The 72,089-nt window shown below is 38.5% G+C and overlaps 4 protein-coding genes across 6 annotated transcripts in view; 2 read left to right on the top strand and 2 right to left on the bottom strand.

Moving 5' to 3' along the window:
* The window catches only part of ankrd63 (ankyrin repeat domain 63), a 1,458-nt gene extending 84 nt beyond the window's left edge, over window positions 1–1,374 (top strand). The window contains exon 1 of the mRNA XM_079632179.1: window positions 1–1,374. This exon is cut by the window's left edge and continues 84 nt beyond it. Within this exon, the coding sequence (XP_079488305.1) occupies window positions 1–1,283 (1,283 nt within the window). The 3' untranslated portion in view covers window positions 1,284–1,374.
* Window positions 1,375–6,278: 4,904 nt separating this feature from the next.
* Window positions 6,279–54,056, bottom strand: pak6 (p21 (RAC1) activated kinase 6). Its single transcript, XM_079634044.1, has 9 exons — window positions 53,921–54,056; window positions 31,128–31,353; window positions 22,414–23,061; window positions 15,441–15,977; window positions 13,703–13,836; window positions 10,484–10,610; window positions 8,840–8,965; window positions 8,596–8,730; window positions 6,279–6,563 (listed from the first exon to the last, which is right to left on the bottom strand). The coding sequence occupies exons 2-9, from the start codon at window positions 31,329–31,331 to the stop codon at window positions 6,396–6,398; spliced, it is 2,079 nt and encodes a 692-aa protein (XP_079490170.1). The 5' UTR covers window positions 31,332–31,353; window positions 53,921–54,056; the 3' UTR covers window positions 6,279–6,395.
* Window positions 54,057–57,211: 3,155 nt separating this feature from the next.
* bub1bb (BUB1 mitotic checkpoint serine/threonine kinase Bb) lies at window positions 57,212–66,773 on the bottom strand. Of its 2 annotated transcripts, XR_013800121.1 has the most exons (10): window positions 66,563–66,773; window positions 65,843–65,997; window positions 65,711–65,770; window positions 64,338–64,482; window positions 64,058–64,254; window positions 61,967–62,136; window positions 60,394–60,578; window positions 60,172–60,269; window positions 58,181–58,938; window positions 57,212–57,444 (listed from the first exon to the last, which is right to left on the bottom strand). XR_013800121.1 is itself a non-coding variant. In XM_079634055.1 (9 exons), the coding sequence occupies exons 2-9, from the start codon at window positions 65,980–65,982 to the stop codon at window positions 58,674–58,676; spliced, it is 1,260 nt and encodes a 419-aa protein (XP_079490181.1). In that variant the 5' UTR covers window positions 65,983–65,997; window positions 66,563–66,773; the 3' UTR covers window positions 57,633–58,673. The 2 variants fall into 2 exon arrangements, 1 of the variants encoding a protein (XP_079490181.1); XM_079634055.1 differs by lacking the exon at window positions 57,212–57,444 and having other exon boundaries at window positions 57,633–58,938.
* A 137-nt stretch (window positions 66,774–66,910) lies between these two features.
* zfyve19 (zinc finger, FYVE domain containing 19) overlaps window positions 66,911–72,089 on the top strand; it is a 13,379-nt gene continuing 8,200 nt past the window's right edge. Inside the window, exons 1-4 of one of the 2 annotated variants that reach the window (XM_079634054.1) lie at window positions 66,911–67,345; window positions 67,425–67,546; window positions 67,623–67,676; window positions 67,762–67,925. In XM_079634054.1, the coding sequence (XP_079490180.1) occupies window positions 67,292–67,345; window positions 67,425–67,546; window positions 67,623–67,676; window positions 67,762–67,925 (394 nt within the window). In that variant the 5' untranslated portion in view covers window positions 66,911–67,291. The remainder of the gene's footprint in view (window positions 67,346–67,424; window positions 67,547–67,622; window positions 67,677–67,761; window positions 67,926–72,089) is intronic. The other variant, XR_013800120.1, reaches the window with a different exon arrangement.

The following is a 72,089-nucleotide window of genomic DNA, read 5'->3' on the forward strand; positions in this document are numbered from 1 at the left end:
CTAAAACCTTCCTGGAAGCCATGCAGAGCGGGAAAGTGCACCTGGCCCGTTTCGTTCTGGACGCTCTGGATGGACGTATCATCAACGGGAAAGCCGAAAACGGGCGAACGCTTCTGATGTACGCCGTGAGTCTTCAAGACCACGGGAGCCGAGCGAAGTTCACCAAACTTCTCCTGGAAAAAGGTGCGGATGTGAACGCGCGCGACGACCACGGGCGCACGGCTTTGAGTCTCGCGTGCGAACACGGATTCCTGGATTCGGTGAAGCTCCTGGTTCAGTTCAACGCTGACCCGGAGCTCACGGACACTTGGGGGAACAGCGCGCTGATGTACGCCGCGTGCGGAGGACACAACCAGGTTCTGGAGTTCCTGGTGCGGGCCTTCAAGAAGCTCGGATTGAGACTGGACCTCACGAACCACGCCGGACACTCGGCCGCACAAGTGGCGGACTTCTTCGGGCACAACCAGTGCGTTCAAGCCCTCGCCGTATGCGGGAAGAAGACGGTGAGTCCCACGAACAGCACTGGAGAACCCGTGGAAGATCTCCGGTGGCCCAATCGCCTCCCGAAACATGTTCTGGAGCGCTTCTCCAGACAAATCCAGAGCAGGCAAGAGGAGCTCCTTCCGGCTTTGTTTCAGAGACAAATGCGTGTCAGCGACAACCTGCGGATCCACTTCAGGCGTCCGGATCATGATCACGATCAGATGTTTGCTTCGAAACAGATTCACAACTCGGTTCTGAAAGAGGTCGGCGGGTCGAGGAGCGCAGGACACGAGTCGGATACCGATGCGCCGCTCTGGGGAAAAGCCCGATCGGTTAATCTGGATCTCCGGAAGCAATCCTACCAGGGAGACGTTCGTGAAATCAACAGATCCGCCAGCCGGTTTAAACGAGCTTCGCTTCAGGATGAGAAACCTCTGGTGGCGAAGTTCTACTGCGGAAAGATGAGCGACACCACCAACCCGGAGGAATCCCAGAGCGCTCCCAAATCCTCCAGACAGAGCAAACTTCTGCTGGGTCGGGAAGAGCTGGAGCCGGAGCGGATCAAAGCTCGCTCCTCGGGGCTCTCGGGACTGGGAACCCGACTCCTGCGCAGACTCACGGCTCCGGAGTTCATGAGGCACGTCAGGGACTGTCCGAGCGACGCGCGCGGGAGAGGGAAGATCTCGCGCTCCGAAACCTTCCCGTTCACACACACACACATGAGGGTGAACAGCCAGCCCAGCGTGGACAGCATCAGTGCGGTGAGGTGCGAGTTCGAGAGTTACTCAGCTCTGAAGTGAGGATATGTAGACGACTTAATCACTGTGGGCATTCAGGAAGATCTGGAGGATTCATTCGAGATGTTTATGACTCTCACAGAGACACTGCAAGAAATTAGGCTCTTATTATTATTATTATTATCCAGCATAAATGTCTAAATATTCTTAAATCAAGATACAAGCGAAATGTTTTCCCTTTGAATTGAGTTTATTTTTCAGATTCCCCTGGCACAAACTCACTTAATATTGGTAATTTTTTTCCGGGAACAAGAAGCAAAATGACTGAAAATATGAAGAAAAATGGGTAACACTTTACAATAAGGTTCATTAGTTAATGCATAACATGAACTAACAATAAGCAACTAATTAGTTACTGTATTTATTCATCTTTGTTAATTTTAGTTAATAAAACATACAGCTGTTCATTATTTGTTCATGTTAGTTCACAGTGCATTAACTTGATTTTAATAAAGTATTAGTAAATGTTGAAATAAAGATTAACTAAGATTAATAAATGCTGTAGAAGTATTGTTCATTCTTAGGTCATGTTAACAACTAATGAATCGTATTGTAAAGTGTTACCCATTTTTCTTAATATCTTCAGTCATTTTGCTTCTCAAGTCAATCTTGGTTTAATAATGTTTATATATTTGTGCTGGAAAACAAGTTTTTTTGTGCAGTTAGACATTATAAGAAAGAAGTTTTCCCCGCTGCTGCTCTCAAGGTCTTTGACTGCCTGTCGATTCATGAACATCCTTCAGATAATAATCATAATCAACTGATTTAATTATTACTGACATTGTTATGCACTGCTAAAGCTTATTAAGCTGTTATAATAATGCATGCATGTTATATTTCGCTTGCACTTTATTTTACAGTACGTGCACTTACAGAGAAATATACTTCATTCAAGGTTAGATTCAGGATTCATATCTAGTTATTACCCAGTTATTACTACAATAAGTATATAGTATGTACATGCGACACAAGACTGTAAAATAAAGTGCTGCCTATATTTTTATAAGCATATTTTTTCTCGAAAGAAAGTGGAGCAAAATTAATCTTATCAACTGTTTGTGATTTGTATGCATTAAAATACAGTTGTATATCTTTGCATATGTCAATAATTTATATTCTATACTCTTTGATAGACTACACAACTGTATAAACTCAAAGCATCTGTCTGTGTGAAAAACGGTATTTTATCTTTTGATAGACACATGTATGAATAAAGCACTTGTGTAAGCTTAAAGCTAAAAAAAATAAAACTTGATGCCGGTGTTTTTTTATATGCATGATTTATTCTTTAAAAAATTAAATGTATATTTCTCTTTTCATCAACAACCAACACACACAAAATAGCACACAGCAAATGTTGTGGAAAGAAGGTTGATTATGAGTCACGTGTCCTCGGCTGCTGGCATATACACTAACAAGTGCACACTAACAAATGCACACTAACAAATGCACAATGACAAATGCACACTGACAAGTGCACACTGACAAGTGCACACTAACAAGTGCACACTATCAAATGCACACTAACAAGTGCACACTATCAAATGCACACTAACAAGTGCACACTAACAAGTGCACACTATCAAATGCACACTGACAAGTGCACACTAACAAATGCACACTAACAAGTGCACACTAACAAATGCACACTAACAAGTGCACACTAACAAATGCACACTGACAAGTGCACACTAACAAGTGCACACTAACAAATGCACAATGACAAGTGCACACTAACAAGTGCACACTAACAAGTGCACACTAACAAGTGCACACTAACAAATGCACACTGACAAGGGTCCGTTCACACCAGACGCCTCCTGCATTCAAACACAGCCGGAGTGACACAACACACAGGAGATCGGAAACACTTTTGTATGATGTGGTTTTGTGTGTGGAACAGCTTTTATTGTTCACTTTGCTCCACTGCAGCTCTCCAATCTCATGTCTGTGTATTCAAACTGGTATATTGGCTCTGTTCCTCACAAAAAACATAACGCAACTTCAGAATACTTCGAATATAGTTCTACTGTTCACTCTTAGAAAAAAATTATGCAATGTGATTCCATGTATGAACCTCAAAACCTCAGCGATGCATACGGAGACTCGTTCTTTAAATTTTAGTTAATTTATAACTAAAAAAGTTACAGAGTGTACCTTTAATATTTATGTAGCATACACAAGCATCATATAAAAAAAATGTTATCATTTGAAAATTAAGATCATTATTTCACGCTCATTGTTCCAAACCTGCATACCTATGGTTATTTTTTTCAGTGTAACATTTTTGAAGAATCTTCAGTTTTTCCTTTGCAAAAATTTACAGAGACGACGACAAATACAAATTAATACTTTTAGAAGAAAAGGTTCTAAATGGAACTTTAAACAACCAAAGGCTCTGTAAAAGCAGAAATGTCTTAAATTATTGCGTAATTCTTACATTCATTGGTTATTTCAATTTATTCCAGCGACAAAGTATGTTTGCAAGCTAAAATTACAAAATATAATTGAAACTAAATCCATAAATGTATCCCATGTTCTATGGAGTGCCTGATGGAACCCTAAAGGTTCCATTTAGAACCTTTTCTTTTAAAAGTGTTGATTTTTTTGTGTGTGTGTTCGTTTGTTTTTGTCGTGGTCTCTATAAACTTTTGCAAAGGAAAAAGCTGCATAAAGATTCTTCAAAAATTGCTTTAAAATGTTAAACTGAGAAAAACTACCGTATGCAGGTTTGGAACAATGAGCGTGAATTAATGATCTTAATTTTCAAATGTTTTATATGATGCTTGTGTATGCTACATAAATATTAAAGGTACACTCTGTCTCTTTTTTTGGTTAAAAATGAACAAAATGTAAAGAATGAGTCTCCGTATGCATCGCTGCACATCGCCTCTTTAAGTCAAACACACCTACAGTTGCTCCGCCTACTTGTGTCTGTTGTGTGAGTGGTTAGTTGGTTAGCTGACACAACGAGAGAGAAAGGTTCACATAGAGCTTGTTAAATCACAAACTACCACCCGTTTTAAACAAACGCTGAACAGAGGAGAGTCTGCAGGAGAGGAGAGAGCGCGACAGAGCTCGTAATAAAACAAGAATCAACATTAGCTCGGCTTTAGATGGAGAACTGAGGGAATGTTGTAAAAGCGACGCTGAGATGATGGTGTGTTTATCACTCAACAGGAGAGTAAGTGTGTTATTCAACAGATAAACTGTCATGTGTAGAAGCATATGTATATCTGTAAAGCAGGATCTATAGTGAAGATCATATTCATCCGCAGAGCCGAAGCACAGCCACATCAATGTTCTTCCGCTAAATGCGTGCGGTTTTGATTTTAACTAAAAGTTACCAAGTGTCCCTTTAAAAAATATTGCAGAAGAAACACGTCCAGTGTGAACGGCTCTAAACACAAATCAACATCTCTCCTGTCCTCTTTTAATCTGTCAGTATGATCATTTATGAAACATCACAGTACAACAGGTAGGATGCAAAAATATCACAATGAACGCTGCATCTGAAATGTAAACACGCACACCGACAAACAAACCTTTCATAATTAAATAATGCGAATGAATGCAAACACAGGTTGTTTCCCACTCGGATTATTATGTACATTATTTGTTCTTCTGACGCCTTTACAGTAAAATCAGCCGTTCAGGAAATCAGGAATCGCCTCTCAAGCTCAGATGCAATATTTACACGACGGTTTACAAACCGTTCACGGCACCCTTCCCAAAAGCAGGCGCTCGGCAATCCATTGAAAAAAGCAATAAATAAGTCATTAAAATATATACAATGGCTCATAAAAACGTTTTGCACCTGTCAGTTCCTGACAACAAATGACATCAATTCACCGCTTTTCTGAAACGTCTTCGTTCCTCAGGTTAAGATTGAAGCGAGTGCCACTGTTCAGCCATGCAAGCCGGTCCGACACGAGCTTTAAACGCAGGTGAAGATGTGCCTACAGCGCGGAAGCTTTCGGCGGGCCCGGGCGTGAAGCTTTCTGTGCTGACTTTAGGTCCATTATTGCAATTTAAAAATGGTAAAATGTGTGCGATATGATATGTCATTTTATATCCTGATATATTCCTTCTGCTGGAACAAGGTTTAGGTTTCAACTCAAGAAACAAAACACATTCAAATCTGATCCAAATTTAGCCAATATACATACAACTCGTGATGCACATCTATTAAATTCTGTATAATTCCAGATTGTAGACTATAAAATAATGCTTTACAATATGATTCAGTTTGTTAATGTTGTTATAATCATATTAAATAACACTGAGCAACACATTTGTTTACAGTTAGTTAGTAAAAACACAACTGTTCATTGTTAGTTCATGTCAGTTCAGGTCCATCAACAGATACAACTTTTGATTTAGTAAATGTTCAAAAATGAACATGCTTTAGAAGTAGCACCCACTGTAAAAAAAAATTGGTTTAACTTAAAAAAGCAAGTTACCTTGTTGCCTTAAAATTTTGAGTTCGTTGTAATTAAAAATTTGAGTTAATACAATGAAGAAGAATGTTTAATAAACAGAAACTCAAAATAGTGTTATCTTCACATATTAGTTATCAAAGTTGATTTGACAAAAGATAAAAAGTTGTGATAAATCATGAAAATATTTTTTTACAGTGTATGTTGCTGTCTGGGTCGTTAACTAATGTTAACAAACAGAACCTTATTGTAAAGTGTAACTCATAATTAATAAAGTTGTCGATGTTGTTTTCGCAGCTGTAAAAACCAACCAATAATATCGACACATTACAAATTCAGGCAAAATATTTGATAAACGAAATGAAACGTGTAGAAATTCAGAAGTTCCAGGTTTCTGTGGCCGCGGAAAATGATCAGCTTCAAACAGAACATAATAAAACCCAGCGGCGTTTTCCGCCAGACGCACTTCTGCCGTACTTCTCCGCCTTTTGAGCACCAATCAGACGTCCATCGGTAGAAGAAACTGGCTGTGACTTCTTAGAGTTCATTCAGCCGTCGCAGACCCGGATGATCCGGTGCGCTCCACTCGGGCAGGCCGGATAAGCCGCTGATTTGCCCTGGCTCTCCAGTTGCTGTTGTTGTTGGGCGCGTAACACTGAGCTAGCGGGTGGCGTGATCAGCAGCGGGACATGCGCTTGCGGTACTGCTCCACTAGGGGCACCAGGCACTGAGGAGAGCTGGCCTGCAGGAGGAACGGATGCTCCAGGAGATCAGTGGCACTCGCTCGCTCCAGCGGGTCTCGCGTCAGCATGCGGTCCAGGAAGTCCTTCAGCATCGGGGAAACCTGCAGACAAACGCGACGTTTAGATGACCCACACACACACAAACGCGACGTTTAGATGACCCACACACACACAAACGCGACGTTTAGATGACCCACACCCACACACACGCGACGTTTAGATGACCCACACACACACAAACGCAACGTTTAGATGACCCACACACACACAAACGCGACGTTTAGATAACCCACACACACACAAACGCGACGTTTAGATGACCCACACACACACAAACGCGACGTTTAGATGACCCACACAAACGCGACGTTTTGTGTCTGTCCCTTTAAAGGGGGGGGTATAATGCCCTATCCACAAGATGTCAAATAAATCTCTGATATCCCCAGAGTGTGTGTGTGAAGTTTTAGCTCAAAATACCCCACAGATATTTTTATATATCTTGTTAAAATCGTCACTTTTTGAGGGTGAGCAAAAACACACCGTTTTTGTGTCTGTCCCTTTAAATGCAAATGAGCTGCTGCTCCCGGAAGAGGGGGCGGGGCTACAAGAGCTTGTGTCCTTTTACCTCACACACACACACACGCACGCACTGAACATTTCAAAAACTTTTAGCCTTTTATGTTCAAACCGGAGTCAGACAATGATGGAGAGACTCAAGAAGAAGTGACAACATGTAGAAGAACAGGACATTTCTGAATGGTTAGTTGATGAATTTATGTGTAGTTATCTTCTAGTCATTAATTAGCATATTCTGTCTTGATAATCTATAAATCATGTTCAGGAGGCGGGGTTTATGTAAATTCTAGGGTTGGTGATGTCACTAACCCGGGAGGAATGTCGTGTAGTTCCTACCAGCCGTTTGTTGTAGTCCTTAAAAAACGATTTCTGTAAAAGCAAATATCTCCCTTTGCTCTGAACTTTGAGCGTTGTAACTTTGCAGATGTTGTTTATGATCAAACAGCAACATTACACACTAACTACAGTTAGAAACGTCAAATCATAATCAACCACCCCTTTACGTAACTACGAGTTTTCGAGTTTTCCCTCTCAAGTCGTATTTACCACTGAGATCATTTTGGACATAAACGTTAAACATGGCGGATGGAGAAGCTGCTGCTCTAACTGCTATTCTTCATCAGTTTTTACTCAACAGCTTCTGTACATCTGTTATTAAATTAGTGGATATTAACATATATGAATAGTCATTGAAGCATATTGTATTTTTTAAACACAGCCGAAAATACCATTTGACCGAAATTCTATAATCGTCATCAAGTTGTCTATTTAGATAGCGCTGTGAATGTTTATACGGTTGTCAATCAATGGGATGCTGCGTTTTATTCAACATAAATATCTTTACACTCTAGCAACATAGCGGTAAGTTTTGCACTTCGTAAAATGTCAAAATCTAATGTTATTCCAGCGGTTTTAACCCACATGTGAACGATAAAGGATTGTTTTGAGTGTAAAAACATTTTATTTCTATGCTTATTAATTTATTCATGTCATATAATTGCTTTTCAAACTTTTTTTACTTGGTCCGTTTAGTTTGTTTACTAATTATGCTGTAAAGGAATGTTTTGGTTCATTTATTATAATTTTTTATATATTATTTATATACAGTTCAAAAACTTTTTGATATGCAGACTGTCATGTAATTTTTTGTCAATCAAAATGGCTTCAAATCAATTTGAATATTTTATTTTACTGTATTATTTTATTAATATAATTAAAATATTTCATATTTCATTTCATTTTTAATTTATTTTATTTCAATATTGTATTTTATTTTAATTTGTATTATTTTTTTTATTTCAATATTATATTGTATTTTAATTTTTATAATATTTTATTTTATTTATTTTATTTTATTTTATTTTTCAATATTATATTGTATTTTATTTGGTATTATTATTATTATTTTTATTGTATTTTTTCATTTTTTTTTTTTTACTTGGCCCCTAATTATTTTTCATGACATTGTTAAGCCAAGGCTGTCTAAGTTTCTGTCCTCGTGTACGTGTGTTTCTCTCAGTGTCTCGCTGTGATTAATGCAGAGGTAGTGTCTCGTACCTGATGAGCGTTGCGTACGGTGGGCGCGCGCTCGTCTCTCAGTCTCTTCATCGCAGCCACAGGAGTTTCACTGAAATACGGAGGCTCTCCATCCACCATCTCCACCACCATGATGCCCAGAGACCAAACATCCACCTGCACATTTTACATCACCTTTATCGTCATTATAAACACGTATAATGATTGACATTGCTCTTTATTTTTGATTGACATTTGCTTTTGTGTCTTTGTTTGTGCGCCGTACCTCGGTTCCATAAGGGGACTTGGAGATGACCTCAGGAGCCATCCAGTACGGCGTGCCCACCAGAGACTTCCTCTTGGGGATATCTTTACTGATCTGAGCGCAGAAGCCAAAGTCTGACAGCTTGATCTAATTTACAAACATAGAGACAGGATAAGAGTTTGGAAACACATATAGCTTCACTCTTCTCACTCGGTCACACATGGACATGCCACAGTATTAAAGGGACTACCGGAGATACATTATATATATATAGTGGGGGGTCGATAATATTTTAATGTTTTTGATTTGTCTCTTCTGCTCACAAATGCTCCATTTATGTGGTCAAAAATACAGTAAGAACAGTAAAATATGATTTATTATTACAATTGAAAAAGCTGAATTTTCAGCATCATAACTCCAGTCTTCAGTGTCCACATGATCCTTCAGAAATCATTCTAATAAGATGATTTTCTGCTCAAGAAGCATTTCTGATTATTATCAGATTATTATCAGAAACAGATTTTACTTTAGCTGTCTGTTATGCTGCTTAATATCTATGGAAGTAAATTAATGACAAATGTCTTTGAAACAAAAAGCCTGTTGAATTGCACTACTTGAAAAAAATATGCATTGCATTAACCGTGCTTGCATTTTAATGCATTGTATTTTTAGGACTTGCATTTTTTTATTGGCTCAAATTCAACATGGCTGCATATTTAAGATGTGAATATTTCAATTCAAAACATTTTTATCATTAAAAAATTCAATCATCCATATTCACCTTTCATATTTCACTTCCAAAATATTCAAACTGTTTAAAAATACAACCAATAATATTCAACAGGGAATTTTCAGTCCATTTTATTTCGCTTCCACAAATTCAGTGGTTGAAGTTCAACATTGACATCCAGGAACTGCAGGAAAAGCAGTAGATTACCGAGCATAATCTTAATCTGCTGTTAATCAACCTCACCAGCAGGGGGTGTGCGTGTGGTTGACAAAGACCAGAGCAACAGTTAGAGCAAGCCATTCATTCATTAAAACTAATTTATAGAAATGTACGTGTATTTGTGATTATTATGAGGGCTGTTTATAAGTCTATAAGTATTTTTCATAGTTTGGCTGGTCCTGCGACTTATAGTCAGGTGCGACTCATGCTAACACACCGGACACTATTCAGCTGTTGTTCTGTGTTGTGCAGCTGAATAACCTTTCCAGATTAAATGTCTGTTCTTGGTCTTGGATTTTGTGAAATAAATTTCTAAATAAATAAGTGCGACTTATATATGTTTTTTTCCTCTTCATGACGCATTTTATGACTGATGCGACTTATACTCAGGAGCGACTTATAGTCCAGTAAATACAGTATTTTTAATGTACAACATAATTCGGGAATTTATTCTGATTCAAAGGGGAATCAGAATGGCAAATCCTGACTGGAGGCAGGTGGAGCTGGGGAGGGAGGAGGGTCATTGTTATTGACGCGGTTTAAACACTGATTGATGGACTACATGAGACAGTCACAGGGCTGATTTCAGAAAGTTGTTCTGTATCAGAGAAGAGGTTGAGAGAGAGAGAGAGAGTGAGAGAGAGAGAGAGAGAGAGAGAGAGAGAGAGAGAGAGAGAGAGAGAGAGAGGGCGAGGGAGAGAGAGAGATGGACTCACGCGGCCGTCCAGCGAGAGCAGGATTGAGTCGCTCTTGATGTCTCTGTGGATAACGCCCTGTGAGTGGAGATACGCCAGCGCCTGCAGAACAGCCTCACACACCGTCGCGATCTGCTCCTCGCTCAGCCTGAACACACACACACACACACACGGTCACAGAACTCTACCTCACTACAGCTTTAACAGGGGATTTATTAAAAAGATAGTTCACCCAAAAATATAAACTCTGTCAGTGATTACTCTCCCTCATGTTGTTCCCCGTCAGACTTTCCTTCATCTTCGGGACACAAATGAAGATATTAGTGATTCAATCTGAGAGCTGGTCACACACATGACCAGCGTTGGCCAATAGTGAGCCTCCGTTCTGACGTACACACAGAAGCGCTGTTACTCTGCGTGAACTCACTCAGAGACACACAGAAGAACATCAAGAGTTGAATAAAAAATGTGTAAAAAAATTGCACAAAAAGTATTCTGGTCACTTGATAAACTGAAGGTTGAGCCGCTGTAGTCACTTGGACTATTTTAAACATTGTCTTTACTAACTTTCTGGGCCGGCAAGTTTAAATTACAACAGAAGCCTATGGAGGAGTGAGACAGCTCTCAGATTTAATCACTAATATCTTCATTTGTGTCCCGAAGATGAAGGAGAGTCTGACGGGGAACAACATGAGGGAGAGTAATCACTGACATTACAATTACTGAGTTTACATTTCTGGGTGAACTATCCCTTTAATGTGTTTGTTGTTTTTCAGTTTATTTCTTTCACCACACTTAATCTTAAATTAATCTTAAATTTCATAAATACATTTTTGTAGGAAGATTGTATTTTTATTTATTTTTTGCATATTTTTATTTTGATACCTTTAAGTACGTATGATTTTTAAACATTCCTTTCGTGTTCATTGAGTAAAAAGCAGCAAGTGTCACTATCTTGATTATTGTTATTATTTTTTGCAGTAAGCAATTGTATGAACTTTGTAACAATAGCTGTTCTATCCAGATCATGTCTTGTAGGGCAAAAAAAGCACCTTTTTAAATGCAAAAATATCAATACATATCGAATATCATCAAAATATGAATATTTTTGCTATATCACCCAGCCCTATGTTGAGTTCAAAAGCAGATTTTGTTTGTCTTTTTTGATATGCAGGCTTATTAATTTATTCATGTCATATAATTGCTTGTCCATCAAAATCAGTCATTTTTTAATTTACTTTATATAGCCCATTCAATTTGTTGACTAATTAAAAAATATATATTTTGTATATTTATGAAATTAGGTTTAGCCTCCTGTAAATGAATGTTTTGGTTAATTTATTATTATCATTATTTACATTTTATTTATAGTTTAAAAACAGATTTTGTTTGTCTAGAAAAAACTTTTTGAGATGCACTTATTGATTTATTCATGTCATATAATTGCCTGTCAAACAAACAGTCTTCAAATAAGCTTGAAAATTATTTTATTTTATAATCTATATATATTTTAGCCCGTTTAATTTATTGACTAATACACTTTTGTATATTTATGCTATTAGGTTTATTAGCCTGCTGTAAAGGAATGTTTTCTTGAAATTATTGTTGTATATTATTGATGCATAGATTTATGTATAGATTTGTAAATACAGATTTAGTTTGTCTAGAAAAGACAGGCTTGAAGGCTCTTGAACATGAACGCTGCTGAACTGAATCTGCTCTACTCTCAGATGTCTTCTGTCCTCTGGCACTGTGTGCAAAATCAATCATGTTTGCAAACGTGTCCCGCTCAGATCTCGTCCTTCTGCAACGTTAGCTCATGTACATCTAGTCCTTCATCAGACAAAGAGAGAGATGCATTTACCAACTAACAAGACAACTACTGCATGTCAACATCTGCTCATCTGAGTAAAGTCTGAACCCTGAGACGCACAGCAGAACATGAGTTAACTGTACATCGCTCTCTAGTGGTGTGAAGAAGACACTACAACAACACAACATGGCATTAGTCTTTGCAGGATCTCCAAGCCTGAGCTCATCTCTTGCTCATCCTTACATCAGAATCACAATCACAGTGACGTCTCAGTTCACGTTAGAAACATTATAAACGGACTTTACACTGCAAAAAATCCTGTTCTTACTCAGTATTTCTGTCTTGTTTCCAGTCCAAATATCTAAAAATCTTAAATCAAGAAGCATTTACCAGATTAGTAAAATGACATAAGAAATAAAAAAATAAAAAAAATAAATTCAATATCAATTCAAATGGAAACATGATTATTTTTCTTAATCCATTGGCAGATAATTTTGCTTGGTTTAAGCAAAAACTTCCTTAATTTTGATTTTCTTTTTATTAATTATTAGAAACAAAGAATTGATCATGTTATTTTACTAGTAAATACTTCTTTATTTAATAATTTTTGGATATCTGGACTGGAAATACTGAGTAAGAAAAGCATGTTTTGCTCTGTGATCATGTTCCTTGTCTTGTTGTGAATGATTCATCTTTGCACGTTTTCTGTCTACACAATCTTTTAACCAATAACTGGTTGCAAATTATTATATTTATTATACAGGTGAAACTGGAAAAATTATAATATGGTGCAAAAGTTCATTTATTTCAGTAATTCAACTTAAAAGGTGAAACTAATATATTATATAGACTCATTACATGCAAAGTGAGATATTTCAAGCCTTTATTTATTATAATTTTGATGATTATGGCTTACAGCTTATGAAAACCCCAAATTCAAAATTAGAATATTCTAATATTCATATAATATTCACAATTTTTTAAAATAATTTTAATGATTATGGCTTACAGCTTATGAAAACCTTTTCACAATATTCTTTTGAATTTGGGGTTTTCATAAGCTGTAAGCCATAATCATCAAAATTATAATAAATAAAGGCTTGAAATATCTCACTTTGCATGTAATGAGTCTATATAATATATTAGTTTCACCTTTTAAGTTGAATTACTGAAATAAATGAACTTTTGTCCATATTCTAATTTTTCTAGTTTCACCTGTATAATTATATTATATTATATTATATTATATTATATTATATTATATTATATTATATTATATTATAGGCCCTTGGTTAAGCATATTGCTTGTGAATGCTTCTGACCTCAATCATCTAAGGAATCTAGATTTCTCCACTTTCATGAAACAGAAAGAAGAGGCTTTCCCAGAGAAGAGATGAGGTTGTGTGAACGACGTCCGGCTTTCACACCTGGTTTCCGACACGATGTTTGTTAAAGCTCCTCCCTGCAGATACTCCATGATTACCCAGAGTTCCTCCTCCACCAGAGCGCTCTTAAACATCTCCACCACGTTCCTGTGCTGGTAATCCCTCATAATCACCACCTGTGAACACACACACACACACACACACACACACACACACACACACACACACACACACACACACACACTCTCTGATCAATGCAAAACACTAAAAATGGTCAATGGAATTTTCATAGACAGTAAATGCATGATATTTGCATATAAATCAAATCAATATCGAGGTTGTTTTTTATTATTATTCTATCCAATTTATGTTTCTTCCGGCGGGTTTCTGTCCAGATATTTGCATCCAACAACACTTAATAAGCCTATGGATTTAGTTATTCAAGACAGAGCACCGTCTTCTTCTCCGTGTGATTGTGCACTTGATGAATTCATAACACAAAAGTGATTTGTGTCTCGCGAAACACACCGATTGCAAATAGATTACCAAGAACCAAACAAACAAACAAACCATTGCTGAGTATTTTCTGCTTAAAGCTGCAGAGAACCAAAGACAGTCTCAAAAACACGGTTTGAAATCGCTGGTGTTTCTGACGTCACAAACATGTAGCCAATCAGATCAACGTGTGATCGTCAACCAGTGGATCTCTGAGTGAGTGAGTGAGTGGAGGCGGGGCTCATTTGCATATTCATAGAACCGCGCATACTAAATGAGGAAAGGGTGTCGAGTTACAATCGAGTTAAATAGTTTAAATCAGTAATTTTGGTGATCAAAGATGAGTTTTAAGGGATAAAATGATTGACTACAGGGAGACTTTAAATATAAGGGTAGAATTGTGATGTGATGTGAGATCCACCAATCAGAGAGCTTCCCGAATTCCTACATTTTTGGATTGGTTATAACTAATGGAGAACATTATAGATCCTCGTCTAGGATCTATAACTTATATGTAAGCAATAAGGTACTCGAGGCTGTGCTGTGTCGTGAATAAGTCACGGCTGAAGGGTGTTGTTACGACGCGAAGCGGAGACAGCCGTGACTTATTCACGATACAGCACTTGCCTCGAGTACCTTATTGCTTTTATAAAACAGTTACCACACAATATTAAAGCCGAAAAATATGTATCTATGCAACTTTCATGAAGTAAAATCACTAAAAGCCTTCCTTCCGCTGGAAAAAATAGTCCCTGACTGTAAACAGCAACAGAAGTTACATACATTATTTCGCCAATAGATGGCGGCAAAGACTGTGTTTATGAGTGAGTCAGTCGGTAGAGAAGAGTTTTATATTGAAAGGACTCAAACTTGTAATCACGGAGAAGGAAGACGACACTGATAGATGACTATGGGCACGGGGAAACCCTGTTAAAAGGACAAGATATCACAGCGGACATTCAAACTGATTTTTTATTATGAATATAAGACTGACCTGAAGGAAAATGCTATATCTACTGTAAATGCAGGAACACTCGCTTACTCGATCTCTCACAATACTCTACTATAGCTTCAGTTAACAATATCAATGAGATCAAACATGTGTTTACGTTGCTAAGAGCGGTTGCTAGGGGTGTTGTGTAGTGATACATAGAACCGTTGGGTGAAGCGGTCATAGCCGTGTTTTATCGTGAATAAAACACAGCTATTGACCAATCAGAATCAAAGATTGGAACTAAACGTTTATTTTTTTTCTAACTCATCATTATAATGTTGTTAGTGTCACCTCGTTGAAGAGCAGTTCTCTGCGCTGTTGTCTCCTGAGGTCCATCATCTTGACGGCCACCACGCGTCCGCTGTGTTTCTCGCGGGCGATGCACACCACACCCGTGGACCCCTCTCCGATCTTCACGAAGTTCTCCAGATACGAGCGCGGGTCGCCTTTATCCACCACCATCTGCAGCGCGGCCTTGAACTGCTCGTGTGTGACTTTAGGAGGGTCGGGGGGCGGACGGGGCGAGGGGTGTAGCGGCGGTCTGAACGCAGGAGAACAGGTTCCCGGAGGACTGTTGGCCAGAGAGCCGGTGGGAGACGGACGGGGCTGCGACGGGCTGTCCTGTCTGGGGTAGAGGCCTGGGTTCGGGCAGCCCGAGTGCCTCATGAAGGGGTCTGGGCCGCCGGGCCGGTAGCTGATGTTGGGGGAGAGTCCGATGGTGTAGCTGGAGGAGGAGCGGACGGTTTTGTGTGGCCGGCTGCCGCTCATGAGAGGACTGCTGGTGCCGCTGTGCAGATATCCCGGCTGGTGTCTCATGGCTGCGTCGGCCTGAGTCATGGACGAGGGGAACACAACCACACATAGAAGTGAGCTTCTGCTTTAACATGCATTCATCCGACAAACACTTTACAAGTGAATAGGGATGCATTTTGGCTGATACTGATAACCGATAATTCTTTATATTCGAAAGCCGATAACCGATATATTGGCCGATAAATCTAAATCCACATTTTTATACAACTTTTGAGAGCCTGATTACAAAAACACAAGTCTCACCATTAAAATCTATGACCCAAACACACAATTATAATGTTCTTATTATGAATTGATGTGGCCGATATGACAGACTTGCGCTGCACATGTTGCATTTTACTGGATTTTCCTTTTTTAAAGTGATTTCAAGCATTTTTCAAGCATTTTAAAACAATCATGGCGGACAGTGCGAATCTGAAGTGTCTCATCTGAAGGAAATAATACCGGTCAAATTTTCTTATTGGGCCGATAACATTAAAAACAAACATATATCGGCCGATACCGATATGATGGTCGATATATCGTGCATCCATAATCCTTGCTGAATACATTTGTGTGTGTTTTTTTTATATATATATCTTTTGAATTAAATCAGAGCAAATCATCATATTATAATGATATCTGAAGAATCATGTGACACTGACGCCTGGAGTAATGAAGCTGAAAGTTCACATGAATAAATTACATTTGAACACATATTCACATAGAAAACAGTTATTGACGAGGAACACGACCACAAATAGAAGACATCCCATTTCTGCTTTAAACTGCTTTGCTCATTAACATGCATTCATCTGACAAACACTTTACAAAGTGACTAGAGACGCACTGATATACAAATGTTGGCCGATCTGATAACCGATAATTCGTTATATTTGAAAGCCGATAACCGATATATTGGCCGATAAATCTAAATCCAAATTTTTATATTACTTTTGAGAGCCTGATTACAAAAACACAAGTCTCACCATTAAAATCTATGACCCAAACACACAATTATAATAATAATAATAATAATAAGTATTTTATATAGCGCCTTTCTAAAGACTCAAGGTCGCTTTACAATAAATTACAAAAACACATGACATAGAAACATGACATAGAAACATGACATAGAAACTGTGAAGATACATATAGAATCAGGGGTCAGGGAAACAAGTGACAAAAAGATATGTTTTAATGTGGGTTTTGAAGTCATGTAGTGATGAGAGATTACGGATGTGTTGTGGAGTGGAGTTCCAGAGAGTTGGGGCAGTTGCTAGTTTGTGCCGTGGGATCGTCAACAGAGCGGTATCCGAAGATCTAAGTGTGCGAACAGGGGAGTATGTATGGATGAGATCAGAAATATAGTTGGGGGCAAGACCATGGAGTGCTTTAAATGTAATAAGGAGTATCTTGTAATGAATGCGATAGCGAATGGGTAACCAGTGTAGACTGCGTAAAATTGGAGTAATGTGGGAAGATTTCTTTGAGTGAGTGAGGACTCTGGCGGCAGAGTTCTGGATATATTGAATTTTATTTAATGATGAATTGGGTAAGCCATAGAAAAGTGAATTGCAGTAGTCAAGCCGTGAACTGATGAAAGCGTGAACTAGGGTCTCAGCATCACTGATGTTAAGAAAAGGACGTAAGCGTCCAATATTGCGAAGGTGGAAGAAGGCAGACTTAGTGAGCGAGGAGATGTGAGGAAGGAAGGAAAGAGAGGAATCAAAGATTATACCCAGGTTTTTGACAGTGGTGGAAGGTTGAACTAGAACTCCAGCAATATTGACATTTTCAACACAGACACGGGATGTAGTTTGAGGTGAACCAATAAGAAGTAAATCTGTTTTATCTGTGTTAAGTTTGAGAAAATTAGTGGTCATCCAAGCATTTATTTCATCAATACAAGCTGATATGGAAAGCGTTGGGAAAGGTGCATTGCGTTGAGAATGGATGTATAATTGGGTATCATCTGCATAGCAGTGGAAATTGAAGCCATGATGACGGATGATATTACCTAATGGGAGCATGTAGATGATGAAGAGAAGAGGCCCAAGAACAGAGCCCTGAGGAACACCGTGTGGGACAGAGGCAGAAGTGGACTTAGACTGGCGGATGGAGATGTAATGTTGGCGATCGGACAGGAAGGAGGTGAACCAGGATAGGGCAGTTCCGGAAATACCAAGAGCAGAGAGTCGTGAAATGAGAATACTATGAGAGATTGTATCAAATGCAGAGGAAATGTCTAGAAGAATTAGAATACTGGTGGAGCCGGAGTCAGAGGCCACAAGGAGATCATTAACAACCCTAAGAAGTGCAGTCTCAGTGCTGTGGAGGGTGCGAAAACCGGATTGAAAACATTCATAAAGGTTGTTGGATGACAGATGAGTTTGAAGTTGAGCAGCAACAACTTTCTCAAGTAGTTTTGAAAGAAATGGTAGATTAGAAATTGGTCTGTAGTTGACCATGTCAGAGGGGTCGAGGCCAGGTTTCTTTAGGACAGGAGTGACGGCAGCAGTTTTTAGTTCGAGAGGAACAACACCAGTGCTTAGAAGTTGAGAGATGAGAAGTGAAATCAATGGTGAAATAACGGGTGCACATTTTTTAAGAAAAGTAGAAGGAGCAGGATCAAGATGACAGGAAGATGAGTTTGCTTTGTTGATTAGCTCAGAGATATAAGCAGGGGTTGGAGGGGCAAAATCAGTGAGAGTACCAGGTGTAGAAGTGGTGAGGAGGTCATGCGTGAGAACAGTAGAGATCATGGATGGGAAGAGATTATAGATACTATCAGTTCATGTGTTCTTAATGTTCTTATTATGATTTTATATGGCCAATATGACAGACTTGCGCTGCACATATTGCATTTTACTGGATTTTCCTTTTTTTTAAAGTGATTTCAAATCATATTACAAGCATTTTAAAACCCTCATGGCGGACAGTGCGAATCTGAAGTGTCTCAGCTGAAGGAAATCATACCGGTCAAATTTTCTTATTGGGCCGATAACATTAAAAACTAACATATATCGGCCGATACCGATATGGTGGTCGATATACCGTGCATCCATAATCCTTGCTGAATAAAGTTATTATTTTTAAATATCTTTTGAATTAAATCAGAGCAAATCAGCATATTATAATGATTTCTGAAGGATCATGTGACACTGAAGACTGGAGTAATGATGCTGAAAATTCAAAGGAATAAATGACATTTTAACACATATTCACATAGAAAACAGTTACTTTAAATTGTAATAATATTTCAGCTTTTACTGTATTTTTGTATCAAATACTGTAAAGGCAGCCATGGTGAGCATAGAGACACATGGATGAGATGCATATTGATATGAAGGTATTTATTTTTACATTCATTGTTTTGATTAAGTTTTTTTGTTTGTTATTTTGTAGATATTTGTTTTCATTATAATAAAAAAAGGACATTTCTAATTATACACAAACTCATTCACACATCAACAACATTTAATGTTCAACAAATTCAGTAAGTTTTGATTTGTTAGGGTGTTTTTATACATTTTTCATACAAAACAGGCGATTGCATGTTCACCATTTTAATGAGGTAAAGTCTTTAAAAGGAGTATGGAAGCTTGCCACAGAATAACAATATTTGAACGATAAAGAAAAAAAAATGACAGATTTGTGAGATGTAAACTCAGAATTCTAAATGAAAATTCCATGGCGGAAATTGTGACATAATTGATAAAAATACACCGTAACAAATCATGAACACTTGATCCATTAATACTAACACTTTCTTTTCTCTTCTCTTCTACTCTATATCTACAGTGGTCAACATTTGAAGTGGATCAAAACAAGTTCATCAAAGTTGTCCTAAGACAAGAACGGCTATTGTTCAAAATTCATGTATAACTTTGATGAAAGGTTTTGATCCACTTCAAATGTTGACTACTATATATATATATATATAAAAAACATATACTGCGTTAGACTAAAGTGGGAAGGGTCACAGCACTTACATATTGTTGTCCTATTGTTAGTTTACCTATTGCTCTCCTCATTTGTAAGTCGCTTTGCATAAAAGCTATGGAAATTTAACAAAATTCAAATGAAAATTCAAATGATTAAAAGTATAAAATAATAAATCAAAGTTTTAAAACAGCTGCTCAAATGATAAACAAAATGCTCAAATTCGATATGATGAAAATGATCATTTGATTTATCATTTGCCGTTTGGGGATTTGATTGATCATTTTTGATGTCTGTTTGAGCATTTGATTTATGATTTTGAGCATTGAATTATAGATTTAATTATGACAGGTTTATACTGGGTTGATAATGAAAATTAAAAAATAAAATACAAATGAGTTATATTTAGATTTGTGATACAGTTCATGCTTCCCCGAATGAGGAAATTAAATTGCATGTGAGCATTTGATTTATCATGAGCAGTCATTTTGAGATTGAGTTATTATTTAATAATTTGAGCATTTTATGTATCATTTGAGCAGTGGTTTGAAAAAAATTTTAGTTTAATTTTAATTTTGTTAGAAAAAGTATCTGCTAAATGATTCAATGTAAATACGCTTCCATAAAGGAGGCTGTTGGCCACATGCATGTGTACAGGGACGTGCACAGACATTTTGAGGAACAGGGGCTCAAGTGAAATAAAGGGCACTTCTCATAATTACGTATTTTTTTAAACAAAAAAGTATATATATTAACGCAACTCTGACTTCCTTTTTAAAAAACTAATTAAAAAAGTGAATTCATTGTTTAAATACTTTTTGTTTCACAAGCAAAATCACTTTTTAGCTTCACACAACATGTCATGTATGTATTTGTGGTTGTATGGAATACTATTTTATAAAGGTTTAGAGGAAATAAAAAAAGTTAAATTACTCATAAATAAAAAGTTAATTTATAAATATTGTTATTTTTAATGTTAACTTATTTCTACTCAGTTTTATTTATTAATGTACCAGATGCAGTTACATTTTTTAGAGTGTATCCTCCATCGGTTTGCATCTGTAGATTTCTTCTAAATTCACCAATTTAGATTTCTAAATTTCGGGGGAAAGACTCTTGATGTAAGTCATTAACTGGGGACGTTCTGTATGCAAATTAGGCGTCAACTAGTTAAAATGCGCACATTTGCATCTAATTGACAGGGCAATGCAGGTAAATAGGATAAACAAAATAACTAAAGCATATCATCTGGTGGTGATATATGCTTATTTTATTACTAACTTATTTTATTACATGGCTTGGTTGAATTCCAATGTAGAATGCGGTCTGTTATTTCTTGATAACACACCGCTGTGCGGAGAATAACTGACCGTTGCCATGAAAAACAGAGCGTTGCTATGGACTCACGGGATTCTAACCGTAGAGACGGACGGAGCGTACTATTTTCTTTAGCGGAAGCAATACAATGGGGTTTAAATCAATAAACTCCCTTTTAAATCAATATTTTGTGTCAAATTATTTATTTATTTCAATAAATATATGTTTGACAGGGAATCTGTGTGCAAACAGGAATATATATTATTTTTCAAAAATGAAAAAAAAAGCACCCCAGAAAAAAGGGCACTTTCTCTCCAGGAATAAAAAGGCCAGTGCCCGGTTGCATAAAGCACCTTAAGTGAAATTTTCCCTTAAGTTCGCCCTTATGTTTCTCTTAAACCTAAGGGTGTTGCAGAAAAATACCCTTGAGTGTTACTTAACTGTTTGTTTTAAGTGAAACGTCATAAACACTTAGAATTTCCCTTAAATGCTGTTTTTTCACTTAAGTGATCCCTTAAAAAGCGTTAAGTGTTGCATAAAACCCCTTAACGGGCATTTCCCTAAGTATAACTTAAGGTTTGGAAATCGTAACCTTAAGAGTAACGCGGACAAAAAATAAGACGACATGGCTGAATTTATGGAACCAGCTGAAGATAATTATGTGCCAAGAATCATTTTTAGGGATAGGGAGAACCCTATTGTTGCATGAATACCGTTTTGATCGACGTGCAATATTTGACATCACTAACAAACTAGACGGCAACCTTGACCGTGTCACACATCGCAACCACTCTTTACCTGCGGTGTTACAACTGCTTATAGCACTGCGTTTTTTTGCAACTGGGAGTTTTCAGACGATAGTGGGAGATGTTTTCCACGTTCATAAGTCGTCTGTCAGCAGAGTGGTTCACCGGGTTGCAGGGGCTCTTTCCCGCTTGTGTTAGTGTTTTGCGTATCTATGGCAACAACAGACTTTTATAACGTGAATCCAGGATCGCTGTCGTGAAACACTTAAATGTTTCCCTTACCTAAGAGAATCGTTTAAGAGATTATATGCAACACCCTTAAGTTATTCTCTTAGGTAAGGGGAAATCGCCCCTTAAGTGTCAAAAACTTAAGTGGAAAAACTTAAGGTGCTTTATGCAACCGGGCACAGGTGCTCAAGCCCCCTTTTATGTCTGTGTGTGCACGTGCCTGCATGTGTGTTTACCTTCAGGTCATACGAGGAGTAGGGTCTCCCAGGGCTGTTCTGCGGGTGCACCAGCAGTCTGTTAGCGCTCCTCATGTCCGGCGTGAGGCTGTCTCCGTGCGGATGCTGCATGGGCATCGTGGGGCTGTAGAAGCAGGTGATGGGCCTGTGGTTGTGTGCGAACACGATGGGAAACTCTCGTCTCATCATGAGCCTCTCAGTGGGGCTCCCGAGATCTCCGCCGAGATACATGGATCGGGGCGGCGGAGGGACGGGGAACGGGGGCGGTGGAGGTGCAGGGAGGGTGGGATGGGGTGGAGCCCCTTCCAGAATGCTCATGCTAACCTCATAAGTGGATTTGGCCCTGGGGAGGACGCCGTTGGGCTGAAGCGTGACGCTCTTCTTCAGGCCCAGGTACGGCGTGCCGCTCTCGCTGTGGATGTTTCGTGACTTGTCGCCCCAGTGCGATTCGGCCTCGTCCAGTCCTTCATACTGATAGGCGTCGGCCTCGTTCACCTCGCCCAGGCGGCCGAGCGACTGCGCTCTCTTGCGCGCCGACGGGCTGCTCTTGCGCAGGGAGTTGGAGCTGGTGACGGACAGCCGGCTCATGTCGGACAGCATGGCTGAGATGTAGTCTCCGTGGCCGATCATAGTGCCTCGCACGATGGTCTGGGGAAGAGGAGAGGCGCTGTATGATTAATGCGAAGTGAAACGCGGCGCTATTTAAAGAGCGTGTGAATTCACCTGGGTGCGGATGAACTCAAAATCACACTTTCCTCTGAGGAGCCTATTTCTGTGTTTGAGAAACACTGAGTGACTCGTCTGAGGAGTTCTGTTCTTGCTGATAAAGACCAAAGCAAAGAGCCTGTTTTGTTCATTTTGGATGATTTTGTCTTCATTTATGGATGATATGAATGCATATCTGCTTATTAGTATATGAAAAGTTACTTTTAAAGTCCCCCTGTGGTGAAAATCAAGCTTTTAATGTTGTTTATGTGTCTATGTGGTGTTTTTAATCTGCTTTAACACACACCATGTGTTTAATAAGTGGTAAGTGGACAGCATTGCTAAGTATTTTCTGCTTAAAACTGCAGTGAACCAAAGACAGTCTCAAAAACACGGTGTGAAATCGCTGGTGTTTCTGACGTCACACACTACCTTGTAACCAATCAGATCAACGTGTGATCGTCAACCAGTGGATCTCTGAGTGAGTGAGTGGAGGCGGGGCTCATTTGCATATTCATAGAGCCACACATAATAAATGAGGCGAGGGTGTCGAGTTACATTCAAGATATTTTAAGGAACGGGAAAAAAAAATTCAAGAAAAAAACGTTTATAACGTTTATATAAAACGTTTAAAAAACACAACAATATTGTGTTACTCCCTAAAAAGTAACTAATTTGGATACTTTTTTTTATGGAAAGCACTGTTACGTTATTTTATTATTACTTTTTCTCACCTGGGCTGGGCTTGCTTGTTTGTTTTTTAATCAGAATCATAAGCAGAATGAGCTTTATTGCTAAGTATGCAAGAGGTTTATTTTATACACACAAGGAATTTGTCTTGGTGACAGAAGCTTCCAGTGCACAGACAGAATAACAGCGACAACACACAGATAATACAAATAAATGTATATAAAAATACACAAAATTCAAAATAGACAATGTACAGGTATGTTATATACAGATGCATGGGGATGTGAATGGTAAATATAAGCATAAATAGTGTTGTGTATTGCACATGATTATTGCCCAGTGGGGCATTTAACTGTTCATGAGGTAGATGGCCTGAGGAAAGAAACTCTTCTTCTTCTATTTTTGGCAAATGAAAAGGTCCTTTCACACCTAAAGTGAAATGAATACGCCTCAAGCTGAAGGAAATGCAGATCCACACCTGTACAGTAGAGGGCGCCGCTCAAACAAACCTGGCAGCTTCTGCCACTCTGGATCACAGAAGAATAGCACACAGGAGAAGCACATCAAACACACACTTCATGTCATTTTTGCTTATTCATATGCTTCAATTGGATCATCAATGTCAGCAGCACAGACACAGGTAAATAAAGTGAGATTAAATACATAAAGTATATTTGTGTTATTTAATTACTGCAGGTTTGCGTCATATTCTGAGTTTGCATCTCACTGTTTTGAGGAATACTAAATCTGTTTTTGTGTAAGTGAGATGAGTAAATTTTCACATTTAGGGCATGTTTACATGACAACGATACGCACATGTGGTCAAGAGAGCTGTCAGTCAATAAATAGGAAAACAAAGTAATTTGCGTTACTTATTTAAAAAAAGTAACTTGGATATTTTGATGTAGGCCTAAATTCAAAAGTAATGTTGTATTACTTTACTACTTCCTTGAAGAGGTAATCTGATTACGTAACTCGCGTGTTAGCCCCAACGCTGGCTTTGTTGATGTTTTATTCCCATTGTAATAAAAAAAGAAAGAGCTGCAAAAATGTCATTTCTAAATGATGGACAGATTTTTTCCTTGAAAATAAAGACCAAAGCAAAGTTAAAACATTTTAAAGCTGTGACGAATGTGAACAGCAAAAAAATGTAAAAGGAAAAACACAAATTATATCCATTTGTCTGTCCAGTTTGCAAAAAAAATGCCATTTTTGCAGCTCACTTTTTTATTATAATGAAAAAAAATGAATAACAAAACAAAAACACTTTATAACAAAGGCACTGCTTCCTAACAATGACCCAATAAATCATATACTGAGGACAGTCACAGCGAGCGCACACATATTTCTTAGAAAAGTCATGACATTCAAGTGTGTGTATTTCATATTTGCAGTATTTACTGACAGCTGTCGTGTGCTTTATTCACAGAGGTTTTGACAGAAGTGACACGAGCTCAGGGCACATGTTCAACAACAGGCGGAGAGAGAGAAGAGAAAGGACAACTGGCGGCTAACAACGTCCACAAATGAAGGTGCGGAGCCCATTTTGATAACATGAGCTTCCTATTTAGTATTTTTGTCTTGTTTTCCAGTACAAATATCTAAACATAAAGATATCTAGTTTTGTCATGTTTGTTTTCTGAAAAATTTACCCAAATGGGAAAACATATTTTTTTTTACCCCATTGGCCCCATATTTGTTTTCACTTCATTTTGGTGCATTTTTGCAGAAAACGAGTTAATATCTTAAAGTCCCGCTGTAGTCAATCATTTTATCCCTTAAAACTCATCTTTGATCACCAAAATTACATATTTAAATTAGGGCTGGGACAACGCGTCGACGTCATCGATGACGTCGACGCAAAAAATACGTCGACGCAAAATATGCACGTCGATTCGTCAGACCCAAAACAAAAATGGCGGCGTCGGAGAGTAGTAGCAACACCACTCGCTCCTCAGACTTTCAGAAGTGCAAGGCGGCACGCACTCGTTCCTCTAAAGTGTGGGAATTCTTTAATTAAAAAGGAAACAATTCCCTGATATGTCGTCTTTGCAAAATGGAGATGGCCTTCCATTCTAGCACCACGGCAGAGAGAGAGGCGCGGGCGCGATCGAAAAGTCTGAGAGTGTTTGATTATGTGTGTGTGTGTGTGTCTGTGTGTGTGTGTGAGAGAGAGAGGCGCGATCGCAAAGTCGCAGAGTGTTTGATTATATTTGTGTACGCGTGTGTGTGTGAGAGAGAGAGAGGCGCGATCGAAAAGTCGCAGAGTGTTTGATTATGTGTGTGTGTGTGTGTGAGAGAGAGAGAGAGGCGCGATCGCAAAGTCGCAGAGTGTTTAATTATGTGTGTGTGTGTGTGAGTGTGAGGCGCGATCGAACAGTGGAAACAAAAACATACTCCGTCATTTTGTTTACAGGACATCATTCAAACTGCAAAGTGTTTAAGTTGTTCTGTTAATTCAAATTTTAAGGAAAACGAATATATTAATCTGAAATCTTTATATTACACACATAGGATTTGATTAGCCTACTTGTTGATATTTAATCAAGGTTTTATTGAATGCTACCTCTGACTAAGAAATGCATGCACTTGTACAATGTTTTATTTTGGAATTTTAAGAGCAATAAACATATAGGCTATTGCAATGTTAAGGAATTCATGTTTTTTTTCATTCAGACATGTAAATCAACATGTATAAATTGCTATTATAGTCAATTAATGGGCAGATAATCGATAATCGAATCGGACTGGGGAAAATAATCGTTAGATTAATCGATGCATCGGGAAAAATAATCGCTAGATTAATCGTTTAAAAAATAATCGTTTATCCCAGCCCTAATTTAAATGTTTGTTTTTTTACCAGGGGAAAAAAAGTCATGCCTTGAAATAGCTTGAATGTAACTCGTGCCTCATTTAGTATGCGTGTTTCTATGAATATGCATATGAGCCCCGCCTCCACTCACTCAGCTCAGAGATCCACTGGTTGACGATCACACGTTGATCTGATTGGTTACAAGGTAGTGTGTGACGTCAGAAACACCAGCGATTTCAAACCGTGTTTTTGAGACTGTCTTTGGTTCACTGCAGTTTTAAGGAGAAAATACTCAGCAATGCTGTCCACTTATGAACTTACACATGGTGTGTGTTAAAGCAGATTAATAACACCACATACACACATAAACTACATTAAAAGCTGGATTTACACCACAGGGAGACTTTTAAGTAATTTTGCTTTTCAACTAAAGGTATTTTGGTTTAAAGGAACACTCCACTTTTTTGGGGGAAATAGGCTCATTCTCCATCTCCCCGAGAGTTAAACAGTTTTACCGTTTTCGAATCCATTCAGCCGATCTCCGGGTCTGGCGGTAGCACTTTTAGCATAGCTTAGCATAGATAATTGAATCTGATTAGACCGTTAGCATCTCTCTCAAAAAAATTACCAAAGAGTTTCGATATTTTTCCTATTTAAAACTTGTCTCTTCTGTAGTTACATCGTGTACTAAGACCGATGGAAAATGAAAAGTTGTGATTTTCTAGACCAATATGACTAGGAACTATCCTCTCATTCCTGCGTAATAATGCCGTACCAGCAGCGCAATGATATTACACACTTAGTGCCGCTCACACTGGAAGTTACCGAGCTGGGGACTATTTTCAGGCGCTGTGTAATATCATTGCACTGCTTTAATCCTTTAATACTTTGAAGATTTCTAAGCTATGGCTCCAGATTGTGACTAAAATTATCGCAAATGCAACTAAAAATGTGATTTTGTACTACTTCATATAGACATCATCATCATCGCCATCTTGATTTGTTTGAAAGTGACGTTTCGTGCACTCATGACAATGATGAATGTCTGATTCCCAATGAACCAGTTTTCTTTATTGAGTCAGTCAGAATGATTCACGAAACAGCCTCAAACTCACTTGTGCTTTAGCGCAGTTGTTCCCAACCTTTTTTTGTCTGAGACCCCCTTTTCCCCAAGACAATATTTTAGGGCCCCTAAATAATATCATTGCGCCGCTGGTACGGCAGCAGTTCCTTGATTATTACGCACGAATGAGAGTTTAGTTCCTAGTCATATTGGTCTAGAAAATCACAACTTTTCATTTTCTGTCGGTCTTAGTACATGATGTAACTACAGAAGAGTCAAGTTATAAATGGGTAAAATATCAAAACTCTTTGGTCATTTTTTTGAGAGAGATGCTAACGGTCTAATCAGATTCAATTATCTATGCTAAGCTATGCTAAAAGTGCTACCGCCAGACCCGGAGATCGGCTGAATGGATGCGAAAACGGTAAAACTGTGTAACTCTACACTGTAAAAAAAATATTTTCATGATTTTGTTATCACAACTTTTTATCTTTTGTCAAATCAACTTGATAACTAATGTAGTGAAGATAACATACTATTTTGAGTTTCTGTTTATTAAACCATTCTTCTTCATTGTATTAACTCAAATTTTTAATTACAACAAACTCAAAATTTTAAGGCAACAAGGTAACTTGCTTTTTAAAGTTAACAACTTGCATTTTTTTTTCAGTGCAGGGGAGATGGAAAATCTCTTTTTCCCAAAAAAATAGGAGTGTTCCTTTAAGAATGTTTGAAAATCATTCATTCAAAATGCATTTTATTTCACCATCAAACACTCTGAGATCACATTCATGAAGTAACTCAGAGCAAGTTGCTTTCTATGAAGGCATATTTTGATGATGTTCGAGAGCTCTGCTCTTTTGCTCGTGGTTGCAGTTTTTACGCCCGAGTCTCGCTGTGGTGGCGGCCGCATGCATCATTATTAATTGCCAGCGTGAGGTAATAAATCTTGTCTCCCTCCGAGGATTCAGCGCTCTGGACCGGTGTTCACAGCAGGGCTGTTAGTTGAGGCCTGTGATAGAGAAGAAGCCGGTGTGACAGAGGAGAAAACATGTGTCTCTGAGCGCCGGTACCTTCCCTCGAGGGGAAACACAAGATTAAGACCTGCATTCTCTACTTAAATTCAAGCCTCGTCCCAATTGAAAAAAGCCAAAACTGGAACCAGTGGAGATGCTTTGCTGACAGATTGAGGAGGGTGTTGAGATTAATAATCATACATTTACAGGTCATGGGCATAAAAACTGTTAAAAACCCTTTTATTGGCATTGCACAGCCATTACATATTTAAAACAGTACTAAACCTAAACTAATCTTGACAAACTATATATCATTTGAAAGCTTACAGTCTCTAGTTTTCATTTTTGGTGACTGATTTTCAAAATAAATGACAGAGGAGCCGTAATTTATCAATTTGCAACAAGAATATGTTCATACTCCTGAGGCGTGTTTAGACCTTTATTTTGAAATAGTGATGAACATGAAAAATCATGAAAGAATGGTAGAAACCTCAGTTTGTTTTCATGCCAAGAGTTCAAATGATAGCATCCGTTCAATTATTTTAGAAAAAAAGGTCTGAAAATGTTTTAAATATAAAGAAAACAATAATAGATTCAGCATTAGTGATGTGCAGCGAGCTATAATGCACATACGTGATCTTTTGTGTTTCTTAGAGGTTGAATTCATTTAAAAATCTGCCAAACTTCCAACACTACTTCTGAATAGGATGTCTACTTCCTAAATTGTATAAAAATTGTAAAAATAATGGTTCAGACTCAAACAACATATGGAAATGGAGGCGCCCTTATAGGGACGTCCCGCGTGACGTCACGCCATTTGGAGCAGCCATCTTGACGGAATAGAAAATGCTAAACCGCCGGTGATATACAGCTCGTCGCGAAATATTCCTATCATGCCCGAGCGATGCTGTGCAGTTGGATGCGATCAGATACGTGATCATACAAAAGGAATATCTTTGTACCGTATCCCAAAATAAATAAAACGGAGAAACAAGTGGTTGGTGGCAATAAACAGGTGATTTTGTTTTGCGTTTTCTCCTGTAAACTCAGTTTAAAAATGATTACAGGTAACGTCACTATAATTTGGTGATAAAAATACATTGACCAACTTGGTAATGATTGAAAATTCCTTTCCCGCTGGCGTCCAAATAAAAGAGTTGCTGACCCATCCGCACTCGTGATACCGATAGCCTGCTAACGTTAAGCTTTTGTATGCTTTTGATGAAGCTCCGGTGTAATGTTAGCGTGATGGGAAGTGAATAAGGTAGCTGTAAATGTCACCGAACTCAATGTTAGGAAGTTTTTCTACACATTTAATGCCTGTAAAAAGAACTTGTGCTTCATGTGGATCTATGATTCCTAATTCCTTTATCTTCCTCTTGTATCTTTTTGTGATGCTAATAATGCGATGACATGACGTGAAGAGTTAACGTTAGGTGACGGCCGCTGCGCTAATAATAGTGGTGGGGGAAAAAATAGATTCTGTTCAATATCGAGATATTTTGCGCACGCAATTATATCAATACTGTAGTGCAAAGTATTGCAATATTTAGGCTAATTATAAAATAATTATATTATTAGTATAATAATAATGATATATATTACACACCCCTATCAATAGTTCCATTGCCACTGAGTAGCTGACGGATGTATTCCGTCAAAATGGCTGACACGCGGCTAGGGGTCACGTGACTGGGAGATCCCTATATGGGCAGTAATGTCCACTAGTGGAGAAGTGTGGTACTGCGCCCAAACTAAATCTCACTGAACGCTCTTTTTCTGAGATATCAACCTAACATTTGAAACATACGGAAGAGGATTAGGGCCAAGCAATAATAAAAAAATAAAACCATCTCGAGATTAAAGTCATTATAATGCAAGATTAAACTCGTAAAATTTTAGAGAAAAAAAGTCGAAATACAATACCTGTGTCCGCTGTGTTGTGTGTTTACCTGTGTACCTGTGCTCGTACGATGTGTATGACGTCATTTACATTTTAAAAGACTTTTTAAAGCAAATAAGTGACTCTAAAAAATATAACACCAGCAATGTGTAATTTCTTTGCATCTCCTTTCGAATACAACATTCAAATTACTAGACAAAAAATGATATCCTGAGAAAAGTGGATTTTGAGGGGTACAGCTCCATAGACCTCCATTCATTCTGCACTCGTCCTGTGAGCGCCCTCATGTGGAGCCAGAGTGGAACTGCAACCAGTCAGAAGCCGGAAGTTTACTGGGAGTGGCAGTTCTCCCCTTATTAGACCATCTCTGGTTCTACACATCTGTCTGCTCAGGCTCTTAATGTTTTCCTATGCAATGCAGTTGCTGAGGAGATACGGATGGTTTTCCAATCAAATGAAAGTGAACTGAAATGGTCTATCATGGCATTGTGGGATATTTCTCAACATCCGAGATGTAATTCTGACCTTCTTTGGTTTGAGCTCCACCGGTGTTATCCTGGACGGGTCCACCATGGGTTTGGGTCTCCGGAGGTTTTCTATTAAACTCTGCCATTGTGTGGGAAGGCCGACGAAGACCCCTCGCTTGGCGTCGAAAGACGTATGAACACGATGCTCGAAGTTCTTCGGTGCCGAAATCTCCGGCCTCTTCTTCTTCTTTTTGCGAAACATTGTCAGATACTACAGCAGAGACCTTTCAAAACACAGAAATATGAAAGAAACATAAAACAAATTAGTTAACACTAGAGCTGCGCTATTCTGGAGACATAAAAAAAAAATAGAGATCATGATTCTGAACAGACAACTAAACACATCATTTACTAGAGGTTTTGACAAAATATAGAATTATTTTGAATGGTGAATGATTCAATAACTCACTCATTAATACTTCACTTGTTTCATTACTGTATGAATCAGTGTTTTTGAACGAATCTCTTGAATGAACGATTCAATGACTCACTTATAAATACTTCAATTGTTTCATTACTGGATGAATCAGCGTTTTTTGAACGAATATCTTGAATGAACGATTCAATGACTCACTCATAAATACTTCACTTGTTTCATTACTGGATGAATCAGCGTTTTTTAATGAATCTCTTTAATCAATGATTCAATGAAAAACACATTTTTAACATTCTCTTGTCGCCGCCTACTGGTGTAACGATGTAATTGATACAATCTTTATTCAAGTCAAGTTACTTTTAAAAGTTGATTTATAATTATAATACATTATAATACTTCTATTCGTTGTTACACAGAAAATATGATGCATATCTTTACAAATTGATATTTTAAAATGAATATAGATGCAAATCACTACATTATTATATCCTTTATAGAAGTGTGTATCCAGACTCTAAAGAAAACACTGTGGTGATACCATGAGTACTTTATTGCATAATTTTTTATATACATGTTTTTGAATGATTACTATATTAATTTATGATTACTTCAAATAATACAATACTACTAACCATCATACAAATATCTATTGAAAGTGAAATGTGTTGTTTTTCAATCATCCTAAAGAATATGCTTTCATGCATTTCTATTTTTGTTCCTTTTGTTGCATGAAAGGCGAAGCTGGCCGAAATGTGTTGCATTGCCTTAAAGCAAAAGAAATATCAAGTCATCTTTGTTCTTAAAATAGAAAGTCCAACACAGACATATCTACACTGATTCACTGTCAGCACTTTAATCAGCAAAGAGGACATTCTGACATGCACATCTTCTGTTGTCTGCTCCTGTACATCGAAGGCTTTTGTGCTTGAGAACACGCTATCGGCAGCCGTGTGTGTGTGTGTGTGTGTGTGTGTGTGTGTGCTCGCTTCTGAAATGAAGTATATCTCCTCAATTAGGGCTTACTCATTCTGCCTGCCCTTTAGATGACAGACAGGGAACGCTGAAGGCCTCTGGCCCGTGCCTTTGGGTTCAAAGAGCATTAACTTGATAAAAGAACAGAAAGAAGCTGAACTCCCATCACACTGAGTGACCGCTCTCTCTCCCTCTCTCTCTCTCTCTCTCGCTCTCCCTCTCTCTCTCTCTCTCTCTCACTCTCTCTCTCTCTCTCTCTCTCTCTCTCTCTCTCTCTCTATCACACTCTCTCTATCACCCTCTCTCTCTCTCTCTCTCTCTCTCTCTATCACACTCTCTCTATCACCCTCTCTCTCTCTCTCTCTCTCTCTCTCTCTATCACACTCTCTCTATCACCCTCTCTCTCTCTCTCTCTCTCTCTCTCTCTATCACACTCTCTCTCTCTCCCTCTCTCTCTCTCTCTCTCTCTCTCTCTATCACACTCTCTCTCTCTCTCTCTCCTCTCTCTCTCCTCTCTCTCTCTCTCTCTCTCTCTCTCTCTCTCTCTCGCCCCCTCTCTCTCTCTCTCTCTCTCTGATGTTCAGGAAAACATCCATTTGTGACTGACATTGTATATTTGATGTCATTTTAAGTTTCTAGTTTAGTTTAGGTCATGACTCTTTTGGTAATTTTAAAATTATTTAATAATTCATAATATTAAACATTTAGCATTTATGAACACTGTGGAGATTATTGGTGTTTATAGCGTTTTCTGAGTGAAAACTGTTTTTACATTTTAAAAAAACCTCCACTTATGTTTTTTTTTGCACCAGTCAAAATGTAAAAAATAATATGTTCTAATAATAATGTTTTGCTAATGTTCACATTAAGTTATGAAAACGTTACTTCTGAATGTCCTCCAGAAAAAGTGTTTTTTTCTGTTTATGCGAACTTTAAGTGAACATTCCATTTGATCATTCTTCACACCTTATGGGAACGCTACATTTGAATGTTCTCTGAACATTCCGAAAGAAAATTGTAACATTTAAAAAATCTTAAGACGAAGGTCCATCACTTCAGGAAAAAAAAAAAAACATTACATGAACGATGTATATAAATTATGCAAACATTAATAAAGACCTGATGACTTTGAACGAACGTTCTCCTAACGTTGCCAGAACATTTTCTGTTAGCTCAAAAATGTATTCCTCGTGTTGTTTGTAGATCTAGTATCTTCAGGAAAAGTCTTAATCTTTCCTCCTGAAAAAGAGAGCATGTTTTCCCGGAGCCTGTAAGATGAACAGAAACACACAGCGCTCGGCCTGGAGGACATCGACCCGACACGGCTGAGCAGAGACGAGATGGTTTGTGTGGAAATCGACAGAAGCGCTAACAACCTGGGTCACGTTACAAATACGACAGTTGTCACTCAAACTAATAGCTTTGGCTGTTTAATTACTGACATCTGACAGAACTATTATGAAGCGGATACACTTTACATGAACATAAGAAGCCCTTTCTCTCTTCAAGAGCTTCAGAAAAGATCTCACATTCATTTTATCGCTAATCATTTGTGTATTTTTATTTTTATTGGTGTAAACATCTGATACATAACAGAGAAACTCCTAGAATTGACATTTTTCCTCTTTTTCATAAGCAGCAGATTTATATGATGTATAATCTGCCGTCACACTGTCTATTACAATCTGATAATGGCAATAAACACCATTTAACTGATCGTCCTTGAGAAGAAATGCTTCTCTCGGTTTCTGTCTGCATGAAGACCCGGGCCGAATATTGATCTGTGTGTGTTAACTGAATCCAGAGACTTCATCTGTCAGTCTGATCCTTAAAACAAAGATAGCGGTGGTGAACATGTAGCGTTTATGTTTAATAGAACAGAACATACATGACCCTGGACCACAGCACCAGTCTGGAGCCGCACGGGTATATCTGTGGCAATATTCAACTATACATTGTATGGGTCAAAATTATCCATTTTTCTTTTATGCCAAAAATCATGAGGATATTAAGATCATGTTCCATGAAGATATTTAGTAAATGTCCTACCGTAAATATATAAAACGTGTATTTTTGTGAGTGAATGCAGCACAATCGTGAACATAAATGCACAACTTTAAAGGAGATTTTCTCAATGTTTACATTTTTTTGCTCCTCAGATTCCAGATTTTCAATAGTTGTGTCTCGACCAAATATTGTCCTATCCTAACAAACCTCACATCAATGGAGAGATTATTTATTCAGCTTTATATGATGTATACATCTCACTTTCAGAAAAATTGACCCATGTGACTGGTTTTGTGGTCCAGGGTCACACATGTCAAAGTTTAGTTAACTAAAAGAGAACAGGGTTTTTTTCTTTTCATTTGGTTTAAAGGAAGAATTGCTAGACTTTTTCACCCATCAGTGTCCATGATTTTTTTCAAGACCTTTCAAATTGTTCATGGTTACTGGATAAAGATTATAAAAATAATAAATAAAATAAATTTAAGTAAATACGAATTCACGAATGATTCATTTTAGTCTGTCTAACAACTGATTCATTGAAAAGAGACTATTTAAATGTAAATGTAAATAAATAGATTTAAATAAATATATATTCAGACAAAATGCCTAATGGATCATTTAGTCTGTCTGACTGATCATTGAATAGATAAGAGATATATACATGTAAATAGATTCAAATAGATATAAAACAATTATTTAAATAAACAAATAAATGAGTCAATACATATTAAGACAAAGTGTCTAATGAATCATTTAGTCTGTCACTGATTCACTGAATTTTTTTTTTTTTTGCTCCCTCAGATTCCAGATTTTCAATAGTTGTGTCTCTGCCAAATATTGTCCTATCCTAACAAACCACACATCAATGGAGAGATTATTTATTCAGCTATTAGATTATTTATACATCTCAATTTCAGAAAAATTGACCCATGTGACTGGTTTTGTGGTCCAGGGTCACATTTCCCCTCAGTATTGCTCGTGATGTGTTTTGTCAGATTGGGTTTATGGTATAATCCCTGACGGCAGGTGAAAGCATCCCTTTACACAGTCAGCACACACACACATATGGGAGTCTGTGGTCCCTATAAATGGATTTCGTTGTGTTTTTACAGCTAATGGTCACGTAATCCAAAACCAAACTGTCGCTTTTGAAACGATTCCAGCAAACAAAAATCTAATTCGCCTTTGGCTAAGCCACGCCCTAGAATGTAGATTGGCCAATCACAGCGCAGCCAAGAACGAGCTCCACAGCGGTCCGACACTTCTTCACAGCGCTCCATTGACTTTAACACAGGTGTCTCATATTTTTGGTCTCGGCAGGCTATTACCGTCGTAGTTTTATCAGAAATATGGTTAACCGTTGTGCCTGGGGCACTTTTGTGCTCTAAGGTAAATTTAGCTTTTAACCTTACTGTGAAGTTACACTAGTTAGACAGTTTTAGGTTATGATTTCGGTTCTCTACCCTAATTGTTGATACGCTAGCACACGCTGCTAATAAAAACAACTTTATACTCGCGTAGTCCATTTGCTTTGTTCATGCAAAGCTGGGTATTCACTTCTATAATCGTTATTACAGTGTTGCTCCTGATATTGTGAGTCACAGCCTCCGTCTCGATTAGGATATGCGGTGGTTCATGTTTTGACTGTGACCGTTATGCTTTTGCCTCTATTTGGATGCCTTGTTGTTGCTTGCGTTTCTCCGGTATGTCTTGAATAAAGCCTTCGAACGCATATTGCAGCCCCTTCTGTCTACTTCTATCGAACACTTTATTTGCTGCTTTATGCTTTTCAGCGTAACTGCGTATTACGTGACGTCACGAACGCGCATCACAGAACAGAGCAAGGCGAGCATTTGTGCTTATAAAACTTAAACTTTTTTATTTATGTTTGAAATGACGATGGTTTCGCTAGATAAGAGCCGTATTCATCGTCTGGTGTCGTTTAAAGCCCGTTGAAGCGGCGCTGACACTGTCATCTGGACCTTGACCCGTTTGGGGCCCATTGACGTCCATTATATGGAGAAATGTGTTCATCAAAAACCTTCATTTCTTTTCGACTAAAGAAAGAAAGACATGGACATCTTGGATGACATCGGGGTGAGTAAATTATCAGCAAAAGTTTTTTTTAAAGTGAACTAATCCTTTAACATTTTTTTTAACAAATGTAATTTTACTCAGTTTATTGATGTTTTTATTCCACATTTGGACATCTTTACTCCACTAAAAAATTCAGAAAATGTTCACATGGACACTATTAACACGACTATATGCATGAAACCATTCAGAAAAAAATGGGCACAAATGGGTTAACCGGCATCAGTTTGCTCATAACTTTAATGTTCGTTAAGTTCAGAGAACGTTCCCTGTTGGCTGGGATGCATGAGTTGAGATTTCCAAACGTGAGAGTTTGCTTTTCCTTTGGTATTAATGGTAAATCAGATTGCATTATTAAAAGCTGTACTTCATCCATTAATCTAAGGAAAAGCACATTGTAAGCATTTGTTTATCTATCTTAATATTGTCCAGGACTTTATCCCATGTGGATCATAATCCATTTAAATACTGCAGCTAAAGCAGCAATATCAGCTTTCAAAAAGACTAATCCGTTTTCACTGTCACAGCATTTAATCCAGATTTGATATGATGACAGCGTTTGAAATCGAGCGGTGGCTGGACGGAGTGACCTGAACACTTTCAACTGGGAAAATATAATGTTGCAATCACTGTAGGTTCAGAACTGGTTTAGTCCGTTGTAATAGAAAAGGTAGGATTATTTTGAGATTAGTTTTTCTTCTCGTCGTGTGCTTGCCCATACGGAAATGTAATATTTGACATATATGTCCCTATATCTCTAGTGACGCCGTCATATATGCTAAATATGAGACAATATATTGCTATCACATATATACATATCTCTACATATATGTTGATATGGGTTTTTAACATATATACATTTTCCATATTAAATGAGTATATTGACATATATTAATTAGGGCTGTCAAAAGATTAATCACATCCAAAATAAAAGTTTGTGTTTACATAATATATGTGTGTATACTGTCTAGAATTATTATGTATACACACCCATTCATGTATATATTTAAGGAATAATTGCATTTATATACTGTATATACATTTATATAATTTATATTATATATACATTTTAGATATAAATATAACCAATTTTTCTTAAATATATACATGATTGTGTGTGTTTTTATATATATAAATAATTATACACAGTACACTACACACACATATATTATGGAAACACAAACTTTTATTTTGGATGTGATTAATCACGATTAATCTTTTGACAGCCCTAATATTAATATGATGTATATGATTATTATTTATATAATACTGTATGTTTTGACCATATATGTCACTGATATGTTTAATTTATATATGCCAAACTATTTACTATTTAACTCTTTATTTCAAGTCTACATATCCACATTTCATTTCAATTTCTATCTCATTTTTCGAATCTTTTATAAATAAAATGTATTATTTATTATTATTTTACCTCTTCTTGACCAGCTCATAAAAACAAAACAAATACTACACAAATTCTATTTGAAAACTGATAATTATATATGTGACATGTATATAAAAAGACACTATTATAAATACATAAAATATATGGGCTGGTTTTATATGTCAATTGTTCCATTTTCTAATAGGTTTTATATATGGGCATATATATTTTATATATGTGGATATATTTAATATATGTATATTTCATATGTGTACATATATTACATTTCCGTATGGTTGGAAAAAGTCCAATTCTTCTTAAAGGAAGATTATTTTCCGGTTCTTATTCGTGCCTCGGGAAGCATTTCACAGTTGGTGCGTGTTCGAGAGAGAGCATCAAATCCTCCGAGTGTACCACAAGTCTCAATTTGAGGTCCATTTGTGTTGCCCTCGGGTAATATAATCCATTATCATTGAGATAACACTCATAGCTGTGCTGATGTTCAGCTTTCTGTGATGACAGAATGAGGCATTGAACCACAGGGGCTTTTTGTACGGCATGCAAAATATACAAGTATGATGTGTTTTTGTGTTATATTTGTCCCAGCACTATCACTTATAAGATATAAAACTCATATTTTTCCTATTTTACAAATGCATTTCAATGACATTCTTTTGCAGTTGTTCATGATTACTGCATACAGATTTTAAAAGATCATGTCACTCATAAAGAGCATATACTGTAGTTCAGTCACGAAACTCTAGATGGCGCAGGTTGGTCGGTCCTTTACATGCAATCTGCAAGCAATCACATCATTACCGCATGGCACAAGCTGATTGGCCAATGCTTGCTCAACATTTAAATAGTCTGGTTATTTGTTTTTGCTGTAAGCTAGTCTATAAGAGTACCTCTGAACCCCTCCACCTCCCCAGCTCCACCTGTCTAGATCTGCTATGGGGTTAGTGTATTGTTAATCTATTAATGCAGCAGAATTATATCTAACATGCTCACAGCAGCGTGTGTGTGTGTGTGTGTATCTATTAGTGATGGGCAGGTGTAATCGAGTACTCGTTCGTGACAGCGGCGACGATCGTCCTGACTTTAAAAAATATATTTCCCTTTTTTCTGATTGGTTATTGCGGCATGCATTTCCGGCGGATCCTGAGGTCTAATTTGTTAGCGTTAGACCGCACGCCTTCCAAAACGTTGAATTAAAGAGAAACTGGATTTGAAAGCAGGTAAAAGAGGAGTGTGTTCCGGCGCAAACGTTCCCCGGTGATATTCTGCAGTTCCAGAAAACAACTCCGCCACTGACCAGGAGAAACCCAGTCTAAAGACAGCGGCGCCGCGCGTTAGTCATATGCTATTTTAAGCGCGCGTGCTTGGCCATTATGTAGCGTGTGAACAACACACACACTTTGCTTCTCTAATCTAAACAGACGCAGCAGTTTTTATTTTTGCAAATTATACATTATTACAAGGAAAAATATTAACACACGAGGGAAATTATTGTTGTGTCCATGAAGATGTGAGGATATTTAATAGCCATAAATCTAGATTACACATTTACCCAAATTATTATACGCCTGTTTAACCGACGCTAATGTGTGTGTGTTTCTCCATCATCCTCACACAATGTCACTTCTCTGTGTTTTACGGCCCTGACGAGAACGTCGGTCTCCTCGGCTGTGAACCGCTCCTGGCGTGCGCCGGCAAACCCGCCGTTATAATAGCGATCCGCCGTTATAATAGCAATCCGCCGTTATAATAGCAATCCACCGTTATAATAGCAATCCGCCGTTATAATAGCGATCCGCCGTTATAATAGCAATCCGCCGTTATATTAGCGATCCGCCGTTATAATAGCAATCCGCCGTTATAATAGCAATCCGCCGTTATAATAGCAATCCGCCGTTATAATAGCAATCCGCCGTTATAATAGCAATCCACCGTTATAATAGCAATCCACCGTTATAATAGCGATCCGCCGTTATAATAGCAATCCGCCGTTATATTAGCGATCCGCCGTTATAATAGCGATCCGCCGTTATAATAGCGATCCGCCGTTATAATAGCAATCCGCCGTTATAATAGCAATCCGCCGTTATAATAGCAATCCGCCGTTATAATAGCAATCCGCCGTTATAATAGCAATCCGCCGTTATAATAGCGATCCGCCGTTATAATAGCAATCCACCGTTATATTAGCGATCCGCCGTTATAATAGCAATCCGCCGTTATAATAGCGATCCGCCGTTATAATAGCAATCCACCGTTATAATAGCAATCCACCGTTATAATAGCAATCCACCGTTATAATAGCAATCCGCCGTTATAATAGCGATCCGCCGTTATAATAGCAATCCACCGTTATAATAGCAATCCGCCGTTATAATAGCGATCCGCCGTTATAATAGCGATCCACCGTTATAATAGCAATCCACCGTTATAATAGCGATCCGCCGTTATAATAGCAATCCACCGTTATAATAGCAATCCGCCGTTATAATAGCGATCCGCCGTTATAATAGCAATCCGCCGTTATATTAGCGATCCGCCGTTATAATAGCAATCCGCCGTTATAATAGCAATCCGCCGTTATAATAGCAATCCGCCGTTATAATAGCGATCCGCCGTTATAATAGCGATCCGCCGTTATAATAGCAATCCGCCGTTATAATAGCGATCCGCCGTTATAATAGCGATCCGCCGTTATAATAGCGATCCGCCGTTATAATAGCAATCCGCCGTTATAATAGCAATCCGCCGTTATAATAGCAATCCGCCGTTATAATAGCAATCCGCCGTTATAATAGCAATCCGCCGTTATAATAGCGATCCGCCGTTATAATAGCAATCCGCCGTTATAATAGCAATCCGCCGTGGAACAAGCGCCGGCTCTTAAAGGGAATGTGAGAGGACGCTCTGATTGGTTTATTTCACGTTACGCCCAAACCACACCTATGAGTAATGAAGAGACTTCAGACCAACACATTTTAGATTTGCGTCGGGCGCAAGAGTCATTTATCCCGCCGGTATAATAGCAACAGCGCCGGGATCCGCCCACAGAGTTACTTGCGTTTCGCGTTTGATACTTGCGTCTCAGAGTGTTACAATAGGGCCCATTTTGTGCAAAGGCAAGTTGTAATGTTATGTATTTAAGATATCTGATTATTAATCCCCTAGGATGTGTCATAGAACGGCTTCGGTTTACTGGAGATCATTTACTCTTTTTTTTTTTTTTTGATAACATTGATGCATCATAATCTAGCAGTGATATTTTTTGTAGTCATACGTTCATGTTTTCATAGACATGTCATATTTTTATTTGTCAACATTAATTTTCGTAACATTTTCATGACGGACACGCCCCGTCCCCCGAGTACTCTAGAACTCGTTTTTTGAGACCTGTCAATGATCGAAATGAGAAATTGACAAAAATGCCCATCCCTAGCATCTATTAGCAGAAGTCCATACTGGTTCTGCAGCGGCAGCAATAATCAACAGCAGCAGAAGCACCATTGCAGACTTAAACCGGCAAGACCAAATACATTAACATTTGTGTATTCAATAACATGCTAAAACTATGTCATGTTTCCAGATTATCTGTTATAAGTGCATGTAAATCTTAAATGAAATCTGAGGAGTTAAAGCATAGCACAACATACTGTATATGTGAAAGGATGCAAAGATAAGATACTGTGCTCATGGATTTGAGTGTTTTATTCATTTATGTCAACAGTAGTGTTACACACACAGTCTGGGACTCTTAACAGAACAAACGCCTCTTCACCGATCCAATTTTGGACGAGCGCTCGGCATTTATGCAATAATTGTGTCAGGTTTTTCACTGTGGGGGTGAGACACGAGCTAATCCTCTTTTTGTGTTTGTCAATAGAGGAAAATCATCACAGGTTGCATGTTTGAGATGATGAAAGTCTCTGCTTGTGTCCGCGCCTGCAGTGCAGTACGCAGAATCCTGCGTCAGATTCATTATAGTTTGTGTACAGTGTCCTCTCTGTGGCTCAAACGCCAGAACAAAGCCTCGCCAAGGTCAGGGGAATGCTTATAATGTACAGCTTGAATGCACAGCTTTGGATCAAAGTCTCTGCCGTATGCATGAATGTAAATCCTCTCACAGCTGCTTTAAAATCAAACACATAAATAATAAATACTAAGTCTATCATGGTATCATATCAATTTGGTTCCTCCTATTATTTTTGATTAATAATAAGATATAGTTTCTAAAAAAGCAACAGAATATAACCTACAAATGCATGAACTTGCCCTGCATATCCGTTAAACATCTTACTTGTTATCTCATACTGGAAGAGTAAGCAGAATCATTAAAGGTGCAGTAAGTGATTACTGAGAAACACTCTGTATCAGACAGAGCACCACAACACACTTGTGGCCAATCAGCAGAAGGGGGCGTGTCCTCTCATGATGGGGAGGAGAGAGAGTGAGCCAATCAGTAGAAGGGGGCGTGTCCTCTCATGATGGGGAGGAGAGAGAGTGAGCCAATCAGTAGAAGGGGGTGTGTCCTCATGGTGGGGGAGGAGAGTGAGCCAATCAGCAGAAGGGGGCGTGTTCTCATGATGAGGGAGGAGAGAGAGTGAGCTAATCAATAGAAGGGGGCGTGTCCTTTCATGATGGGGAGAGTGAGCCAATCAGCAGAAGGGGGCGTGTTCTCATGATGAGGGAGGAGAGAGAGTGAGCTAATCAATAGAAGGGGGCGTGTCCTTTCATGATGGGGAGAGTGAGCCAATCAGCAGAAGGGGGCGTGTTCTCATGATGAGGGAGGAGAGAGAGTGAGCTAATCAATAGAAGGGGGCGTGTCCTTTCATGATGGGGAGAGTGAGCCAATCAGCAGAAGGGGGTGGGTTCTCATGGTGGGGGAGGCAAGTGAGCCAATCAGCAGAATGGGGCGTGTCTTATAATGATGGGGGAGGAGAGTGAGCCAATCAGCAGAAGGGGGCGTGTCCTCTCATGATGGGGGAGGAGAGTGTAATCAGCAGAAGGGTGTGTCCTCTCATAGTGGGGAGGAGAGAGTGAGCCAATCAGTAGAAGGGGGCGTGTCTTATGATGGGGAGGAGAGTGAGACAATCAATAGAAGGGGGTGTGTCCTCTCATGATGGGGGAGGAGAGTGAGCCAATCAGCAGAAGGGGGTGTGTCCTCTCATGGTGTGGGAGGAGAGAGAGTGAGCCAATGAGCAGCAGGGGCCGTGTCCTCTCATGATGGGGAGGAGAGAGAGTGAGCCAATCAGTAGAAGGGGGCGTGTCCTCTCATGGTGGGGTAGGAGAGAGAGCGCCAATCAGTAGAATGGGGCGTGTCTTATAATGATCGGGAGGAGAGAGAGCCAATCAGCAGAAGGGGGTGTGTCCTCTCATAGTGGGGGAGGAGAGTGAGCCAATCAGTAGAAGGGGGCGTGTCTTATGATAGGAGGAGAGTGAGACAATCAGTAGAAGGGGGTGTGTCCTCATGATGGGGGGGAGAGTGAGCCAATCAGCAGAAGGGGGTGTGTCCTCTCATGGTGGGGGAGGAGAGAGAGTGAGCCAATGAGCAGAAGGGGGCGTGTCCTCTCATGATGGGGAGGAGAGAGAGTGAGCCAATCAGTAGAAGGGGGCGTGTCCTCTCATGATGAGGAGGAGAGAGTGAGCAATCAGCAGAAGTGGGTGTGTCCTCATGATGGAGGAGGAGAGAGAGTGAGCCAATAAGCAGAAGGAGGCGTGTCCTTTTGTGATGGAGGAGGAGAGAGAGAGAAAGAGGGAGATTTGAAGAAACACTGTAGAAAGAGAGATGGCTGAGAGACATTACAAAAGAGAAAATATCCGAGGAATATCACTGGAAAAAGAACGGTTGTGATCAGGCAAGAGCTTTAGGTCCCGCGTTAATATTAGAAAAGCTTTTCAGCGCTGGAGAGACCCGAGCGGGATAACCTGAAATCGGACTTCAAGGTTGCGTTGTTTCTGCTCCATACGTGAGTAACATTGGTTTTGCTGTTTCCCAGAACCAAGATCTGCCGTTGTTGTAATGCTAGCTCTAGTAACATGATAGTTTGGAGTGTCATTGTTTGTCTGGCGACTAACAACCAACTCATGCTTGTATTTACTCTTATGTAAATATGTTAAAAAAAAAATTCTTTCTTGCCGTTCGTTCATCATCTTCGCATTATTTTGCTTCACTTAAGCTGTGATAGAGACATGACATCCACATTTTGGGGGCGGAGCATTGAAGGAAGGGGCGTGTCTGTTTGGGTTGATGATTTCAAATATCCAACAGTGTTCCTCAGAAATTGGTTACTGCACCTTTAAAACATGCAGTATTTTATTAATGCATTATGCAGCCACCATCTGTTTCTCATTGATGAATCTTTCTGTATTACTCGTGTTCAAACCACCCAAACAGCAGATCTAATTCAGCAGAGAATAACATTTACAGTTTTATTTTTATCACATTCTGACAGCTGACTTGCAAATAATTTGTGCCATTTACTGTCCTATAATTACTGCTCTCTCGACAGCACAAACCTTGTAATGTGTGAGCTAAGAATACTTTACATTCGAGTCAGACAACACAGAACTGCAAATGCATTGTGAAATGTTCACTTAGAAGAGACCAAAGCCTTTTATTTTAGAAATTACATAAACAATTATATATAGAACTCGAAATGTGTGCAAAGCAAACATCAAAAGTGATGTCCGGAGGGGATGTTTGTTTTAATGACCCTACAAGTTTGATTAAAATATGTGGATATATAATATATAACATTATTACATAATAAATTCGATATATTTCACATATTTTAGATATGAGGGAAGAACAACACTAAACTTGGTTGAGGTATTTATCTGACAAAATTATTTGGCATATTCATTTACATTATTTGTGCATAGAAAAACAAAAAGCTCACAGCTATCAATTATTAATATTTAGTTGTTATTGCACGTGTTCATAATTTCTATGGCCAAAAATAATGTCGACACAATTTGTCATATTTCATTGTGTCATTATCACAAATAAAACAATTGACTCCAAGCTCAACTACGCAATATGCTTACGAAATCTTTAACATATTTTTATTAATATTTTAATAAAGGGTGACTGTCAATTTTCATCACTTTTGGCCGTTTTGAGTTCTTGAAAAGTTCCTTTTGGGTCCAAAACTAAAAGTTTGGTATTGACCTGAGAAGTGTATACATGAGTATTTGAATGTTTGACAGCCCAAATCCCAGTCACACGGATATGGGTTTCCAGTAAGACAACTGGAGAATGTGTGTGTTTAAGATATAGAGATGAGGAAATAATTTTCACAATTAGACCTCACTACATTCATTTGAACCCTAGCAATTCATACAATATGATTTGATTGAAATGTGCAGATAGCTGAAATTTACTAATTGTACACTCTAAAAAATGCTGGGTTGTTTCAACCCAATTTTGGGTCAAATATGGACAAACCCAGCTGTTGGGTTACATTTTTTATAATGCATTTTTAATCCAAATTTTGTCCAAACAACCCAGCATTTTTTAGAGTGTATAATAATCATATTTTAAGAGGTTATTTTCACTAGTAACTACATCCCACAATATAAGATAATATAATTTTTTGTTTTTTTACACAAAATTTGATTAAAATGCCAAAGAAAAGAACGTGATGCTACTCACTGAATTAAGCATGCAACATATTGAGGTCATGTGACAGAAATGTTAATCTACGCATTGGCATGAACTCAATGTCCTCTTTTCAGAGATGATCTGCTCTTCCATCGGGCCGTTCAGTCATCTTACTCAGTTAAAGACGCGTGATCAGGATCGCATGAACACTTTCATTTATGGACGTGATGAACATCCCTCGTGAGCGCCTGCACTACATTCTCCTATTTATTTTTCTCTTGCCTTTAGTTTACTTCTATGAAGACAAAATATATATTTTTTAGGAGCTAATAACAAATAGCCTAACAGCTAACCTTAAAACACTTGGTTCTGTGCATTGATTGCTGATTGGATGTTAAAAATGTGGGCGTGACACTCAAAAATGGAGGTAGATCAAAAAGGATGAATCGTTCACAATACTATATAAAACATGCATTTAGAAAAATATGATGAATTTTCATTTCATATGCACAAAAAGACCGTGTTCATGCATTGGTCGAATATTTGTGTCTGCATTTGCATGCTTCTGTAGAATATGTTTCTGGACTAAATTAAAGAAACATTTTTTTCCTTATATTATTTTTATAATTTTTTTAATTGAGTTCTATTTAAAATTGGCTCAATTGTGGCTTTAAATATATATATATATATAATATTATTACACATTTACAATTATTTATGAAAGGATATAATGCATTATAACATACATTATAAATATACTTATAATGCTTTAATACAAAAAGGCTTAAAAGTGTTACTGAAAAATGTCTAAAGTGATTGCAAAATACTTTCAAGTTTAATGTTTTTTTGTTTGTTTTAGGAATAAAGTATAGCAGATTAATTCATAAAATGTAATTAAAGGGGTGGTTGATTATGATTTGACTTTTCTAACTGTAGTTAGTGTGTAATGTTGCTGTTTGATCATAAACAACATCTGCAAAGTTACAACGCAAAGTTACCCAGCTGTATAATATAAAGTTGGATATATGTATATCTAACTTTATCTGCATATATACTGTAAAAGCAATATATTACATGCCAAATCTCAACTGCTTAATTGGTTGTATTGCTCACAGTGTAAACTATATTATCGCCGAGGTGCGAATATGCAACTATAAGGCATGAAGATTTAGATATTATAACATTAACATCATGATTTTCTATAAAGCTGCTTTGAAACAATAGCCTGTGTTGTGAAAAGCGCTAAACAAACTTCTGTCATTGTAACTCTGAGTCTGAGGGTTTGGTATGGTAATGGATATGATGAAAAATGTTGAAGCGGTGGTTGATCATGATTTCACTTTTCTAACTGTAGTTAGTGTGTAATGTTGCTGTTTGATCATAAACAACATCTGCAAAGTTACAACGCTCAAAGTTCAGAGCAAAGGGAGATATTTGCTTTTACAGAAATCATCTTTTAAGGACTACAACAAACGGCTGGTAGGAACTACACGACATTCCTCCCGGGTTAGTGACATCACCAACCCTAAAATTTACATAAACCCCGCCCCCTGAACGCGATTTATAGATTATCAAGACAGAATATGCTAATCAATGACTAGAAGATAACTACACATAATCTACAAAAATTCATCAACATTGAAATTTTCAGTGCGTGTGTGTGTGTGTGTGTGAGGTAAAGGGACTTAAGCTCTTGTAGCTCCGCCCCCTGTGCCGGGAGCAGCAGCTCATTTGCATTTAAAGGGACAGACACAAAACGGTGTGTTTTTGCTCACCCTCAAAAAGACAATTTTATCATGTTATATAAAAATATCTGTGGGGTATTTTGAGCTTAAACTTCACACACACACTCTGGGGACATCAGAGACTTATTTTACATCTTGTGAAAAGTGCATTATACCCCGCCCCCCACCTTTAAAAATAAACCAAATTAATTAATTAAAACTGAATCTATAAAATGGTCCCATGGGAAGCTCAATATAGTGTAAAAGCTGTCTTGGCATTTGCCTTCTGCTTCTTCCCAATCCCAAACCAGGATGTGTTTGTGTGGCTGTTCGCCACGACGATCTGTCTGTTTATTTTCTGTTCTCTCTACACCTCGTTCTCCAGGGACCGCTTGGACTCGGTCCCGAGCAGAATCCATTCCCCTGTTCGAGATCGTTTGTCAGTCCCATCGCAGTGAAGTGAAGTGTGAAGCAGGACTTCAGATGCGATATGACGACTCTAAACGCCTGAGCCGCGTGTCGTCTGTCCTCATCCACATCTATACCTGTCAGTCTGACCCCTGAAGAGGGAACTAACACCAGCGTCACATCTCGAAAGCTCAGGGACGGGTCTGGCACAGGCTGCTTAGTGCTTTATAAGGGGATAGTTGATCGAAATAATGTTTTGTGTTGTTGACATCAAACCTGGATTATCAAAATGCTCAAACTTTTCTGGTAAAACATACATTATATATATACTACAGGGCCATTGAATGCTTGAATCTGATTGGTTGACGTACGTTCTACGGTGTGCAATTATTTTCAGGGAACCGCACGGCTAAAGTAGTTCCGGCAGGTTTGACCGCATTACAGCTCCATATCACTTCGCGTAGTTCACTGTAATAACGGAAAATAGGATACAATTCATAACAAGAAAAACTGCAGCCCCATGCGCGTGATCTGCAATGTTCAATGTCTAACTTCACAATCAATGGAAACATGCAGTTTAATTTTAATAAATGAAGTATACAGTCCTATATATAATCAATAGAAAATTAAACTGAATATTTAAATAAATTGATAGTCCTGCTGCACGGGTTTTCGTAATTATTGAAGATAATATAACAAATAAATAATTATTGATAGGTCTATACTTGTTAAAAGGGCTTTGTGTTTGCTTTATTAGGCTAGTCTACTGTCACTAATAGAAAAAAAGAATGAACAAATTAATTAAAACGAATTGAATAATAAATGAATAATAATATTGACGCACATGCTTCTCTCTCTCTCATAATAACTGCATTAATAACTGCATAAAGCCGGGGACACACTCACTGTAAGGCCGATTATGAATGTAATTTGATATGACTGATCATGCGCGCGTGTTCAGCGCGTTCAGTCGGTTCACAGCGGTGTTTAAAATCTGCTGCATTCACAGTCAGAGAATGTTTCTAGTCGTTAAGTGTGTGTCCAGCATTACTCTGCTATCAGCGGCTCAAACCTCCGCTAACTCTAATATTACGTTCTAGAATCAGCAACGGAGCATGGGTTTAGATGGTCCAGATTTATGTATTTTTAGTCTGGAAAAAATCCTCATATGACGCAAAAATCGTCATATGAGGATTTTTTGGCCAGAGACTTAAAGCTACAGCCAGTAGGAGGCGCTAGATCCGCATGTTTTCAGCTCGCCCATAGAGGATCTCACTCACAGAATCCACAAATAGTGTCAGCCATCTTTTATCTGGAAGCTAAGCTAACGGCTCTTGTTCTGTGGAGAAAGCGGAGTAGTAGCGGTCACCATCCTCTTTTTCCCGGACACGTCCGGCCGTCGAGATCGTCCAAAATGTCCGGGATTCGGCTTTTGATTTCTGCAGTCGCCATTCATTGTTTACACGCACAACCTTTTGTTTCAATCTAACTGAACTCATCCCGATCGGTGAATCTGAATGTAGTGTTTACATGAACGCTAATTGTGATCGGTTGATGTGCGTTTTAACATTGCTAAGAATATTCCCGCTCCTCCGTGAGAGATACGAGACCGGTGCGTCTCACAGGCTCATCAGTAATCCCGCCGTTCTCCCGCGGCCGTCAGCCTCGTCCCGCTCGCCGCAGTAAACATGATGAACGGCGACTGTAGAACGCTAATTTTGGGCAACAAGTCACGGAGACTCACTAGTAGCCTAGCCTTGTTGTTTAACTGCGCTGTTACTGGGAGGCGTGGCTTGGGAGTGGCCTCGTAGGGCAGCGAAGCAAGTGCATTCTGGGAGTTGTTGTCTTTCATCCCCATAAGCCAAAAATACATTTTCTGGCTTTTCTCAGTCTAGAAGGCTCCAAATTCAAAAATAATTTCACATTTCTTCTACGTAAATGACCCATTTTAAATACACATTCGTCTTTCCAGAGGTGAAGTATCCCTTTAAGAAATAATTACAAAGAAACATTGAATAAAACATGGAATTAAGTATTTTGTAAAACATACTCCAATTATCTTTGTTTTATTCACAGCTTCGAAAAATCCCATAATTTGTATGTCTCTATGAAGCCCCTCCTTCTGAAAAGCACACTGTGCTCTGATTGGTCGGCTGGATCAGTGTGTTGTGATTGGTCGAGCGCTTCGAGTGTGTTTGGGAAATGTCCCGCCCCCTTATCATAACCGCCAGTTTAACACACTGCTAACTAACTCAACCAGGCCCCGCCCCTTTATTCTGCGCATTCATTATTATAATGAGGAATATTGTGACGTGTTCGTTCCCGGAAGAAACTCGAGACTACAATGGAGGCGTTTCAGGAGTTCAGAAACACTGACACTGATATAGAGAAGAACTTTGTGACATTACACACTAAAGAAAGAGGAACATGTGAAAAAAGCATAATATGTCCTCTTGAAATGCGTCGGAGAAACCCCCAGCAGCACTGCAGCAGCATTGGGCCGTTTCTGGTGTTTGTGCAGCTCAGTGTCTAATGAGATCAGTTCACATGACCGCTCGAGTGGGAAGGAGAATAAACACAGTCTGACAGCAGCAAACGGCCCAGTTCTGAGCCGAGGACCTTCACTTCCAAACATGAGACACGAGAAGACCTCAAACCCAACATGCAAACGCTGAGATCTCACCTCAGCCGGATCACAACACAGATGTTCATTTCACAGATGTCTGGCAATCTAGATCAAATGGCAAACTCTACATATGAAGCCTAAACCCGGCAGTCTGATGAAAGAAGTACGCAATTTTAAATCGGATATTTTTGCTCATGGGCAATTACTTCTGTTGAAGCGCATAATTTTTATTTATTTATTGCCAATCACAACAAGAAGACAGACAGCAAACAGGACTAATTTATGACCATGACACACTTTAAAGGGGTGGTTGATTATGATTTGACTTTTCTAACTGTAATGTTGTGTTTGATCATAAACAACATCTGCAAAGTTACAACGCTCAAAGTTCAAAGCAAAGGGAGATATTTATTTTAAAGAAATCGCTTTAAAATTAAAATTAAAAAAGCTTGTGTCCTTTTACCTCACACACACACACACACACACACACACACATGCACTGAAAACTTCAATGTTTATGTTCAAACCGGAGTCAGACAAAGATGGAGAGACTCGAGAAGAAGTGACAACATGTAGAAGAACAGGACATTTCTGAATGGTTAGTTGATGAATTTATACAGCTTATGTGTAGTTATCTTCTAGTCATTGATTAGCATATTCTGTCATGATAATCTATAGAGCTGGTAAGTCCCGCCCCTTCCGCTAACCCCGCTGGACCTCTAGGTTGAAAAATCGTCAATGCAAGTGAATGAGAGAAAATAATTATTTTCTAATCCCGTTTGAATTTTGCAATGAATGTGAACATATGTTGTCTGAGAATTTTTTATATAATGTTTCGTGTAAAGAATGCTACTTAAAGTTAGGGGGTGTAATTTTCATACGGTTAGACTTTGTGTGAGAGCACTTTGTGGACTACAACTCTTCGCTGCTTTCGACGCGTTTGATACACGTCACCACCACTAGCAAAACATGCCTGTGTCTTTGGTGCACTTCAACGCCTTCTTTCAGGGAGAGGACAAACTAGTTGAGCGTGGTGAAAACCACTTCATTTGTGGAGGCAAAATGTGTTATGCGGCGACGTCACATATGCGACGTGTAGTCTTTCTCGTTATGTCTATTCCACAACTGCTAGCCAAAGAATCATACAATATACTGTCAAACTCGTTACATGAGAAATTATATAAAAAATTCACAGACAACATATGTTCACATTCATGGCACAATTGACCGTTCGCAAAAGCCACGCCCCTTAGTTATTGTTACTACGCCCGTCAAACAATTGAGAACCATAGCCATGGCTGGGTTGAGATCCATACATTAAGTGATTGGTTTTGGAGTAATGCAGCAGACATATCCTCCAGGGCACGACAGAAAGTATAGACAGAATAGCGCACGGGAGCACATGCACAAAACAGTTTTGTAAAATTATATATCAATCATTTTTATTTGATCATATATCATTTTACAAAACTGTTTTGCGCATGTGCTCCCGCGCGCGCTATTCCAGTCACAACACTGCAATCAGAGGACGCGCTGAACCCATCAACTCTCGATGCGGTTCTCTTCATTCATAACTCAGCCTACTGAGAAGGATATATTTGTGTAAATAGTTGTGCAACTGCGCAAACTTTGTTTTAAAGTTTAATGCTTGAGTTCCAGAGGAATTTGTGACTGTGTACCTGTTCAACCACATCAAAGTTTCATAATTAGTAAGTCCGTGCTTTTTCTCTTTTTTTTATCTTGTTTGCTGACTGATGAGGGGCCGCAGTGAAACGGTGTTTGTACATGTAGCCTATTTTTTAATAATAGTTGCAAGCAATCATAAAATACAGCAAGTTTTAAGCCCGTGCAGACCTCACTGCCATAGGCGCATCATTGCACTATCTTGCTGAAATCGGAATGTTTGACGGAGGTCCTTCTCCTAGTTACAGTTGCTGAGCTAGGATTGGACGAGAACCGTTAGAGGGCGGGGTTTTGCGAACGGTCAATTCAAACGGGATCAGAAAATAATTATTTTCTCTCATTCACTTGCATTGACGCTTTTTCAACCTAGAGGTCCACTTGGAGTTTTACGGATGGGCGGGACTTACCAGCTCTATAAATCGTGTTCAGGGGGCGGAGTTTATGTAAATTCTAGGGTTGGTGATGTCACTAACCCGGGAGGAATGTCGTGTAGTTCCTATCAGCCGTTTGTTGTAGTTCTTAAAAAGAGATTTCTGTAAAAGCAAATATCTCCCTTTGCTCTGAACTTTGAGCGTTGTAACTTTGCAGATGTTGTTTATGATCAAACAGCAACATTACACACTAACTACAGTTAGAAAAGTCAAATCATGATCAACCACCGCTTCAACATTTTTCGTCATATCCATTACCATGCCAAACCCTCAGAGAGTTACAATGACAGAAGTTTGTTTAGCGCTTTTCACAACACAGGCTATTGTTTCAAAGCAGCTTTATAGAAAATCATGATGTTAATGTTTAAATGTTATAATATCTAAATCTTCATGCCTTATAGTTGCATATTCGCACCTCGGCGATAATATAGTTTACACTGTGAGCAATACAACCAATTAAGCACTTGAGATTTGGCATGTAATATATTGCTTTTTACAGTATATATGCAGATAAAGTTGGATATACATATATATATGCGACAATACAAGCAATTAGTTGAGATGTATGAGTATATATCGACCTACGCAAGTTGTACATATTATATATCCAACTTTATATAAAGACCTGCATGATAATGTAGTTTAATTTTGCGCTGAAATATAATATCAAGCATTTGAGATTTGCTATATAATTGAGTGTACTCTATGTATGTGGATAAAGTTGGATATAATATAGGCTATAGAGTTGTGCGATGATATAAACAATCAAGCAGCCAAGATTGTGAAAGTGCATGTGAAAGTAATATTCATATTCAAAGATATATCATTCTGTTTAAGAGTAAGATATGCAACAGCTCTTGCGATCGGAAAGAAATGTCATTATTGGGTCATTTGAGGAGTTTTGGATGAAGGCTTTTCCTTCAGATCGAGCTATGATGTAAAATGACTCGGACTTCCTCAAATTGCCCTCAGAAGAAGAACACCGAGGCATGCTTAGCTTTTGAAGGTGCCTCGAATGCCCTAACATTCAACTTTAATATATAAAACACTCATTATAATGGGACAACTGCTCAGAAATAGCCATTTTTGAAAGGTTTACCTTGACGTCCCCTCATCGATGCATGCAAATGTAGCGCGCGCACGAGAGAGAGAGAGAGAGAGAGAGAGAGAGAGAGAGAGGGCGAGGGAACGTAAAAGCATTTCCACATCAACGCAGTCCTTCAGAGCTTCACCTTCTTTTCTTGAGCCTTTTCATTGTCGTCTAGGCTTTGTGCTTTTGCTTTCTCCCATCGCCCGCTCTCTGTCAGCCTGTGTGTGTGTGTGTGTGTGTGTGTGTGTGTGTGTGTGTTTGTGTGTGTGTTTATCCAGCGATGCAGCACAAAGCATCATCATCATCATCAGCATCATCATCACAGTGCATGAACACACAGCTTGCATATAGATGTCAAAACGCGTGTTCTCTTACCTTGCCGTTGCGTGTTGATGGATGTGTCTCCTCTCCGGCTGGGAAGAGGCAGTGGGTCTGTGTGAACTCAGTCAGCCTCCCACTGCAGGCTCCCGTTCGCCTGAGAAAGCCCGACGCATCCCTGCCTCCAGCCGCACGCGTGCACGGCCATCTCAGAGAGATGATGATGCTCGAACCCGCGCATCTGATCTCCCAGAAGCCCCTGCTACCGGTGCCGTGAGGCTGCCATGGCGAACTCAAGGTATAATCCACATCTAGAGGATGCGAAAACAGCCTGGCCTGCCTCCTCTTCCCTCTCTCTCTCTCTCTCTCTCTCTCCCTCCTCCTGTGTGTGTGTGTGTGTGTGTGTGTGTGTGTGTGTGTGTGTGTGTGTGACAGCATCACCTAGGAGACAGTTCACGCCCCCTCTGTCGCCCTGGTGAAGCGTTTCCACGTGAGCGGGTGATTTGAGACGGCAGGTTGTGTGTGTGTGTGTGTGTGTGTGTGTGTGTGTGTCGCGCGCTGATAAACCGGTCACCTCATGAATAATTCATGAGATAATGAGGGTCGTGACAGGCCAGCGATGCTACGAAATAACAGCAGACAGATGACAGATGCTAAATCATCAAATATTTACCACGGCAAACATTGTTTCCATAGTAGAAATACCAGAAATTCATCTAAATATGATTTATTTTAATATGACTGATACAGTAATTTTGTTACTGTTTTTACTTTTACTTGGTTGGATGTTTTTACTTTTAAAAAGCCATGTCGTTATTGTTATTGTAAAATCGTAATAAATCGATATAGGATTTAAACATTAAAAAAAAAAATATATATGACAACTTCAGACACTGTTTTATTTTGTTATTGACACCAGTGTTCATTTTTCTAGGTTACTTTATTAAAATCAGCATGTTAAACTGTTTCTTTAAACAAAGTAATCTGAAATCTGAAACTTTTTTCAGATATTAATTCCAAAAGAACTGTTTTCAAAATCAAAATTTAAATTAATTTTAATCAGCATTTTAATGCAACTTTCTTCATTACTCATGGACTGTTGGAGCCCCACAAAAATACCACGATTTTTTAACATTATTTTTTAAATTCAAAATCTAAAGTATTCATGACTTAGCAGATTAATCATGACATCTTCAACTCATGAAACCTATTTTACCACTGACTGCACTCGCCAATATAATCAATAGCTGTAAAGCGTTCTTCTAAAACACAGAGAGACATTTACCTCTCCATTACTATAACACAGATGCAGGAATATATAACATTAAATGTAAAATTGTAGCTTAATTCCCTAATAAGCGCATTGAGCTGTTCTGTAGTTAATCGTCTCTCGTGTGATTTGCTGTCCTGCTATTGTCCTTTTAAAGCTTTTGTTATGCAGGGCAATTTAAGCCCATTCCTAAACAATGACACCCAATGAGCCTTTATCTTTGTCTTTAGCATATTAAAGGCAGGATTGGCGATTTGTTCCCGAAACATTTTTTGTTATGCTGGTTGAAAGTCTCTTCACATCCTGATAGTAACTATAAGTTAAGTGGTCTAAATGTGTTTATATGTGACCCTGGCTGGACCACAAAACCAGTCACATGGCTCAATTTTCTGAAATTGAGATGTATACATCATATAAAGCTGAATAAATAATCTTTCCAGTGATGTGTGGTTTGTTAGGATAGGACAATATTTGGTCGAGACACAACTATTGAAAATCTGGAATCTGAGGAGCAAAAAAATGTAAACATTGAGAAAATCTCCTTTAAAGTTGTGTAAGTGTTTTATTGAACAGATAAACTGCCATATGTAGCTCTCTAAAGCAGGATCTATTGTGTTTTTAAGTTATAGTGTACCTTAATAAGAAGAAACCAGATTATTTTCTATTAAATCCATGTTTTTTGTTACCACTGTAACACAAGTTTTATAACAACATTAAAGGAGAACTCCGGGCAATTTTTAAGTTAATCTTGATGGTTATACCTTTGTGAGTTCTGTCTATAGAAGAAAAACCCGAACCGGATTGGTGTTTGAACACGGAGCTGCTACCGCTAATGCCCAGAGCTCACTCAGCTAACGGCAGTTATGGGGCATATTCATAAAGAGTGTGTTTCTGTGCCTCTTAACAGACACAACATGCAATTAAAATGTCTGTCCAACATGAACAGGTCCTTACATGACAACAAGATGCGTTTAGCAACTTAGCCATTGTTTAAATTCACCTAAATAGTGTTTTAGCGCTGAAGTCCCGTGGGAACTCCCGCTGTAGCCGGGAAACGTGAATAGAAGTGTGTGCAGGAGGAGGAGCGTCGTGTGTGTGAAGAGTGAAGATCGGAGTTGCTCACAAATGAAGAAGAAATGGTTCGTAACGTAACTATGGAGAATATAGAAGATTTTGAACACATGGAAGAGGCTTTTGAGTTTGATGGTCGTCCTTATTTATTCAAACAGACGAAGAACTAGCCTCACACTCTTCAGTCAACAAAACCTTTCTCCGGCTCGCGAGACTACAGCTAGCCGTCTCTAAAACACTATTTAGGTGAATTTAAACAATGGCTAAGTTGCTAAACGCATCTTGTTGTCATGTAAGGACCTGTTCATGTTGGACAGACATTTTAATTGCATGTTGTGTCTGTTAAGAGGCACACACACTCTTTATGAATATGCCCCATAACTGCCGTTAGCTGAGTGAGCTCTGGGCATTAGCGGTAGCAGATCCGTGTTGCAAACACCAATCCGGTTCGGTTTTTTTTCTATAGACAGAACTCACAAAGATATAACGATCAAGATTAAATTAAACATTGCCCGGAGTTCTCCTTTAAGTAAATTAGTAAAGCAGGTCATGGCATCGTTACATCATACTAAAGCATGCCATTCTTCCTCAGCATGTTCCCACTGATGGACATTACGCCGCTGTGTTAGCTACGCTTTTAAACCACATTGAGAGAAATAAGAGCACTTGAAAGTCCTCACTATGTAGACACTCGAACATCAGCAGCTTTTTAGAGGCTCGTTTCTGTCGACCCACACCGCCCTTCAGCGCCACCTGCTGATGCATCGACGAATTACATGTTCAGAGGTTTGTTTAAAAACAGGTCATGCAGCATTTAGAGATTCACTATTATATTCCACAATACTTCATCTGGATATGCACTGAACCACACTTACAAATTACATTCAACTCTGTGCACATATAATCCCTTTTTCTTCTTCCAAGGAAACTTTGCAGCTAGTGTTGTGTGACAGCATTATAAATAAAGCACAAATGCAGTTCCTGAAGTCAAAGTACAAGAGCAATCTGATGTTATGGAATCAGTTGCATTTATTGAAGCATCAATGACCACATCTACAAGCAATGACAATATAATAAATGCTACTCTTGCAATTACAGTTTTCAAAAGTACCAACTTCGGTACAGAAATTTTAATAATGTGACGAAACCAGCATTTCCCTCTAGGATTTAAACCTCTCTGATTGGCCATTGTGTTCACGCTCTCAACATATATGTCTGTGATTGGCTACAATGATCAACACTTCAAAACCATGTTTTAGACTTTGACACTCTTCATCGAGCGCTTGCACAGATACACACATCTATCAGTGGATATATTAGGGATCCGCTGATAAACGATCCTGTGTGTATCTGTGTAAGCGCTCGATGAAGGGCGTCAAAGATATTATTGTTGATCATTGTAGCCAATCACAGACATATGTTGAGCACGTGAACACATTGGCCAATCACAGACATTTGTTGAGGACGTGAACACATTGGCCAATCACAGACATATATGAGCTCATCAACACATTGGCCAATCACAGACATATATGAGCTCATCAACACATTGGCCAATCACAGACATTTGTTGAGCACGTGAACACAATGGCCAATCACAGACATTTGTTGAGGACGTGAACACATTGGCCAATCACAGACATATATGAGCTCATCAACACATTGGCCAATCACAGACATTTGTTGAGCACGTGAACACATTGGCCAATCACAGACATATGTTGAGCACGTGAACACAATGGCCAATCACAGACATTTGTTGAGGACGTGAACACATTGGCCAATCACAGACATATATGAGCTCATCAACACATTGGCCAATCACAGACATTTGTTGAGCACGTGAACACATTGGCCAATCACAGACATATGTTGAGCACGTGAACACAATGGCCAATCACAGACATTTGTTGAGGACGTGAACACATTGGCCAATCACAGACATATATGAGCTCATCAACACATTGGCCAATCACAGACATTTGTTGAGCACGTGAACACATTGGCCAATCACAGACATATGTTGAGCACGTGAACACAATGGCCAATCACAGACATATGTTAAGCACGTGAACACAATGGCCAATCAGGTGTTTAAGAATCCGTTCAATAGCGCTCAAAATGCTAGAGGGAAATGCTGTTATCATCACATTTTACATTTTTACATTTCAGTAACGGTACATTTTTACATTCCGACTTGGTCCCGAAGTCGCTACTTTTTGACAAATCTACTTGCAATATACAAAAAATACTGTTGCGTTACAAAAAGTATGTATATACAGAAAGAAAGAAAAAAGTATGTACAAGAACAATTATACACAAACACAAATATTTGTTGTGAGCAGCTCTACAGCATTTGTAGGTGTCATCGGCGAGTTCAAGAACATCTAAGACTTGTCTAGACAGAAAGCTCGCTGCATATTCAAACACAACCTATAGGTTTGAGTTTGTATAATCAGAGTTTTGTCTTCAGTTTGTGCTGTGATCCGCAGGGCGCGCGTGCTTCTGCCGGTAGCGCTCGGCCCGCAGCTCCTCGAAGCAGAACTCAGTGGCTCCGCTGTAGACCAGATCTCTGCAGTACATGCTCTGCTCCCGGCTCTTCCCGTCCTCCTGCGTCTGCGTCTGCATGAGCAGCTGGCGCTCCTGCAGCATCTTCAGCGGCGTCTGCTCCAGTCTGCAGGGCTTCCTCGCCGACAGCACCGAGTTCACCGCAGGGTTGATCTTACACGGAGTTCTGGAGCCGGAAAAATGAGGTGAGTGCATGAAATCATAAACATGCAAACGCATTAGTGCACATCAGTTTCAGAGGAACAAGACCGATACATACTGGTCATTTAAAGTCAACATGAAATGTGCATGTGCTTGGTCTTATTAGTGCAGGCCAGGCCATCCAAAACTATACATGTTTGTAACGTGAAATAAGATTATTTTTAGCTAGTTGCTGAGGCAACATTTAGTTTGAGGTCTGCATGAACCGGAAAGTTGTGACCCACTTTACCTCAGTGTCGTGACGTATTTCCAGAGTAAAACGAGATATTGGATGTGAAAAAGGGCGTGGCTTGTTTTTCCCACTGGGAATTGATTGGATATAGAAAAGTGGGCGTTTTGTAAAAGTAAATAGGGTCCATTTTGATTTCATGCCGACTTGTACAAGCACTAAGCATTATTTTTTAAACAACCGCTAGTAAAAATGACTAAAAACACAGCAAAAAAACTAAAAGTTTAACATTTAAAATGCAAAAAAAAAAAAAAAAAAATCATTAAAAAATAATAAAAGTATATTAGTGATGCAAATTAAATACATAAAATGATACCATGGACCCAAATATGATCATCCTCACAATAAAATGTATAAAGCATCTATTTATCTTATAATTTAAGATTATAAATGTCTAAAATATTTAGTTTCTACTAGATTACGTTGCTTTTCCCCCTACTCATAATACTGTACGATGCATTTATTTGAATCAAATTTGTATTTTAATCTTATTTTCTTTGTTTATATTAATAAAAATGTTATATCTTTTATTATTTACTTTTTTTTTTATTGATTTTTTACACTGTCAAACCCCTGCATTACTTCGTTATTATTTTCCTGCCCATAATACTGGAAGATACATTTATTTTAATCTTATTTTGTTTGTTTATATTAGTAAAAATTTTATACATTTTGATCATATCTTTTATCATTTACTTTTTTTAAATAGATTTTTTACACTGTCAAAACCCTGCATTAATCCATGTTATTATTTTCCTACTCATAAATACTGGAAGATGCATTTATTTTAATCAAATTTGTATTTTAATCTTATTTAGTTTGTTTATATCAATCAAATTTTTATATATTTTGATCACGTCTTTTATCATTTACTTGGGTTTTTTTATATAGATTTTTTACACTGTCAAACCGCTGCATTACTCCATGTAATTAAACAGCCTAAAAGAACAAGGTAATCGTCACACTCACACAGCGGGAGGCTGGTCGTCCTCTTCCACAAACGGCTGGAAACTGGGTTTAGGAGGCGGAACCACGACACTGAGGCCCGATCTGGACTTCATGGGCAACTGGAATAAAAAACAAACCCGATCAACACTGATCTATCAGATAACAGCCTCCAGACACAAAACTGACACTCTAGAACCAGTCAGGTAACTGGTTAAACTGGTAATACTCCACACGGACACACACCTTCACATTGGACCACTTCTCAGGTTTCTGTTCGTTCTCTTTGGCTCTGGCAGCAGGTGGCGCCGTCCAGATCTCAAACTTGGGTTCTTGCGGCACAGTTTCAGGAACTTTATTCTCATCAAATATCACAGGGCGAGTGTTGTGTTTGGGGCCCAACGGCTGTTTAAACTGGAGCCCACGTGCATCTGTCACAGAGATAAGAGTGATTGCACTGATCTCGCTCACAACACGGCAAACTAGGGCTATATAATGCGATATTCGATACGATAATGCTTAAAGTGTGTAAAATAAACTTAAATTATCTTTAAATTACGTAACCTACATACGCGTTTCACATTCTTTTTGTGACAAGAAAACATCCCTACAGCTTCTGAAACTGAACAGCAGTGTTTTACTGTCTCATTTAGGGTTTAGGGGTTCAGGAAGGCCTAAATTAGGTTTATTTAACAACAAAAAAGTGAATAATCAAATGTAAAAATAAAACAATGCTTAGTTTTCACTGAATTAATTAAATATATACCGATTCTTATTAAGGCGAGACACTACAGGTGAATAGGGTAAAATTTGTAACTAGCAGATATCACCATGAATCTTTCCCAGTTGATTACCCTGCATCAAGATGAGAAAAAAAATTAAGTTTTCTGTAATTTAATGTTTAAATATGCAAATTAGGCTATATCTAATTAAATATGCACTAATTTGCATATATTTAAAAAAACGAAATCTGAGTATCGGATTCTGAGTCAGGTTAAAAATATTTGTGTTCACATATTAGATGGGGGGGGGGTGAAAGAGGGATTTATGGATATCTACTTTTGTTATCCTGTAAATCAGAATATACTGTCAATAGCCTTACATTTATTTTCGCCATGTTTTTTGGAATAAAATGTTATATAAATCAGGCTAGGAATAATATATCTACAAATCCCTCAGTAAATGTCTTCATAATATAACTAGGTACAAGACTGGAAGGTTTGGTGTATATCGGTGCGACTGAAGTGGAGATTTCGGTCTTGGAGAATGAGAGAAAAGTCATTTTGAGAAAACGGGCTTTAAAGATTTATCATCAGCCAATGAGATTGCGCATTCAGCCCTTCAACTTTCACGATTGGTTGCTGATAAAAAGGAAATGACCATATTTGGATCCGACAGCATTGTACAGGAGAGAGAGAGCTGTGTGTGTGTGTGTGTGTGTGATGACAGGGAGTAGACAGAGATCGCAGAGCGACCGGATGATTAATAACGCCAACTTTTGTTGAATTTATGAGAAATCTACAGACACAAACAGACACAGTGTTGTAAAATAAAGCCCTAAATGTGTATTTCTGACTTTTTTTTCACCACAAGTCTGAAAGAAGACATGTTATTGAAGACAAATATCCAAAAATCTCAAAATTGACCAGTAAAACAAAAGTTATTCAGCCAAGAGCAGCGAGTTATTTTCCCTTTGTCTTTTGTTCATGACCCCAGTTATTGTGAGCCTATATTTATACATTTGCGATATTTCAATATATTGTGCCGCCCCTACAGCAGCAAACATTCACAACACGTTTAAAAGAGTGTGAATACTCACATCCGGCGGATGCGTTCGCTCTGTTGATGGGAACGACGGCCTTTTTCTTCCCTTTGGCTTTGAGCTCAGCCAGTGACGATCTCTGAGGCTCTTCCTCATCATCATCTTCATCTCTTTGTGGATCTGTCACGGATGACATCATCTGTCTGCACACTCGTGCCTGCAAAGCTCTGGAGACCAACACATTTCATTATGTTAGTTAGTTTTTGATTGACTCATCTTTAGTTATTAACTTAGGGGCCGCTTATAAGACACCATTTTAAATGAAAACAGAACAGTTTTAATATGTTCTGTCCATTCATTTGCATGACTGCAATGTTTGTTGGGTCGAGAACGCAAACCTTGAAACCGGATCCAATGTGCAAGTTTTGAAAAACGTTATCATCTCAGTGAAAACTTCATAAAAAGTGAATCTGTGAAAACGGTGACGGCGTGCACATTAGAGGATGGATACCCGACCCGCCGGGTTCGGACAGATATTTCGAAATTACGTTCGGGTCGGGCTCGGTCACATCAGCGCGATAAGGCATTGAACATTTAAAATTTAAACCAGCTTATTATGTAGGTAGCCAATGTGCCTGATGCTTTCACTTGATGCAAACGTTCGTTTTTGAGATTAAAATACATGTAAAATATCACCATAACATCTGTCTTCCTGTGTGCGGACATGTGTTTATGTAGCCGTGACAATGAAACGTGCATGCGCGCCGGTGTTAAGAGCGCTTGTTGCTCCGTGTTCGTCCTGTGGACATTTCTGAATGCCTTCCTACAGTTGCTTAATAAAAGCGTGCTTTCCACACAAACAAACGCACAAGTGTCATTATTATGAGAAGAAAAAAAAAATGGGATTTTAACTGTCGGTCTCGGACATAAATATCTTTATGCCTGTCGGGCTCGGGTCGGGTTCGGTTACTGCTCTGTCGGACGCGGGCCGGGCTCAGACAGAAAAATTCGGCCCGATCCGCCGCACTCTAGTGCACATGCGTATTATGCATTTAGTCTAATAGGTTGCGCGTTTGAATAAATGTGCGCAGGCGCGTAGTCTTTCCTTACAAATTGACATCGCCAAATTACTGCATAATACAGAACTTTAAGTGGTTTCCGCGCATCCATGCGAACTGAAATCATTTTGACAACGTTTTATCTGTACAGAGGTTAATCTAATCTAATTTCAGATTGAGACAATATAATCAACTAGAGCGAATGCAGGCCAGGACTTTATTTTATCAGAGAGGAATTTATTAGATGTAGAAAAGTGCCTTTATGTTTAGAATAACATGCACTGATTTAATCCTTTCGTAAGCATTACAAATTTTATTCTTTTAAATGGAATAGTTGATTCAACCTTCAGACAAAAATACAAATAAAAATCTAATTTTTATTTTTTTTGCATCATATACGCCAGGTTTTTATGGCTCATATAGTAGGATTGATATTGCACGAATATGGTGAGAAAACCAGCTCAGTTTTATTCAGAGGCACAAACTGAGCAAAAATATGCAATTTAATGCAGATATTTATATGGACAAAAAGTTTGATGCAAATTCAGATGCTTGTAATGTAAATCAATGAGATCTTTATAGCAGATACTGACATAAAATATATAAATATCAGTCACTATATCTGCCAATAATGTCTGTTTTCGTAAAATGATATTTAAATGCTTAGTTTTAATATCAAATCTCTGTAGTTTTAAAACATATAATGCAGTGCAATGATGATCGAGTCATTGACCTTCCTCAAAAGCCTGATGATCATATTTGAATATGATTTTTCTTTAAAAAATATATTTTTTTTATAGATAATCAAGTAAACCTGAGTTGCTTCAGTTCAGTGTTTATATTTAAAAAAATATTACTTACAATAAAGGTTATTCTTATGGTTATTTAATACAAATTATTAATTTCGCAGCATAAACCCTGCAAGCTGAAGGTGGATGTTTTTTAAAATTACGCAAAAAAAGTGCAAACTATCAATCAGACATGGGACCTTAGAACTTAACGCATCAAATATAATACGTTAGGCTTTATAGGATTAATTTTGAATTAATTTGAGGACAGACAGAGATGAATAGACTGGAAGTTTCCGGACCTGTGAAACGCGTGTAGTTTATCTACAGGTTCTGCTCCACACTTGACACCATCCTGAAAAACTCGGTCAGCCACCTTTAAATTCCCTCTCTTCTCGTGCTCCTCGGACCAGGCGATGTACAGAGCGGCTTGCATGGTCCCGATTCCTTGAGCTTGCATGTAGCGGAAGACGTCCATCGGGTCAGAACAGCCCTCTGTCTGCAAGCAAATGGAAACAAACCAGCTAAAAACCCACTATAATGAAGCAATCTGAATGCTAAATGTAAAGTCTTGTCACTCACAAACTCGATCCAGAGTTCGATGTAGCGAACGTCATTGTGATATCTCTTGTCGGCTGTGAAGAGCATGACCGCTCTCTCGAGAAGCACTGAGAGATTGCTCTCCTTTCCACCCTGTGGGAACGTCTGCTTGGTCCATTTTATGTACCTGCGGAAAAAAATAAGAAACTCAATATGAAATTCCAGGACTTTTAAAGCACTGCTTTTTTCAATCTGAGATCTCACTTATCAAACAATATCTTTATTATCTTTCAAAAAAAAAAAAAAAAAAAAAGGGAAATAGATAAAAGTAAACTAATAAAACAAAATGGTACAAATAAAGTGCAGCACATGCAATGCCAGACTGTGGGAACTTTAACCATTGAAAGGAAACTATGACAATGACTTCCTAAAAAAGTGAGTATGCATAAAAAATTATACATGCATATACAAATATCATATATATATTTCTTACGTTTTACAATATCTTTAACATATCAAATTAATCTAATAATAATAATAATAATTATACAAATTATTATTAAATGTTAAAGATTTATAATATCGCAATTAAAATATTTTTACGTACACGATTAAAACAATCACGCCAATCAATCTGAAAGATTAATTCTTTCCAAACTGAGCTTATTCAAATCATTATCTGGTAAAATGTCTGTAGTTTTTCATTTCACAATATACAGGTGAAACTGGAAAAATGAGAATATGGTGCAAAAGTTCATTTATTTCAGTAATTCAGCTTAAAAGGTGAAACTAATATATTATATAGACTCATTACATGCAAAGTGAGATATTTCAAGCCTTTATTTGTTATAATTGTGATTATTATGGCTTACAGCTTATGAAAACCTTTTCACAATATTCTAATTTTGAATTTGGGGTTTTCATAAGCTGTAAGCCATAATAATCACAATTATAACCAATAAAGGCTTGAAATATCTCACTTTGCATGTAATGAGTCTATATTATATATTAGTTTCAGCTTTTAAGTTGAATTACTGAAATAAATGAACTTTTGCACCATATTCTCATTTTTCCAGTTCCACCTGTGTATGATTGACCTGAAGAATGAAAGCTACATATAGTTTGATATGTATATGAGCAATGTTACGCTCATAGCCATGCAAAATGGCTCTATATCAGACGAGCTGCAATGTGTTATTTTTGCATGAAAAGATTGTTTCATCGATAAAATTAAACACAAATTTTAAAAAATATAGCCTTTCAAATATGCAAGCACTTTTCAAGTACCTTTTCATAAATATGGCTGTTTTCAATGGGTTTTCAATTTCTAAAAAGTCAAATTCAAGCACCTTGTACTTGAAGAAAACATGATTAACTGCGATTTTGCATATCAAAAGTCAACATGCATTTCATACCTGACCCAAACATCGAGAGGGTCGTCTCCATCATACATCCGCAGCTCAGACTCAAACGCTCTAAAAAAAAAAGAAAGGTAACATTACTTATTGTTCTGGAACATGCTTTTAGTTAGATTAAACCCCACTCACTGCTTCTGCTGGTTGAGGGCCGTGTGGTTCCCCTCCTGCTGCTGACACAGGGCCTGGTGCAGGGCCGAGATGGTACGGCCTTGTCTCAAAGGCTGGATATTTTCTTTACATAATTCCCATTCCGCATCACACTCTGCCATGGCTGGGGATCCGATCTAGAAGTGGAAAAACAGATGGCACTTATGATACTGAGTGGTTACCATATTCATATACTATGGCATTTAGGGGTCAGTTCACCAAAAAAAAAAAAAAAAAAGTTCTGTCATGTTATTCTAAACCTGTATGAGTTTCTTTCTTCTGTTGAACACAAAAGAAGATATTTTAAAGAATGTGGGTAACTGGGCAGTTGATGGACCCCATTGACTTCCATAGTAGGGGAAGAAATACTATGGTAAGTTAGTCAATGGGGTCCAGCAACTGATTGATTACAAACATTCATTAAATTATCTTCTTTTGTGTTCAACAGAAGAAAGAAAACTTGGAACAACATGAGGGTGAGTAAATAACGTTAATGGTGAACCTTTTAAAGGTAAATACCATGTTCTAAAAACCAATGTATGCTCCACATATTAAAGAAATAAAGCAGTAAATGATGCAAAATACACTAAAATTAACATATACAGCAGGAGAAAACACACCTCTGTGACTATCTGCCGTTTCTACTGTTCTCTGTGTTTCTACTGTCTGCAAAGTTAAGTAGAGAAAACAAATATAACTTACATTTATCCTGCAGAAATCTCCGTAATGTTCTTATCTTCGTCAAAACGACCTTCGTTGTATAGTAGAAATATACAAATATGATCTTTATTTCATAAATCGCTCGTTATTGTGTTGTCTGTTTGAGTTGGAGCAAAAGACATTTGAACAAAAACCGGAAGCGCGCCGAAGAGATCCTGATTGGACGAACTGGTCACGTGACCACGCGAGGTTCACTGACATAATAACCGACTGTTTTTAAAATAAATGTATGTATTTGTGGGTTTTTATGTATATATTTTATTAGTGATTTTATTTTTTTACCCGCATTTTGTGCAGTATAAATGTTATGACAGTGTGAGAGCCCAAAGCAAGCTACTGTGTGGCAATCGTGTTGCATGCTGGGAAATGAGTACATTTCAAATTTAGAGTGTTTGATTGTTTTATTCATAATTATTTTAAGGTCATTTTAGGTCATTTTCTTTTAGAAAAACAAGCCTCTGCATTGTTCTGGATGTATTTTTTTCCAAACCACTACAAGTTTTATCGCTTCAAGCTAGAAAAACTACATTTCCCAACACATCTCAGTTCGCGCTGCGTTTCCTGTATTTACGTTCTCTGATTCAAGAGAAACACAATGGAGAGAAAGCAGCTGAAATCACGTTATACAGTACAATGCATTTAATTATTATAATCTTGAGCATTTAAATTGTCACTACAGCATGATTCTGCGATTCCCCGAAGAATCTCACTATGGATAATCGTTGTTACTGCTGTGCATCAAAGTTCACTCTCTTCAGAAAAGAGGTTAGCGCCTATAAATACCGATAATTGTAATATAAATACCTTAATTGAAAGTGTTTGACTTGGTTTTGTGCTTTTGCAGTTGGGTTGTAAAAACTGTGGCCATTCTTTCTGCTCTGGGTGTCTGACATTCAATGCTGTTGTGCCAAAATATGGAAACAGCCAGCAGAAAGTCTGCAAACAGTGTTATGGAAACTTAACAAGGTCTGGAAGCCTAACACAGTTTACACTGTTATAGTATATTCACTAACACACAACTGACAGGTCTTTTTTTGTACAGTCCAGGCAACCAGAATGATGCTGGCAAATGGTCCCCACCTGAAAACTACAAAAAGTATGAATCTGTAGGCTAACTAAGTATTAGATGTGAAATGTCCCTATATGCCACAGGAATAACAGAAATCTGTGGCGTCTTACAGGCGTGTTGCTGCTCTCGAAGCCAAACAAGCTCAGCAGAACCAGCCGTCCAGACCCGGAGGTGGACAGAACAACACTGTGAGTCGGGTTTCAACTCGAGGACTCAGTAAAGAGGACCAGGTCATCGCAGAACGACTGAACAAGCTGAAAGAGGACACCAAGCCCAGTAAGATCGGTCAAAATCTGCTTGATTGTTTCGTTACAAAATGTAATCAACATTTTTTTATCGCCCCAGTTCTAATCTGCTAATTGCACTAGAAGGCATAAACACACTATAAACATTAACATTAAGAATGCGCCGATATGATAACCGATAATCCGCCGATAACCGATATATGTATGTACATACATACACACATATATGTGAAAAGACTCGTGGTAGAGTGGTCTGTGTTTACATCCGTGATGCCTGGTGTCGGGATGCTGTGGTGGTATGTACACACTGTTCATTATTGCACAAAATGTGTAAATGTGAACATTTTTGAAGGTAAAATGTTCAAAATGGGACTCGGTGAACTGTATCAGGCCATCTGTGAACAACAGACAGCCCATCCTGATGGATTTACCATTCTCGCAGGAGATTTTAATCACGCTGATCTTAAAGGGATAGTTCACCCAAAAATTAAAATTCTGTCATCATATACTCACCCTTAAGTTGTTTCAAACCTGTATGAGTTTCTTTCCTCTGCTGAACACAAAGGAAGATATTTAGAAGAATGTCAGTAACCAGACAGTTGCTGGACCCCATTGACTTCCATAGTAAAAAAAATTCCTACTATGGAAGTCAATGGGAACCAAAAACTGTCTGGTTACTGACATTCTTCTAAATATCTTCCTTTGTGTTCAGCAGAGGAAAGAAATTCATAAAGGTTTGAAACAACTTAAGGGTGAGTATATGATGACAGAATTTTCATTTTAAAAGTGAACTAATCCTTTAAGGCTGTTTTTCCCAAACTATACCAGCATGTTGACTTTCCAACAAGGGGGGATAATGTCCTGAACCTGGTCTATACAACTCATAAAGGAGCATTTAAGGCCTCCTCACTCCCCCATATTGGACACTCAGATCACATCACTGTTTTGCTTATGCCAGCATACAGACTAAAGCCGCGTATCCACCGAAATTACCCGGAACAATTTGTCCCAGGAACTTTTTGCGCCCCAGACCGGTTGCTTTCTTCGTTTACACCGCGGTCTAAAGTACCGAAGATTATAAACTGCGCGCAACGGCTCCTCCCAGTCTGCGGCGGACAGTACTCAGTTTTGAGTGCCACATTTATAATAAGTATGGAGGAGATTCAAACTGTGTGCAGTTGTTTGTGATGTATTGGTTTACTAACGAGGTAATTAACGGCAGAAAAGAGACGAGCACTAACACTAAAGCGTGTTCAGAAAGCTCGTAATGCTATAAAATTAGACGATGCGGACATTGACCGTGAGACGGCTGGGACGAACGAAATTTCCTGTTACACAAATACGCTTAATAAAGCCTGAACCTCGCCGTCGGTCCAGCGGTGTTTATTATTTTTTTTTATTAAATTCCATATTTGCAGGCAGACGACTCTTACTGCATGAAGCCACGAACCGCAATAGATTTTTAAAAATGGCGGTTAAAATTAGAATGCTGTGTGGAGTCATCCAATCAAAATGCGGCGTGAACACAACCAATCAGCACGTTCAGCGCACAAGTCCCGCCCCCGAAAGTTCCTGAACTTTGAAAAACTACTACATCGCGAGTAGGGACTTTCGGAGAGGGAAATATTTACCCGGAACTTCATTTAGGCCCTGATTCCTGCGGTGTAAACACACCGAGTACCAGCCCACAGTTCCTGGGGAAAGTTCCCGCAGCTTAAGAGTAAAAGTCACCAAACCAGTTCTGGAGCAGGTACAGGTGTGGCCTAGCCTGGGTTTCCCCAGACTGCCTTTGCGCAGCGCGATTTTATTCTCGCTGAAAGGCAGTCTGGAAACCATGGACCTGATTTTCGCCTCGTTTAGGGAACCAATCACAGAACGGGGAGGGAGCAGCAAGACGATGACGACATCTTTGCGACACAACTAAGTAAGCAGTTTGTTTATATGGAGTCAACATGGCAGCAGACGCGAAGCTACCTTTTGATGCAGCCTTAGATATTGTTCTAAGTAGTTTAGATCGCAATTTTATTTAGAAAAAAGAGCAGCGTTTGGCGTTAAACCATTTCTCTACATACGTCATCTGGTATAATGGAAACGATTGGCTATGAGCTACGTACAGGCGCATTTGATAGACATTCTTAGCACCCAATAAACGGCGCCGGCGCATTCGTAAACCACGCCTCAAATACGAGAAAATGAACATGTGGTTCCCAGACCCAAGTCTCAACGAGAATTGGATCTGGCGTTAGCCAGGCTAGGTGTGGCCGGGGGGGGGGGGGGGGGGGGGGGGGCTTCCTCTGCACTTCAACACTGCTTCGACACAACAGACTGGGAAATGTTTAAGCAGGCAGCCACATATAATGATCACACAGACACTGAGGAGTATACAGATACGGTCACTTCTAACATCAGTAAGTGCATTGATGATGTGACACACAAAAACCATCATCACTCGGGCTAATAAGAAGCCGTGGCTGACAGGGGATATCCATCGACTGTTGGGGGCTAGAGATAAAGCCTTCAGGGCTGGAGATGAAACTAGCCTGAGAACAGCGAGAGCCGACCTGTCCCGTGGCATCAGGAAAGCAAAACAGAAATACACAAACAACAAGATAACCCATCATTTCAAAGACAGCAGAGATACACGGAGTCAGACCATTACGGACTACAAACCCGCTCCACAGACCTTCGATAATAACATCTCTCTGCTACATAACCTTAAAGCTGTGGTTGATTATGATTTCACTTTTCTAACTGTAGTTAGTGTGTAATGTTGCTGTTTGATCATAAACAACATCTGCAAAGTTACGACGCTCAAAGTTCAGAGCAAAGGGAGATATTTGCTTTTAAAGAAATAGTTTTTTAAGGACTACAACAAACGGCTGGTAGAAACTACACGACATTCCTCCCGGGTTAGTGACATCACCAACCCTAAAATTTACATAAACCCCGCCCCCTGAACACGATTTATAGATTATCAAGACAGAATATGCTAATGACTAGAAGATAAATACACATAAGCTTCATAAATTCATTAACTAACCATTCAGAAATGTCCTGTTCTTGTACATGTTGTCACTTCTTCTTCAGTCTCTCCATCATTGTCTGACTCCGGTTTGAACATAAAAGGCTAAAAGTTTTTTGAAATTTTAGAACACAAGCTGTTGAAGCTCCGCCCCCTGTGCCGGGAGCAGCAGCTCATTTGCATTTAAAGGGACAGACACAAAACTGTGTGTTTTTGCTCACCCTCAAAAAGTGACAATTTTAACATGATATATAAAAATATCTGTGGGGTATTTTGCGCTAAAACTTTTACACACACACTCTAGGGACATCAGAGACTTATTTTACATCTTGTGAAAAGGGCATTATACCCCCCCTTTAACAGGTACTTTGCAAGGTTTGAAGCACAAAACAGCACACGGCCACAGAAGATCCCACCTTCTCCTGACGACCAGGTTCTGTGTCTGTCCAAATTTTGACAAAAAAAAAAGAGTAATTATGGCACTAAGACAGGTTTATTCTATGCAATTGTGTTGATTTCTAGTATCAGCTGTTATTTTCTGTTCAGATATTCCTCTTTAAAAGAACAAAGCATCATCTGTATGTAAAGTGACCCACATTTGGTTTTCGACCTCTGAAAATGTGCACAATTAACCAATTTACTCATGGAGCCGCATTGAGATCTCCATATCTCTGTGATTGAACCATCAAGGGCCTTTAAAATGAAGATACCAAAATTTTGGTTTGATAAGAACCAGAATCTAAAAGGATATTAAGATTTATTTAATACTTCTGGAGTTTTAGGCATTCAAACTGGAGGTTAAAAACACAAGAAGTGCTTTTTTCCCATTTTTAATCTGTCACCGTCGGCATATAATGAAACACAGATTGATGAAGTCAACAGATTTCACTAATAGACCAACCAATCTCTGTGTAGAAATAAAATAATGATGCTGCCATCTTTCTACAGTCATTTTTACCCCCCTGTAATTTGGCTCCAAAGGTGAAAATTGTCATTTTAACAGTGCATTACTCATGTTTCACGACATTGAATATTTTGGTTTTATCCTTCATTTATGTATTTCTTTCACCAGAAACAAATGCTCAAAATCAAACAGTTTAGCCGGGGACCTCTGGTTGAGTTGACACAGAATGACCCTAATCTAAAATGTGGTTCTGTGTCTCTGACCTGATA

The sequence above is a fragment of the Phoxinus phoxinus genome (genome assembly GCF_949152265.1).
Source record: "Phoxinus phoxinus genome assembly, chromosome: 13".
Taxonomy (NCBI): Eukaryota; Metazoa; Chordata; class Actinopteri; order Cypriniformes; family Leuciscidae; genus Phoxinus; species Phoxinus phoxinus.

Bases quoted from the DNA above. Each gene is read 5' to 3' on its own strand.
- bub1bb (XM_079634055.1), bottom strand. From the start codon at position 65,982: ATGGCAGAGTGTGATGCGGAATGGGAATTATGTAAAGAAAATATCCAG. The intron at 62,137-64,057 runs GTCCGGAAACTT...GTTGGTCTCCAG, and splicing joins AAACTACACGCGTTTCACAG to AGCTTTGCAGGCACGAGTGT. The intron at 60,270-60,393 runs GTGTGTGTCCGT...TTTTTATTCCAG, and splicing joins AGAAGTGGTCCAATGTGAAG to TTGCCCATGAAGTCCAGATC.
- pak6 (XM_079634044.1), bottom strand. From the start codon at position 31,331: ATGTTTCGCAAAAAGAAGAAGAAGAGGCCGGAGATTTCGGCACCGAAG. The intron at 23,062-31,127 runs GTCAGAATTACA...CCTCTTCCCCAG, and splicing joins TGGAGCTCAAACCAAAGAAG to ACCATCGTGCGAGGCACTAT. The intron at 6,564-8,595 runs GTACGAGACACT...GTTTGTCTGCAG, and splicing joins CCGTACGCAACGCTCATCAG to GTTTCCCCGATGCTGAAGGA.